Genomic DNA, 66,832 nt, shown 5'->3' on the forward strand with positions numbered 1-66,832 from the left:
CGGCTGTATCGATCAATTGATTATCCACAACTCAAAGGATTGTTTGAATAGACTCTGTTCAAAAATATCCATACGTGTATATATAGGGGATCCAGCTGAATAGTCTGGGTGGACTTTAAACTTTTGGCTTGCTGTTTACGCTGCGAAGCATGCACTGTACCCGGTTGTACTGCTGATTTTAATACAGCATCGTAATGGTTCTGACCCACCGGAGGCGTTTAGACTTCAGATACTGCGTACTATTCAGTGTACACTGACGCTACTTAAGTTGCATATTTTAGGCTCATTGTATTCAGACCTTACAGGCATCCCCGTGGATGAGTAATATCCACTGTATGCTAACCGCGCTACACTTGCATAACTATGCAGATGGTAAGCATCATATTGATTGAATGGGATTCATCAAAACTTGGTCAGTTTGAGGCGCCTTTTCTAAAAAAACTATAGTGGCACTTTGTTTCGGGTAATAATATGCACTCCAGTAAAGCTAAAAGGCAGGTATCGCCGATCAATAAAAAGACTCTCATACGTCTAGATCGAATACAAATGTATCCTTCAAATTTTCGTGGAGACGACAAGTGAGAAAAAAGCTCAGTTTGTTTTGCACAAATTCTAATAAGTTATTGCTAGAAATACACTCATTTGCAAATCAATTGATGAGCCCCAAGAAGGGCGAAACCGGTCGGGGGCTGTCGAAGAGTTTTCAGCAACCTTATGAGTAGTTTCCTTTATGAAAACTTGCTGCTAGTTTTGTTCTTGAATTATTTAGACTTTTTTCGGGACATTACCTGCCGGTCCTGCTAATCATATACTGACGTTCGTGGTGTATATTGTAGTCATCGAGTGCCAGAAGTTCATATCACTGCGCCATACATAGATTAACATATGCTAGCCAAGTTTCCGTATACACTTGCATCTCAGCTTACAGGGTATCCTAACATTGACCTTGTTCTTTAACAAGATGTGACCATCCGGATGGATACAAAAATCAACATCAGGTTGATCAAAATGAATAATTTTCTGTATTCATTGCGTTATTTCTTTGGATTAAGTAGCCGCTTAGTTACTCTGAACTAGTCCACAGGAGACAAGCTAACCAAGCTAACCAAGACAAGCACAACCACTAACCCACCGCTACGCACAACTACGCTCCCCAATAACACACTGACGATGTTACCTCGATTGTGAATGAAACGTTTGCAATCAAATTGCCCAGCTCAGCAAAGAGGCCAACGACCAGACAAGCCAATGTTGTGAGTGGGATGATCCGGCGCTCACAAACGGACTGATATGATTTGTAGTCTGCTTCACCAAACAGTTGATTGCAATACATTCTGTTGTTCGCAAACGCGACCAACGGTCGATGTGTTTCCCATGCTGATCCTGAAGAATCCATTCTCTGGGAAGGCTTTAGTTCATCCATTTATCGTTTGCTTTTTATCATTTACCATTGCGTACATCCTGCTCTTCTTGACTTTTAAAACCAGAAATCTATTTCTAGGATCATTTTGCCCAAATAATGGGATGAAATAGCAACCGGACCTGAGAGTATCATTATCCTTGGCAGGAATATCGCAAACGTTGTACTGGAGAGAAAGGAGGGGAACCTTCTACACGGTAAATAGAGGCAAAGCAGCTGGAAAGAAGAAACGATCAATTGTATCTTATTTTCATAGATGAATATCATAAAGGACACAAGTCAAATCTAATTGTAGCACACGGAAGTTCTCGAAGCGTAGTACGCACTAACGATCGGTCAACCAGCATATCAAAATGATCCTGTCAACGCACCGCTACGACTGAGGGATCATCAAGTCAACGGTAGTGATAGGTTAGCCTCATCCATCAAACCAACCGTCCAAGAAACGGAACCCACCTTGGAGACCAACGAGAGAAGGTTATTGCGGAGGGATCGGAGAGGTCAAGTCTCCGGGCCGTCTGGAACCAACTAATAAGACGATGGGTCAGTCAAAGATTGACCAATGTCGATCCGGGTGACCTAGTAGACCCTCTATCAATTCATTCACGCGCAACAACTACGCATCTTCATATTCAATGCACTCCCACTTACAACACACTGATGATGTTACCTCCATTGGTAAGGGAACGTTTGGAGCCAAATTACTCGGCTCAAGAACAAACCAACGGCCACTGACTGACATTTTTAAAAAGCCTCCACGCTGACTCTTGGATTTATCTACCAAACGGAACTAACCAGTAAAAGATTTTGGCGACCAAAGAATGCAGGAATGTGTACAAGGAGAGGAGATATTCGATCTTAAACAATCGGTGATTGTAACTTGCCAGGGTAGACGCGTTCTACTCCAATTACCTGTAAGCTGATGAAGCCAGTCTATCGAAATTTCGGCTGATGATTAAGGGTTTTTAAATGAAGTGCTCACTAAAAAAACAACTACGGGTTCTTAACTTTATCTTTTAGAACTAAAAGTGAGAGCATTTCGGGCTGCTTGGTTTCAGTTTAGGGCGAAAATTCTCAGTGCAAGAAATTGTAAAGCCTTGCTTTGATCAGTCCATTTTGCCTTTAGAGTATCAAGTGAAAAGCAGTGCCGCCTAAGGTTTCAAAATTTGGATGGGCCGAGAACGGGCCAACATGCAATCATCGGTGGTCCAACATGTAGACACAAACCACTTCAGAGTGCATGTAAAAACTGTTGTTAATACAGTGGTTGTTATTTTTAGAAGCCTTAAAAAGCTGCTTCCGTGAATTCCGCTCTTTGCCCTGATCATTTGGTTAACTTCTGTGTTTTTGGTGTCACTTATCACCATTCACTGGCTTGACTGTTTACATTCTGACACACTTTGGGGAAGCTTTTCAAAAAGCCCGCAATCTTCAAGCTTTTCACAGGCAGTCTTACTACTGTAACTTTGATGCCGCCTTTGGTAACTGACCTTGATTATGACAACTTCAGTTCTAAGGGTTTTTGAATGCCTCACAGGGCGCTTGTCGAATTCTGATACTCTTCAGTAGCGTCTCTGACTCTTACACACCGAAGGTTGGTAAACACATTTGTCAAGCTTATTACGGATGTGGCTTCCGTGAAATGTAAAGTTAAGAGCGACCTGATAGAGGACATAATGGGTTTGTTGACTGGGAGTGGAAACTGTGCTGACTTTACGAAACAAACATACCTCAAATGAATAGGTCTTGCCTACTCCAAAGAAACAACAGCTTCTCCAACAGGATTGTCTGTGATTAGAATAGACCATGGAGAAATGTATTTCAAGCTAGCATAAACGAGAAATTTTAAAAAGAACTATACACCTACCACTACACTATAACGCTCCATCCAGGTGATAAGAACAGCGCTCTATTGCCTTGCGCTGTACATAAATTTTTCAAGCATTTTCATTTTCGGATCAACGCCAATCTTCAATGGATATCGTACTTATGGTATATCGATAGTATTAGCTAGTAATGTGACAATCAAAGAGACTTGATCAAATTAATGTTGTTGTAGGGCTTTTGTATCTTAGAAAATAACATACAACTAAGTAGTCTGTCTCCTTCAACCTCAACTGCCAATCACAGTTGACTAACTTGAGTTTGACTGTTTGAGTGGAAATTGAGTGATTTCGATTAAGCTTGTTTAATGCCCATCGACCCTCAAAACTTGTGAAAATGATCTCAAATCAATGCTGATTCTGGTAGACTGGACAAACTAGATTAGTTGCCTTATTGCGCACAAAAGACGCTTATCCAGGTTTTCTTCTTCGTTTTCACTCTTACTGTACCTAACTTTTTGGTATCCTATGTAGCGAGCTTCCTTTGTGCTCGCTCAATTTTTAAGCACATTTCGACTAACCTCGCTTGTACATACCGTCTTTGGATTAAGCAAGACATCGCAAGAGGTTTCAAATTATTTTATTCCCTTTGGACAAAAAAAAGTCGCAAATAAGAGCCACGCCAGAAATGACAGCAGTTATCAAACATGAGCACGAGCTCCACACATGTGTGAGTTTGGCCTGAAACTAAACGTATGGCGACTTTTAAGGCTAGTTTATCATGATTCTTACGCTGGATTTCTAAAGCAATGTCCGTTATAAAAGGTTTTAAATTTTTGAGGCCTCTCGCAATGTTGAGACAGCTTTTCTTTTTTACTTTATGGCGGACGTGCAGCCTTTCAAGTTTCAATGTTTCTGCCCATCGTATTCTGTTAATCCATGGACTGCAAACGCATTGTAACTACGAAAATTCAGAGTCAGCAGCTCAAATTTGAAATCTGCTTTTGACACAAATGTATACCTCGCACAATGCGGTGGTTGCTCCGCTTTTATGATTTCGACTGGCTCAACGCCCATGTAAATTAACAACAATGTGAATAGCGAATTCTACACACAAGTAATCACCATCTGTTTGCTAATCACAGCTACTGGTGACATTCAGCACACGAATTCCTCGTATGTCTGAGGCTATTTCGCCTCCACTTACGGATAGTGTTTATATCTTGTAGGTGCACTCCGGCTGTTTTTTATTCTGCCGACCTTTGTTTTGTCGAAATTTCCCGATCTCCTGTTTTGGATTGTGCCTCAAACTTCTAGGTGCCGTTCTCCGTGGGTCACAAACTGGCTCAATCTTTAGATTCCTCCATCCTTTCGGTTCATCTTCCTTTGAAGTCTTCCATTTCTTGCCCTTGAGCCCGAAGGAACTTGATGGACCTTGAAGTTACTACGATTGTCTGGGCCTGGTCCACAAAGTTTGGACTGTGCTAACCCACGAAGCTAATTACATCACGACTGATGGATTTCCACCTGCTGCGGTTCGCATGACCATAAAAATCCTGGACTCACGGAATTCAAAGTATTGTGATGCAGAAAAACCGCTTGAAAAACTGAGTGAACACTGGCTTAATTCCTCCACATGGGTGGTCGAACCCCAGTCAGAACATTCCCTGTCTCCTTTTTATGATTCTGGTTGACGCCCCTTTGGACGGGAATCCTGTGACGCTAGAATCTGTCCTGTGGTTGACACAGCCCTCGATGATTTTATGCCGAGCAAAACTGTAGGAGGAGGCCTTTATTCTCATCTTTCAAACTGCAGATAACTTCCCTAAACATCTGGATGCATTTGACATTTCGATTCACTCGTTTATCATGTGGGTAGGAGCATATTAGATAAACTAAGGAAAACGACCCATCTAGATCAGATGGCCAATTCTGGTTCGCCTGCCCGTTTTTTGTTGCTTCGTGAGCGCATCGAGTTCTCAGTTTTTCCGGAAAACACCATCATACTGCACATGAACTCCAAACAGGATGGGCTGGAACCTAATTGCAGTCACTAAATTCTCAGGCCAGCGGCTCCATAAGAACGGCTCCATGAACAATGACGTTAAGCTGCATCATCCCACAGTTACCAATGAATGCTCAGACATTCTAATCGTATTGGTGAACCGTAAAGTGAAAACTAAAAGTCTGTTTACTCGATGCAGTACGCTAATAACAACTTCAAGGCCGCTTAGGTCTGGAACATTTTTAGAGGGGATTTTAATAGAGCAGAACAGGTGCTAGCAGTTTACTCTGGAAAGGAGAACGTCAATAGACGTAGATATTAGAGCGAAACATTTTTGTTCAACTCTAGAGCATATGCTTGTTTCCAGTGGGCTGAGCAGTCAACGTCGATACGCATAAATTAGTCAAAAATGCTGTTCGGACATTTTAAACGATCGTAAACCCGATGTTTCGCGGTACGATTGTAAAACGACAGCTTTTGCGGTTGTGCTTACCTGGTGAAACCGTGAAGTTTTTCCTCTTTCACTGAGAATTTGACCTTTATTGTTGCACTATTTCGTTCGGAACAAAGGTGGATGCGATAATCTTTTAGGTTTATCACAAAGTCGATCGATCCCTGATGGAAACAGCCTGAATGTATTGCAGAAATGTGGTGAACATTGACTCTATTCTATTCATTCTGTTTAGTGTATTTTTATATGCCTTTGTTTTACGATGCGATATATAGTACGCCCGCGATATACGAAAATATACGATATTCATTCGTCCATATTCGGACTTTTATACTTCGCGTACATTCGGTAGTTACAATACCTACCACTATTCCAATTATCACATTTGGCGTCGCGGTCCGGAATTTTTTTTCTCTGCATCACAATGTTATCTGAATTGGAATCGCTCAGTGTGAATTCAACTGCACGGGAGGTGGAGGATTATTTGGAACGCTTCAGCATTTGGTGTCTTACCAAATCGGATCTGGATGATGAAAAGAAGACAGCTTATTTCCTGCACTACATTGGGAAAGATGCTTATGCTCTTGTGAAGAATTTATCATTCCCTACGGCGCCGATCGATTGCACATTCGATGTTCTAAAGAAGTTAATTCTCAGTCATTTTAAGCCTATCAATTTTGTGGCCGCAGAACGAGCGAAATTCAATTCGCTTATTCGATCCGAATCTCAGAGTATTCGTGATTTTGTCCTCCAACTGCAAACACAGGCTGCAAAATGTGACTACGGCCAACAACTTGAAAGCCAACTGAGTGATCGCCTCATTGCCGGAATTAATCTTCCAGATCTACAACAAAAGCTCCTAGTACAGACTGATCAGCGCTTCATATCGATCAGAAAAATTTGCGAGCAATACCAGGATGTTAAAGAAGTAACCAAATGCAACAAGACCGTTTTATTTAATGCACTAAAGTCGAAAGGGCTGGAAGGTCGCCCACACGGTAAATTTGAAACCAATATGCGTTATCATAACAAAAACAACCAACTGAATTCGAACATTCAAAATCGTCAAATACGCCAACCAAAAAAAGTTCTTGGCAAATGTGCTTCGTGTGGACAGGACCACTCCAGATATACTTGCATACATCGCCAATCAAAATGTTTTTCATGTGGTAAGATTGGGCATATTCAGAATGTATGTAAGTCCAAAAGAGTTTGTAGACTGACTGTCGACTCAAATTCTGATATCAAGCCTTTGACTGATAACATCTCATCCATGTCTTTATCTGTTTTATCGAATTCTATGCATGTGTCGAAGACGCTCATATCAGGCTCTGGTAAAAAGCATAGTTTTATCATTGATACTGGCAGCGTCGAATCCATTATTCCTGAGTCAGATCTTATAGCATTTTATCCTACTGCTGTTTTAAAACCGACACAATTATCTGTTAGAGGTATCACTGGACATGCTTTACCGCTTCTTGGTTCATGTACTATACCAGTCAAAGTTTCCAGTGGTAACTTTGTTGATTGTAATTTTCTTGTATCGAATTCTGGTCCTTCAATAATTGGTCTCAAAGTTTTACGTGCGCTTAACGTTAACATTTCACTACTTACTTCAAATTTCAACGAAACCGAATTGAAACAACTGATCACGAGCTGCTCCAAAGTCACCGGAGGAATGCGCATACCAAAAGTGAAACTCGAGGTTTCTGGTGATCCGATTTTCCTCAAACGACGTATAGTACCTTTTGGTTTGCGTGAACCAGTGCGTCTAGCTCTAGATTCATTGTGCCAAAAAGGTATTCTGACACCTGTCGAGTCTTCCAAATGGGCTACGCCGATTGTTACGCCATTAAAGTCTGATGGTAAAACTGTTAGAATTTGTGGCGATTATCGATTGACACTCAACAAAAGCCTACTTCAACGCTCGTGTGCTACAGAAGAACCTGAAGATGTGTTGTATCGTCTAGCGGGATCAAAAATCTTTTCAAAAATAGACTTGAAGGATGCATACTTGCAGATACCACTTGATGATGCTACTAGTGAATGCACAGTCATCAATACACCATTTGGATTATATCGGTATAATTTCTTGCCATTCGGACTTAATGTCTCTCCTGCTGTATTTCAAGATGTGATTAATTCAATTACTGACGGTCTTGAAGGTGTTGTAACTTATCAAGATGACGTGATAGTTCATGCTGTCGATAAGGTTACGCACGATTCACGCTTGCTTGCATTATTCAAAAGATTTCATGACTTAAATGTTGCCGTTAATTCTTCGAAATGTGCATTTTCTGTTTACAAACTATCATGTTTAGGCTACACTGTTGATGGAAATGGTTTTTCTCCTGATAATGAACGTTTATCGCCTTTAGTCAATGCTCCATCCCCTTCTAATCTGTCCGAACTTCGTTCCATACTTGGTGCATTGCAATATTATTCCCGATTCATACCTAACTTTTCTCAGAAAGCTTATTGTCTATTTGAACTGTTATCTCTGAAAACATTTTCATGGATATCTGAGCATGAGAAAACTTTGCGTTCTTTACTCAATTATCTTAAATCTGACGCTATTTTGAAACCATTTTCTGCGAAAGATCATTCAACCGTTATAACTGATGCGTCTCCAACTGGATTAGGTGTTATTCTCGAACAAAATGGCCGTCCTGTCATTTGTGCATCCCGTCGACTAACACAAGCCGAACAGGGCTATTCTCAAACACAGCGTGAAGCTCTTGCTGTCTACTGGGGTGTAAGTAGACTACACAAGTATCTTTTTGGTAAACCATTCACGATTGTGACCGATCATGAAGCCTTGAAATTCATATACCATCCTATGAAATCATTGGCTAAGTCATCCGCAGCCATGGTTCAACGTTGGAGCATCGCTCTCAGTTCGTATACATATGACATTATTCATCGTGGTGCTAAATCCATTCAGCACGTCGATTATCTATCCAGAGTTCCAGAAAGTTTATCACAATCTAATGTTTCTGATTGTTTGTTAGTACAACCGCTTCCGATTAAACGAGACGAGCTTGTGCGTGATACCCGAAAATACTTTTCATCCGTTATCTCTGCATTAAGACGAGGATGGACGCACCAAGAACGTCGTCGATTTCCCGCATTTTATGCTCGTCGAGACAGTTTAGCATTGACACCTGATGGATTGTTGTGTTATAACGATCGTGTCGTGATTCCACCAACACACAGAAGTGCCATTTTATCCGATTTGCATTCCGGACATTTAGGCATCGACAAAATGAAGTCTCTTGCCAGACTTACTTGTTGGTGGCCAGAGTTGGATGCAGACATTGCGCGTACGGCTAAGGATTGTATGAACTGTACACACAAAATTCATTCCAAATCATCCAAATGGATTCCTTGGCCATTGTCCTGTGAAACATGGCAACGCATTCATGCAGATTATTGCGGTCCATTTTTGAACAAATATTATGCACTGGTGGTTGTAGATTCCTATTCACGCTGGACGGAAGTATTTCTCACGACATCCCCGAGTTCTGAGTTTACTCAGTATGCTTTGAGGAAACTATTTAGTCGTGAAGGTGTACCAATTGTTTTGGTCACTGATAACGGCTCACACTTCACAGCGAAATCTCTCGAATATTGGTTAAAAGGACTTGGTTGTCGTCATTTATTTACTGCTCCCCGTCATCCACAGTCTAATGGACTCGCTGAAAATTTTGTTCGAACTTTGAAATCTGCCATCAATTCTATTTCCCCTGTTACTTTTCATGATCTTGATCGAGGTATTGATAATTTCTTGATGCAGTACAGGAATGCTGCTCATTCAATTACTGGTAAGAGTCCAGCAGAGCTATTCAAGTCGAGATCCTTACGCACGAACCTGGAATGCATTGGGACTGCCGACGTAACATTTTTCAAGGGTAACGATCTACGTCCATCTACTGGTGTTGTTATTGGGAGGAACGGGAATCGTATGGTCACGGTTCTTGACCTCGAAGATCTCTCAAGTCACAGACGGCATGTTGATCAGGTCGAATTCAATGCTAGAGGTCAGTTTGGCGGCAATACGTCTGTTGCTTCAAACACTAATGACCTTTCTGATTCTCTTACAGATGGTTCTGATGAGCATGAAACAAACACTGAACCTGACAATCCGACATTGAGAAGATCTGAACGTTTAAGGTTCCAACCTATTAGAGACTATAAACACCCGCACGCTCATTCAACGTGTGGTGGATGTGGTGAACATTGACTCTATTCTATTCATTCTGTTTAGTGTATTTTTATATGCCTTTGTGATGCGATGCGATATATAGTACGCCCGCGATATACGAAAATATACGATATTCATTCGTCCATATTCGGACTTTTATACTTCGCGTACGTAGTTACAATCGGTAGTTACAATACCTACCACTATTCCAGTTATCACAAGAAAGTCGCTAGATGAGCAAGAATAAATGTAGCGTTGATCGATTCATGAATCAGGGATGTCTTGGAATACAAATTTTGTGCAAGTAGATAATATGGAATGAGGCAGCATAGGTGGATCCTTAGCTAGCGAGTATAGATAGTATAGAGTGATAGAGGTGTTCAGCAACGGCGGTAAAAGAGATTATTCGTGCTTTACGCTGAATGTCAGTTGAGCATCGAGCGTGAAGCCGAACCGAGAGAGTATCTGGGTGCTTCGAGAAACTTATAGGGTCGGCCGATACTACACCGGGCCACAAAATCTAGGATTAGGACTAGTCGATGGGGGAAATTATATTGTGGGTTGTTCAGGGAGTAGTGGTAGTCTATAGAATGTGCAACAGATAGACAACAGACGGTAAACATGAAACTTTCAAGATAATCAGTGAAGACCGTAGGATAGAAAGTTGCTGCGTGAACTCAACATCGTCACATTTTTTGGAGGAGGGGGGAAGATGAAGGTCCCTGTTGAGTCCCTTTTGTCGGTTGGAGCAAACGAGGGGTGCACAGCGAATAAATAGTGGGCGCTAGCCGCGGTTGCCCATACTGAACGAATATGGAGGCCTGTTTTATTTCATTTGTGTTATTTCCAGAAGAAAGGGCAATTTATGTGCGCTGTACTCGGCTGTCAAAGTTAACTCGGTCTACTGCAACCTCGGATAAGATGTAGGTGATCACATGTTCGCACATCAATGTGGGCAACGAGCGCTGTAATCACCAGGTTACCTCATACAGTTGTAGCAGACAAAAGGATGTTGGTTTTCGATCAGGTGGCTGTTGATCTGTTCGCCGAGCTTGTCAATCGGCACACAAACGTTTCGTAACCACACGAGGAGACATCAACAGTGCGCAGTTGGGTGGGTGACGAAACGTTTGCGAGCCAATTGCCAAGCTCGGCTAACATATCAACAGCCAATAAAATCAACCAAACTACCAATATTTCAGCACATTACCAGACAAAAGGATCATCATCATCATCAACTAACCGCGTACCGTACTCGTCGTACAGTGGTTGTAGCTGCCGTAGTTTCGTTCACCGATGATTTTTTTTTTGGGGGGGGGGAGGTAGCTGCGCATTGCACGTGCTAACTGGTAAATTGGTGCATAAATCCAGCACTGTCAGTGGGGGGGTTGGAAAAGGAGCTATGTATTGAAGGCAATAGCTTTGATGCACGAGCGCCATTGAGGGCGCGACTCGACCATGTCTGGAAAGGATAGTCTTACGAACTCTGTGTTACAGAGCACCACCGAATATATGACAACGTGGGACAAATGAAATCAGAAGCTGCACGCAGACAACAGTGATGCTCTTTTACAGAGTTCCAAAATAAAGGGCAACATTAGAACCACCGGTGACAAGCGATGCACCCATGCCACTGGGGAGGTTGCGAATGTACAAAGGCATTGTGCGGCAAAGCAACAGGGTGATCTTCGTTGCTGGGGCTACCCGAACTCCACTGAAGTTTTTCCTACCCAATGTTTGTTGCTAGGCGACAAGCAAACATCATATACTTTACCCGATCGAGGGAGGAAGAAAGGCCGATCAAACCAGCAAACAGCCACTAAAAGAGGAAAGTTGAGGAGACCGGAAATGAAATGGTAGTTTGTGATGAACATGACTGATACTCTATTCGTTGCTCTGTTCATTATTCTCTTGTTTTAATATTCCATATTCTGCACATATTCACCAGTTAGAGTACATACGTGCTGGATGTGTGTCTGGTTTCACCTATGCTGCGAAAACACGCCGTGTTTCCTCCGCAAAAAGGAATGAACCAAGCAGGTTTTGAAAGCTTAGGTGAGAGGAAGCAGTGAGTTGCACGCACGAAAAATCTGATCACTTGCTTAATTGTTTCTTACTCAAGGCTGACAACTGGCGGATTAGTTAGGATATTATTTCGGAACCTACCACTCACACCAACGTTATCGAGACCAGAAATCTGTCACACCGGAGTAAGTCCAAATGCCATCGCGTCTAGGTCGAGAACAGAGCAGGTACATGTGTTGGAGACATATGGTCATAGGAAATCTTCCTGGTCTATTAGTCAGCTAGTGTATGCGATTGGTTCTGCAGTCAAACATGTTACAACTTCATGGCGTTTGCTAGTCAAAAGTGGAAGACTATAGCGTACCACTGTATTGGCACCGGTGAATGAACCAATGAATAACTGCATTCAGCACACCGCCGGTAATGCTCAATGACCACTTTGGTGATGTCCCAAAGAATTCACCGGCAACAGTCGTTGGACCACTGGCAAGACAGCCAAACCTCGGTTTCCCAAAAGGCATGCGTTGATATCCATTTGGTGAAATAATAACGGAATGTGGAGCAAAAAAGCTATTTCCTTATTTTAGTGAGGATAAAAACAGGATTGCCAATAAATTTATCGTTCACTCTCTTGCTTATGAGGAAATTGGTCACATAGGAAAAAAACAGGCATGGGTCACCAGCGAAATGAGCATTTTCGGTATCACTTATACGAACGTGCTACTTTGAACGTTGTACAAGTTGGGGGGACGTGTGACACTGCGTATTGCCTGAGCATGTAATGGGTGAATCGACAAAATGAATAGGCAAAACCAGCTCACCGTTAAGAACTGATGCGGATCAAAACACTTTTGGATATGCGGCTTTGACCAAGAGACATCTCAAAATATTTCGTTGGCGGGATACAGCTAGTCTGGCTATCCCGTTGGGATAAGACCGGATCCTAATGATAACTCAAACCACGTCAATTTAACCATGGAAAGCAGCTATCGCCAGACAACTTTGGGATCTGAAATGTAGTAGAACGATCAGTTATTCAACACCATCGGTTCGTGGTTGCAATATATTTGTCGTAATGTTTTTTATGGAGTCACACGCAGACGTTAGGCCCGCGGAGAGTTTGGTGAGTGGACCTGTTCGCCGGCTCCAAAGGGCACGACAAGCCGAATGACTTGGTGAACATGCGCCATATGTATGTCATTAGGCTTTATTCTGCGTTTGCGTGTGCCCAAAATTAGACGTACTGCTGAGTACAAACGATGTACAGTGGATATCCCGTGACCGGATGAGTGATGTAGTCCAAACTACCAACAAGCCTTGGCGGGCGATATCTTTAAATGAGCACTGTCACGCTTCCTCCTGATCTTTCCAGGATATTCATTGACTAACAATGCCTCCATAATTTTCGGAGTTACCTTCATCCTGTATCGAATGCAGGGGCGGAGATTATACATCAGACCATAAAATGCTTGCGTGCTTCACCAGTAATATGCACCGTTACACACTCTGCCCCTCAAAAGATCGCATGCACGCTACTGATATTCATTCTCAGCAGCTGGATTACCTGACATCCCCTCGGTTGTATCATGCCGCTTGCTTGCTCCCTGTGGGGTACGACCTTGCCCTACTATCTAACGTTTTCCGCCTAATCCTTTCCTGGACAGCGGGCAAGTTTTCTCGAGCCCTCCTCCTTTCCTCCCATAGCTTTTCCGGAGACTTATATGTCGTTAGCCAAAACCCAGCCTCCTGAGTGATTGAAAAACGTACATTAATATGAATGAGGACTTGTCTTTGATCGGCCAGGTTTGCGCAAGTCGTGCTAACAACACACCAGCCAGACACCTCCTTTGGCTGCCAGACATCCTCAGTCGTTTGGTTATTATGTTTGGCTAGTCTGTTTGTTTGCGGGTAGTAGGATGCCGTCGAAAGCAGTCTGACGCCCAGCTTCTGCAAGCTGCTCCAAAACTCTTCACTGTCACAGAAAGCCCCCTGATCCATCAGGATCATTTTTAGTACCCCGTGGTTGGCTGCGATGTGGTGTATTACCACCTCATTGATCGTCGTGGCCCCTTGCTTTCGTACGGCTGCAGCCTCGACCTATCACGACAGGTCTTCTGTCATTATTACAACATTCATTTTCACTGGCTGTCGCCGAAATGAGGCTCACTATATCAACGGACCATAAATCGCCGGTTTCTGATACAGGGATTGGTTCCGTGCGGTGAGTTGTCCCTGTCGTATCCTCTTCCATCAGTTAGCGCCACTTAAGGGACACAAAATAGTCCATTGCCTAACATCTCATCCCTGCCCAGTAAGCAATCTGAATAAGTAAGTGGTATCCTCTGGTGCACCGTACGTGCACCATAACCGGCACCCAAAAGGCAATACGGGCGACATAACGTCAGAATCGGTGACGTTCTAGAATATTACACCAGCTTTAAACAGGTCTGGCCCATCAAAATGTTACTGGAACTTCTCCATTCCCCTGCCTTCCTCTCAGTTTTCAATACTTGTCCCGTTCAACAAAGGGGCTGAAACCTTTTGTAAAGCGTGCTCATGCCGCCGTAGTTGCACCAACCTTCCGGGATCCGGTTCGACGATAATGTTCCTGGAGCCGGCCGGGATTTTGGGGACTTAGCTTTAGCCTCTGGTTTTGACAGCCAACCAGACACGTGGTTATCATTCCTTGGCACTTCCTGGACCCCAAACTTATCGGAGCGCTCAGCGACAGAAGTTTCTGCGAGGATCTCCGGTGAACCTAATCCGATCGACGGTTTTGTGATTGATCTCAAAGTGAAATCTTTGGCCCAGCAAGCATAGCTATCATTTAACTAGAGCCCAGACGATCCATGAACATTCTCTCCTAATAGTTGAGTACTTCTATTCAGCAAAACCGGGGCACGACAGGCATCTTTGATAGTCTCATTCCTCTGCTTTGGGATTGCTCAACACTAGTCAGTAGCGTCCACTACAACGGTGAACATCTCCCCAGACCTATGCAGTCGGGGGGTCAGTTGCCGATCCAACACGTTCTGAGGTCTTATGTGCTTTCCTCTTCCATTCGAAATCATGATTTTGCTAAGGCAAGTCGCATAGTAAGGAGACGGTTGTGCGGATATCCTTGTCAAACCGTCTGTAGTACGCTGATCATCCGAGGAACTGACTTAAGGACCGTTTTGATTTAGGGGCTGCAGAGTTTTGTTTCTTCGCCAGTTTTCCGGAAGCAAGTGAATCTTCCCTTGACCCTCTTTATGCGCGAGCGATATCATCGACCTTTGAACGAGCTGTAGCTTAGATTCATTTATCGGCGATCCAGTCTTCCAGATAGGCTTCAATACATCCTCTAATTATTCTGTTTTCGAACATGCCAACTGAGGCGTTGTCGGGTCATTACAACCCGAACGCGGTAGACGTCAACACAACGGAAAGGAAGGTACAAGAAACGTGACACGCTTATTACGGGAAACTTCACCGCAGTTGTGGTAACCAAAAATCTTGGACATTGGGGCATGAGGAGCAACACGCTCAACAACCCGAAAAATCTTTGCTGGCTTCAGTGAATATGGGTCGTTGAGTAAATCACCAGGGTCGCAAATAACAAAAATGGAGATGAAGATGGAAGAATACGAAGTGAAGACATTTGATTCAAAAATATGGTTTACAATGGAACTATTTAAACTCACTGGTGTTGCTGTTTAGGAGAAGTCAGTTGCAATGGATATTTTCGATGGAAAGGTAGTGCTGATGATTGGAGCCGAAGGGACACCGCAAGTATTCCTTGTATTCTCGCCTCATCTATCTCTACGACAGCACGCATCGTAGACTGCACCGATCGCAACCCACAAAGAAAAGAGAATTATTCTAAAAAGCCATTATTTACTGGTGATCACGTACGGCGGCATCGATACTTCTAGTGGCCAGACATACCGCAGCATCATAACGGGTCGCTTCAGCATGCCTACACGATTCAGTCTTCACGGCCACAATCTGTGCGACTAGTTTGTCCGCTTTGGTCTGCAGGCCACTGGCGAATCCTCACCTTCTTTGATCCGGGGGGCTTCGGTCAAGTCTTGTGTCAGGTGCACCAAACATGCACCAGGTATCGGCCACACATTTGACGGAACGGTCAGGCAGACACCGCTGGTATGACACTCCGTCCAGTTCCGGCAAGGCACGATCCATCCGCTGCTATAGATTGGCAAAGAAAACCGGCGGGGCGCATTTCGGTCCAATTCTGACAGCACTGAAACGCCTTATAGCCTACTGGAGCTCCGTCTCCGTGTGTAACTTCACTGCAAACGCCCCCTTCGCTGCTGCCCCGACCATGGTTCTGTAGGGGTCACTCATCAGATCATGCGTAAGAAACCACATGACAATTGCTGTCCAACTTGCAACCTCAGTCAACAGCATGTACACTGCAACTTCCCATCCATTTTTTGTTTACGTGGCTACCATTGCGTGATACGCCAGGATTATAAACTCCATTCAACCACATCAGGTCAAATTGTAATCATGTTCGTGCAAGCATCAAACACGAAGAGACACCCTTCCCTCCACATTGCATACAATAAATAGGCATGCAACCCTGCGCAACACACTCGCGCGCGCGCAGACCGCAGGAAGTCAACCACTTTCTACAAGTCCAAGGACAACCATGGAATACGTGCAGCAGCGAAACTGCGGAGAAAACCCGTTCCCGCCGTCCGGACTTTCACCAAGGAACACTCACGGGCGATGAGTTCCTCCTTTGACTTGCCGCCGTTTTGCATTGCATTTGTTTTTATGTGTGTGGCATCTCACCGTTGTCAACTATACCAAAAACCTTTACTATTGAACATACCTCCTGATTTGTGTTATGGCCATCATCAACGGTTCACTAATAGTTTATTCTTTTCGCATGCACGGTCGCTTTCAGTCGGCCTCTGAGGAGGGTCTCCAGTGCCGATAAACTACTCAGATAGGACTCAGGTTCAGCCACATCCGCAACGTTCTCTATATCCTTCAGGTAGGTTCTCATATTCTCACTCTCAAGGATTTGCGGTCGCGGGATCCACATCCGCATACCGGTGACGGCATCAAGTGAAATGTGGAGAGCCCGCGACCGCAAAGTCATTTATTACAAAACACGGACTAAAATACGATTATAAGGTATAAAAGTAAGCATGGCATATGCATTTAGTCTTCAAAAACTTAACTTTCGCACGCCTCTTGTTGAAATTTCCCGAATATCCATTAGCTAATACACAATGATAACCAAGAATGTAAAGCGCTTCAACAATTTCCGCGGCGAACTTCACGATTTACCGGATGCAACCACATACTTCTCGAGTAGCTCATCAGAGGAACTCGATTCGTGCACAAGCCAAACTGAATCAAATGATTGGCTGGTCCGAGTCAAATGATCGATACCAAAAGATAGAGCCTCTAAATACGTGGCCCAGCTGCATAGAAAAGGTTTGCACCAATGGCCGGTCGTGCATCGGTGGCTGAGCGGGGTAAGCTTGGGAACGGATCCGGTCGTTCGCCGTTCAAGTTCGGGTGGCGTCATCCGACTTCTTTTCGACTCTCTCGGTTAACAAGTTACTTCATAGGATGCTACTGCCTTTGCTGAGTCATATGTAGCATAAAAATGATGAGTTAATATGAAAGCAACTTAATGTTCCGAGCGCGAAGTCATAAATATGTATATATATCCAAGAACATTGTTAAGTTTGAGTCGAGATTTCCGAAAACACAAATGTCGAGTTCTTTCCAAGCCTCAATTGAAAGAAGTGATGTTGGTAGCAGAAAAAAGTTGGGTGAAGAAAGGCAGGTCGATGGATACATTATGGTACGTTGATACGTTCTGTGACGTTAAGATTCCTCATTTAACGAACGTCTTATTGCACATATTTCACGCAGTGAAGCAGAGGTTTTACGGCTCTCTGCATTTTGAGCTTGAGTCGCGCGTGCCAATCCACAAAAACGACCAAGGAATCCGATTTTTGGAATCGCGGTACTATTGCAAAGATAAAAATATACACAATCAACAAACCTCAACGGATTCTCCTCTGCAGATGCCTTAGGGTTACAAAATAAGGCGGTACATTCACCAGCCTGAGGATAAAGTGCAGATCAATTCGCCTCAAAATCGATATCGTCACAACGAAACAGATATCGACGGCGGGCAACCGCAGCAATCACAATGTCCGGCCAAAGTCCGTAAGAGTTATAAAAAAGGTTCAGTAAAAGCGGGAGGTTCCAGTTCACCTGATCAAGGGGAATAAATATGGAGATTGGCTGCTACATGTGGTTGGGAGAGGGAGCACATTGTTGGTAAGCTGTTCTCTACAGAGGTCCCCTGCAATAAATTATTAAAATTGTTTCATGCTATTTTCTCGCTTGCATTGACAGTCCATCCCTCCTTGTTTTGTGCGCTCCAGCGGTTTAACTCGTTTTTTCTTGGTTTGTGCACAAATACAATTTGAACACGCGCGTTTCCTGGCTTGTGCACTTTTAACCAATCAGAACGCTGGCTTATGCATGAATCGCATGTCCTCATCAGTAGTACCCATCGGTGCACCATTCCGCGTATTTTGGGATTATATCGTCAAGGTCAATTCCATGTCCAAGCCCAGAAGAATATTTCGACCTAAAGCGATGAGGATTTAATCTCCCAGGTGGAAAAATTTTCGCATTAATAAGGTGAATCCTTCCATTAAAATCAGCATGGCACGTTCTGCCTGATATGTATGAAGAAAGATCGCACTGTATAATTTTAGTTTTCAGAAATTCGGGATGGGACCACTTACTCACTATCGACGACGCGTTACTGTGCTTACTGTGCTGCTACTCGATATCTTTCTATATGCCTCTGTGAACCGCCCTTCTGATCTCTCTCTCCTCATGAAGCATGAAAACAAAGATTTCCAGACGCCTTCCATGATCAATGGATTTGACGCTTGAAAACATATTTGTACTAACTGGTTGTACGCGCACAGTAATACTTATGATCCTCCTGTATTCCGGGAGGACAACTTGGCTACATTGACCAAGAGGTGGTCTGACATAGGCTACACAGAGTATTTGGAAGCCCATGCGGATAACACGGGTTGAACGTGAACCCAATCATACCAGGAACGCAAGTTCATTGCGATCTGATTTCCTGTGGTGGAGTAAAAAGTACGAGCCCGATGAGTGTATGATGCCCGACTCATAGCATCTAGCTTCGTACTACCTTCCGGGCCATTTCCGTCATGCGTGACACACGTGTCCGTCGGATTTCACTTGGAGGTCGTTGGTTTCATGACGGTCGAAAAATTGTTATATATTGTTCCTGATGAGTTTAGGGTGAGCTTTTTAGATGAGGCAAATAACATGTTTTCTGTCACAATCATAGTTCGGATCACGAATGGAGATATTCTATGTATATAGCGCAACAGATGGGAGTCTTATCTTATTGGCGAAAGTGCTTTGGGAAACACTGCTAAGCTAGATGTAAAGTAATCGAGAATATTTCGGATTCGGAAGTACTTACCACTTAAATGAGGTTTCAGCGTGGATAACGAAATGTTGTAGAAAATTGTGTAGACATAGCAACTGAGGTTTAATACAGAAACACACGTAAGGTGCGATCTCTTATGTTTGGCCATTAACTATCACTGCATTCACTGGCCATTCCTCTTGAATGTAGCGCCAAATCTTAGTGAAAGCGGAAGCCCTCTGAAATACTATTCTGATAAAAATTTACCATCATGTAACTGATGGCACGATAAAGTGGCACGTGCGACGAATTCACGCAAAATGCACTTGAGCCCAGTTGGAGCAGAAGACTAGTAGTGACGGCCGCGTCAGAAGCAATGCAGAGGTTAAGAAAATAGTGGCTGGGAGCACCGAGATGTTGTACTGGACAACATGCTTGAAGACTCTCCGAGAGCTCGGGTTATGTGCTCAAGTAGGTACCTGACTAGATTGTCAAAAGTTCGCGTAGTGGATAAGAATGTGCATGCGAAGCCGGATAAGTGGGGCCAGCAACTACGGGGTACGCAAATGCTCATTAGGGTTGGAAAACAGGAGACTAACGATAGGTAATTAGAACGGAGATATGATGAATAGGCATAAAGTGCTCAATTCAAATGAAACAATGATCATTGACTTTCTCTGATTTACAATAAGAATCTGCAGCGTTGTTCCTGATACCATTGATATGTTTCTTCATTTTCTTGAACAGCGACTTATGGCGTGTCGCATTTAGGGGTCAAGTGAAGGTTCTTTGGAACGCTGTTTACTTCATGTCGTTCTATAACAAACCACAGTACAACACCAAAAAGCCAGTGATTAGCTGGTTTGAGGAGTTAAATAAGGGACAAAAGTAGACATAACACACGTTTATTCTTGGCAAAAACAAAGGGCGGTGCGTACATCACACAATTGAAAATTATCCATCTACAGGCAAATGGAGAGAATATGCAGAAAAATGGAGTATTTCCCTAGACGCAGTGATCATATTACAAAACAGCATATTTCACTTCCTTCCGGCGGTAGCGCACTAACAACACTGAATTAGAAAATCGCGGAGGCTATGGCGTCATATTTCTCTTCTGGTGCACGGCGATGTATCCCTCAAGTTCCCCATCGCTTTGCAGCCCAGATAGATTTGCACGCCGCCTGACTTCCTAAAAAAACTTATGAAGTAAAACCAGATTTATCCGGGTCATAAAATCAGCGATATAGCGACCTTATAATAATCCGTGAAATCGTGTTATAGTCTGACATGCATTGAAGGCAGCAATGGGTTCTACACTTGATTGCTCAGTCAAGAGACGGTCTCACGACAGGACATGTGCTGAGCCGGCAGCGCCTCCGTGAATAGCGTATCCAGTCAGAGCGACCGGCTCTGTCAACTGCAGTGGTCTGGCTACGCAGTAAGTTAGTTTACCAGGAGTGTGTGGCAAAAAAAATAAAAATGATTACGCTAGGTTGAGTATACAAAAATAAAGAGACCAGACGGAACAGACTCACTAACAATTGTTCTCTTTAAAATAGTTCGTCGTTGGCCCAGGTCAGCGAATAAACAATAATCCAATTATGTTGGTCCAGAGGTCTTCTTCTGAACAGTTCCCGCATATAATAGATTCTGAAGATGTCTGAAATGTTTTGGTGCAAGAGTTAGTACATGAGACTCGCGAATGACCGCTGCAAGCGCGAGCGAAATCAGAAGAGAGGGTCGAAGCACGTGACCACGCTTGTATTCTGTGAAATTGTACAAGTGCGCGTTTTTGTAGTTTTTCGTATTCAAACAAAAAACGATTATGCAATTGATGAAATACGTAGTGTTATAATGGAAGTAAAATAAAGGTACAAAACGCCACACAACTAAGTACACCAGAACCAACCTCTCATATATTCGAGACTAGGAAAAAAGACTCCTAGCCGAGCAGAAATCGATACGACTGTGCAATAAAGTTCATCCTCACACCTACAGAATATCGGCTTTACTCTCTAAAGGTGTCACCAGATCTCTCTTGTGTTTCCTAGCACCCCTTGTATTCAGTGAGGCCTACTGATCTGTGGAGTTGTTTGAACGGTCAACTCTCTTGTCTGTACTCACGCCTTCATTAAGTCCCGGCAAACCAAAATCGCTTTGAGATGATGGGTTGTGTCCAATGCTTGCGGATTTTATTAGTTGTGTTCAACTTTCTCGTTGTGGTAAGTGTAGCTTTCACATGGCTACAGAAATTGTACTTCTAAAAAAGCAATTTTACGGTGTGTCTATCCGAATGTAAATGAATATACGATGCAATTTTGTCCAGCACCATATTGCAACTGTGTTCAGTACTGACCTTGTAACTGTCTACAAAGATGTGAACGTACCATACCGCTTACAAAACTATCTTTCACGCTCATATTCGATCGAGACTTCAGAAGTAGCTATTAGTGTTCTCTTTTGTTAGCAACGGAAACCACTTGGTAAATCAGAAGGCGAGAAAGAGACACTAATAAAACCGTTTTTTAGGGCGTGAGGTTACAACAACTAGGTGCACCGCAGTCAAATACAATACAATACCAAAAACAGAACGGTTCAAACGAAAGACTTATCGTTCTGAGTGTGAATTGCAGTAGTTCCACCGAGTTCGTTTGGGTGCAGGTAGTCGTGTTTCTTTTGGCAGATTCCTTGCTACACGATTCTGGTTGTCCGCAGTTTTTGGTGCGGTCCGACGCGCGAGTGATGCGTGTGTGAGTGTTTGATTGTGTTCTGTTCCTGTATATAGGTCGTTGCAATGAATGGGACATGAAAACAATGTGAAATCACCTGGTGTCGTTCGAAAGGTCATGGAACGGGATTTGACTTTTGGCGTATTCATGTCACGATTTTGACGCGTGATTGTGAGACAGACGAAATGGAATGGGGGTAGTAGGTGCCGGTGGGAAATTGATTAGAGGAGTAATTAAGCAGAAGGGTAAGCGTTACAAATACTCCCATTTTAGAGAGGCGCTGTCATCAATCCAGACAAGTCACGTCTTATCTGGTGATGCAAGTTGTGGTATGTGGAACAAAACAAAGCACGCGGGAGACAGTGGATGCGGATGCACTAATCAGATTGGGTAACCGCTACATAGCGCAATGAAGTAGTATTGTTGCCGTCGGGTAAATGGTCTCCACAGTTTATTAATCGCAAACGCTTTGGTAGGTCACATTAAAGAGACGGTTTGACATCTTTCGGTCGCTTGATTTAATATGTATCACGCAGCATCTGTGTGGCTGAACACCTGAAATGTTCTGCTTGTTTGCTTGGTGTATTTGGGAAGGCAACTGAGTTGGTCGTTTACAAATGGGTCTGAACTTACCAATTAGCAGCCATTATGGCTGAAAACCACTAATCAATCTCAAGTCCATTTTTGTGTCCCCCACATGATTGTACGTTGATCTTCGGTTCTACACAAACTACTATGCCATTATCTTTGAATATCTTCATTTTTTCTGGGATGTCTTTACAGATGGCTGTCATTTCTAGCCAGGAGCGCTAGTAGGGTGTGGGGTACTGTAAATGTTAGCCGCCAAATACGTGTTTCTTGGTATCCGGTGTTAGAAAACAGTCGTGAAACGATCCTTTTGGTAATCAGAAGTGTTCGACATGTTTGTTTTTGGATGGCTTTACAACAAGAAAGTTGGACTGTAGAGTGACTGCCACCAGGTCGTGCATCTATGTGAACCCGTGACACTGTGAAGTGCACGCGTGATACTCAGGGCCTTCCATACCAGATTGGGTGTACTCGATGAGTGGAGGTCTGACTAAAATTCTCCTGCCCCCAGGTTAAGGTTTGAAATATGTGTCTACTTGCTCCTTAAACTAAAGACTGCTATAAAGGTCTTATGCCAACCACTGCTGCTTTGCGGTTAGACTTTCGGGTTAAAGGTTTTGATTTACGACCGAAGTCGTCCTGTCCAGGTCTAGAGACATTATCAGACATGGCCCAATCGCGCCCTCAATTGCGCTCGTGCATCAAAGCTATTGCCTTCAATGCATAGCTCCTTTTCCAACCCATCCCACTTGACAGCCCACTGACAGTGCTGGATTTATGCACCAATTTACCAGCTCGCGCGTGCAATGCGCAGCTACCCCCCAACCAACTCATCGGCGAACGAAACTGCGGCAGCTACAACCACTGTACGACGAGTACGCGGTTCTTACAGCTGATGATGATGACGTCCTGTCCAGGCCGGGGCAATACCCAGGGCCGTGTACAACCGTGATATTCGCAGTTAACAATAATCTCGCCACAACCGTCGCGCGGTGCCACCAGCCGGGTCGCCTTACTTGCTGCTTACATCAGGGCGGGTAAGCAAAAGTAAGCTTCTGGTAGCGTCTTCCTTCTTTCTCTTTCACATGCTTTCTCTTCACCCATCCCAACCACAATAATGACCTTCCTTATAGGCACATCCGTTAGAAATGACAACCCTGTTAGTTTGTCCGGAATCTTTGCGCGCCAGTTAGCGCTGACTGCCTCGGACATCTCGAAGTCTCCTCGTTCAGCCCACCTGGCTGATTTTAATGTTCGCGCTCTGAAGGAGGCAGGACAACAAGTTGTTCTTGCTCTTAAACTAGACTCGCTTGATGCTGATGTGTGTGCGGCTATACTTGGCGTCAATATGGTGGGTCTTTGGTTGAATGGTTGTCTGTTAAGAGTTGCATCTGTGCGGTTAATTCGGCAACATCTGTGAGATTATCCAATAAAGATACTGATAGTCGCTGCCTGTTTGTTTGATCTACGTAGATCTACATGGCCACAGAAGATTGTACCTTCCATACACTTCAAAACAGTTCTTACGAAGCCCTAGACATCTTATTGTGGGGTCCAGATAGCTCAGTTGTTAAGGCCCGAACTTACTAACCGGCTGGTCTGTGGTTCTCACTCGACCTCTTCATCTCAACTGCTAAGCTTGGACAACCTGGCAGCACCTCAGCCGTTGTACCTCCTTCGGATAACATGCCAGTGATGCACCTAAAGAGGGCTTAGTTGAACGATTCATTATTTATTGTGGTGGACTAAGAGCTCATATAATATTGTGATTACCAGAGACATGAATGCGCAACTGGGCGCAATGAGGTTCAATTGGTTAGTCCTCTTGGACTGAAATCGAGACTGGCTATTGAGAAGCTTTCAGACCCTGGTGTCAAAATAACTACATGAGCCACCTACTGTAGTCCTTTTGGAAAAACTCGCTTTCTGATTTTGTCTTACTGGAAGTGTGGGCGAGATGGCTCAGTGGTTAGAACGTGAATTCACTGAACGGAAGGTCCGTGGTTCAAACCCGACTTCCGCGCCTCTCGACTTTGGTAACCTAGCAGTATCCCGTCTCTGGTGCTTCTTTTGGGTGGCGTGGCGGCTAGGCACCGAAGGGTGTTACAGCTAAACGACTAGTCGCACTGGAAGTTACTGTCCGTAAACTTACAAGATGCTACGCGTTCCGCTTGTCGAATGGTTCAACCAACTAGATCCAAGCGCTGGATCTTGAACAACATGCTTAGGTCACTGGAAGCTTGGACACGTATTTCTTCCAGTCGAGAGTACAAAACCGCTAGCGAACTGTTAGACTTTAGGTGAAAAGTAGTGCCTGCGCGGATCGAGGACCTTGGTTGATCCAGAAAGTCGAAGAGTTGGAGGAGGCGAAAAACTGGTAATGTGCGTAAACTGTCCCAGCTGACGCGCAATGGTGAACGGAACAGTCACTGGTAACACTACCTTGCTTATCTTAAAAAACAACAACTCATAAACACTTTCACAGCTGCATAAAGTTACTTAGCTGGATTCGCAACCATCAAAGGAGCCACCGACAATGAACTCGGAACACCCGATGGCTTCGGGAATAAGCGAATTCTCTTTATACTTCACGCATCATCCACCTGCTTGTCCTGACGAAATCCCACTCGCTCCGTTTAAAGGCGAAAATGAAATCTATAGTCGGTGCTTACCTTACTTATTCGCCTCTATTTAACGAAACAAGCCCTCCCAACCAACTTGGCTGAGTCATTAATTGTGCCTGTTTTCAAAACCGGTGCTCGATGTGAGCTTGGCCATCGCAGAGAAATTAGCTTGACTTGCTTTGTAACTAGATTCTTCACGTCGTTCGTTCTATATCGTCTTATGGAGGCGCGTAAAAACGTGACCCGAGAACAGCAAGCAGAATTCCGGTCGGGATGTGACTGTGTAGACCGCATCTTCACACTCCGTCATGCGGCATGCTTATCAGTGTCCTACAATCACTGTGGTCCTTGACGTCAACAGTGCTTTCAGTTCTGTCGATCGTTGGTTATCTTTAATACACTTGTGCAACAGGGTTTGTCCTAGAATTCCGAGAATATCATACACATAATTGTGGGTGCGTAAGAGTGTGTAGGAAGTTCTCCAACAGCTTTTCTACAAACAGTGATGCCCGGATGTTTACCATCTCTATTTTTGTTTAGTTTCGTTATTGTTGAGATGGTTGGGTGGAAATTAGAAATCCCCGCGTTTAGATCTCTCCGAGCAAGCAGTTTGTCAACCTAGAGTATGCAGACGTCATTGTTCTCGTTTCGGGAGAATAATAATGAGCACAAGCATTACTGGAGAAGTTGGCCAAGGTTATCCAGTCCTTTGACATATCCTTTGGGTCCACAAGGTGCAAAGTCAAGTTCCAGGACGTGTAGTCTTTGAACATGTTTATGAGAATTCAAGTAGTGATACTAAGAATTTTGGAGCACTGTACGTACCTCGGAAGTTGAATTTCCCCTACTGTATTGTGACTAGCGAATTGAACGCACGGGTCTCGAAGACCAGCTTTGCGTTTTCCAAATTGCGCCACTTGTGGCGCCAAAAAAGGATTTCACTGAGTCTCAAAGGACGCGTATATCAGACTACAAAGCAAGTCGTTTTGTTATTCCTTTGAGACCGGGTCATTACGGGTAAAGGATTTGAGACATCTTCCGGTTATTGACCACATATCACAGAACCAGTGAATTCGCGAAAGGGCAATTAGGAGACGGCTTCCCGTGATGCTTCCCGAAAAATGCATCAAGCGCTACAAGCCAAAGTAGCTGGACCATGTAATACCCATGCTGAATTTCTACTTGTCGATTAGGAGGGCTAAGTTGCGGGGTGGAAGTGGTTGAAATCTATCCAATGCATGATTATTGCAACAATCTAGGGTTGTGAATAATGTTTCACCTGTTGACTGAGCAGGTGATCTCGCTAAGTACTGACTTTGCTTGAATAGCAGCTAGCTCTCATTATGAATCAAGGAGTTTAGGGGAGCAGGAAGCAAAGTCGTTTGCTATGAGTGTAGCACGGTCAGTATCGGTAACGTGTTATTACACATTGCAGTTAATAATAGCCAATAGATTATCCCTTTCTTCGGTGTACGTACGTAGAAAATTTTAATAGAAGCATGGTTTCATTTGGCACGTTATATCCTCTTCGACACCCGTCGTGGCCTTGTTCCTGGAAGCCTAAATGCTGGCACAACTGTCATTCGAAGGCCTCGAATTCTTGCAACAGCCATTTATGTTTTTCAAGGACGTCGTTTAGGTGTTTATCACGGCTGTATTAGCCATTTTAGTCGACACGTACTTTTCATGTACTTATTTTAAGCTCGAGACCGCTCGGTGGTTTAGGTGCGAACGTACAGACCGGGAACTCCGTGGTTCGAACCCAACCTCTGCATCTAGACTGTTCGTGTCTAAGTCCGAGTAGCCTGGTAGTATCTCATGCTTCCTTCGGGTGGCATGGCAGCTGTGCACCTGAAGGGTGTTACAGCTGTACGTTTTTATTTTACTTATTTTGGGTTTCCACATACCGCATCAGTTCGGTCCTTGTTTGGTCAACCCTTCTGGCTCACATCCCTTCTCTGAGGCTTTGGGCTGTGGCTCCAGCCCGTGTCTTGGTTGGCAGATATGTAGGAGTGCCTTTACGATTACTGGTTCTAATGAACGGGCGCGTCCGAACACATTCCCAGAGTTTCTGGGGAACATCGGGTTTGAGCAGCTGCTTGTTATTTCTCCAGGTAGTCCACAGCACAGTATTGTGTGGAAAGAGACAGCTTCTTCTGGATCACATATATATTTTTTAAGTTACCCAATTGGAACTTGAAGTTACCATCAGAATATAGGTATGTCGGGAAGATAACATAATTACCTAAATTTGCATCCTTCTCAGATCCACTTGAAGGGATCCCACTTGTGGCTGGCGATTTTCACAACCTTGTGTGGGCGATTTTGCTGCCTAATGTGGATCCATTTTCTGTTGTTAACTTCAGCAGCATTTGTAGTAGATGAAATAACATTAATTAGTCAACTATCCGTTGTAGCGACGTTTTGGTTATTCCCAATAGATTTGGTTGGTATGCACGTAAATATTTTTGTTTTATCCAGTTTTTTGCAAAATGCCAGCATGCTGATGACGTCACCGCTTTTGGTAGTAATAATTTTACCCATAGATAGATCTGTTTTTCAGATTTTCCACACACTGCTGACAGCAGCTTGTATTTTGGTAAAAATCACTTCAACCTATCCGTAATTACTGGTGGGTTCTACGTATTCCCAGCGCCTGCTTGCTTTGGCAGGGAGATTTAGCACCCACCGAAAAGGTCATGGTCACTATTATCACCAGAGACAGAATAATCGGTGTTGACACTGATGCTCCTCTTTTTAGTTATATCTGCGGTCCTGAAACGAGGAAGAGAGAACGCAGGTCTTTATGCTACCCTATAGCACTCCGATGTGCCTACAACTCAGATTGTTCGGTCAGATAATCTGAAAAGAAAATGACAGCGCGAACAATGAAGTCGACTATTGGCCATTTCCCGCATTGTATCCAGTCAAGCGTAGAGAGATTACTGAACCTCCATCCCGGAAGGCGAACCGTACGAACAACAACTGAACTCTTCGCAGTCTGTCACACTCCAGACTCTTCTACCAAATCCCACGTTTTCCACTTAGCAGTTTGCGCTATTCTGGAGGAAGTACGAAAGGCAACACTCGTGTCGGTAGACGGGTGCGTCGTACATGGCTGAACAGCCGCAGTTGATGGTACTGGATGTTTTGCGCGAATAAAGTACCCGCTGCACAAGCAAACACTTTTTTCTTGTCACCTCATTACAGAGTCGTCGACCCACCTTACACCAGCCACACTTCTGAGACGTCGGTTTGCTTTTTTCAGGGATTTATGGATTGATGCACGAGATCGCGGCTTTCGCTCTAGCTTTATGGGTTGAGTTCATGTAGTTCATCGGCTTCTGTTCACCTCGAAGGCACAAGCGTGTAGCACCGCTTTTTAAGTCCTCAGTGTTGGGCGATAAGCTTGCTTTTGGGCGGAGTCACATAAAAAGGCACCTAAAAATAACTAAACTGGGTCCTTAATTCAGTGTGGACAACAGTAGGAAAAAGGTTATTTCAAACATCAAATATCCGGCATGAGTAAAATTGTCGCCCCATAGAAGTGCTTTCTGTATTGTTGAAAATCTTATTAAGAAGTTCCCACCAGTAAAAATCTACCGGCTTTACCTTGTTCAAACAAGTTGTATGCAAGTATCAGGCCCACTGGGAGGTAGCGGTAAAATAAGAGAAAGGGATCAAGGATTTCCAGACGCTTTCCATGACCAGCGGATTTGAGGCCGGTAACCATTGTTGTAGCATTTCGTTGGACACGGCCAATGAGAGGGAGGCCAACTTGACTGGAGTACTCAAGAAATGATCTGACATAGGCTCCATAGAATATTTGGAAGTCCGTGCGAACAATACGGAATAAAAGTTAACACAACCAACAACGACAAGTTCCTTTCGATCCGATTTTCCGTGATGGAGTAGAACGGACGTGCCTGAAGAGATTATAATACCCAACTCATAGTATCTAGCTTCGTATCACCTTCTGTATCATTTTCACCATGCACGACGAAGGCCGTCACGAAGAGACGACCTTACCATAATGTGACGGTGACCCAATGAGCCATACTGAGAATGCCCGTGCGATACTCCCAGTCAGCGAACCGTGCTCACTAACACGGTAGACAGATTTCGATTAAAAATCGATGGACTGTCGTTGCATACAGTACACATAGGCGACAGAACAGTGCAACACGACTTTATGACTAGCCCGGACGTAAAACAGACTACTTTGGAGGCACATTCCCTTTGAAACCCGGTACCGACTGCACGCCTGAAGTGAGACGAGCTGATAATGAAATAAGATCCGGTCAGACTCGAAGGTTACCTTCGCAAAGCAGTGAATGAAGTGCGTGTTCGAAAGCTTTCTTTCCTGATCAAGGGGCACACAGGACTGTTCACAGGCGTGGAATGCCATTTCGGTTTTTTGCTGTAACTCCGGCACGAAATCTTCCGTCTCTCGATTGTTTTCGACCGCGTAGCCCACACCGGATACCGATTGATCTGCGGGATGATATCCATATGCAGTTGCGAGAAATACTCGAAACAGGCACGGTCGAGGAGGCCAACAGCTCGTATAATTTTAGGGGCAGGCTAGAAGCGTGCAGTCACCCGAAGTCCGGTAGTTGTGGGGATATTTACTCCCCCCAGCGGCCCGGATATTTTAATGTGTTTAAAAGGTAAATTCATCAAGTCAGAGACCTGGGTGAAAACCATGTTTGTGGTTGGAAGCACCCGACTTTATTCCAGGAGAATTTCTGTCTTTGAATGTTGGGACCGTAGTTTGTGGTGATTCAGAACAAGAACATGCCACGAACCTAAAAGCTGTGTTGGAGTGTATCCATAAAGCTGGTCTGCGGATCCATGCAGCCGAAACACACCACACGTGAGATTGGGTTATGAAGTTGGTCGCAGGGGTGAAAAACATCAGGGTCTGCCCAATCTCAAAGCGCTTGTCGTGTCAGTTTTCTGGACACTATAGTGAGTTGATTATGAATTTCAACCCTATCGCTACTGTCCGACTACTTCCGTCAATCAGGAGGTTTTAATGGGCGAACGAATTCTTCCAAGGTACCGGAGTGCAGGTATTAGAACAGCAACCCATCTTAAAGCTGGCCATAGGTGAAGAGATGTTTACCATCACTTCGGTCGTCAGTGACCAGGGAATCGATGCAGTTCTAAGAAGAATGGGGTCACCGAGTGTGCCAGTCAGGTCCTGACTGGTGCCTAAAAAGGTATTATTCAGCTATCGAGAAAAGTGTTTAGCGATCGTGTGGACCAAAAATAAGTGGAGGTCGTATTTGCTGGAACAGAATTTTTGCAGTAAGGTTGCCCACAAACCCCTCCAGCGGACTAAGACCACCCGATTTTCCCAAGAATACTTCGCGTGCTGGGCACTCTAAATAAAGGAGCATAACTCCACGATCCGAGCGTACCGGTAAATGAGAACCATCTGGCCGAATGACCATAACAAGGAGTTGAAGATAAATCTGTCAGATTAAGCGCCAGTATCCTCCTGGTACAAAAGCTCTGTGCTGCGGAAGATTGCAGCCGCCTTGTTGGACGGGAGAGTCTGAGCTTGAATGAAGTTGACGCATTTATCCTGAAGGCCGATAATTTGGATGTAGTGTTACCTCTTGACTTGGAGAAGAGTTGATTGTCGAATGCCACAAGATGGTACGTACACAATGGTACGTACACAATGCTCTAAAACACAATACTTATTTTGACAGAGGGCCCGCTATCCAGGGTTTTGAAGTATCTTGGGACTTATACATACTGTCAGCTAATGAAGGGAATACAACAGGAGCAGCTCACCCATGGAACATATGGCTGTATCAGAAACCGAAAACTCATAGTCTGTTGACAGTGGCAATTGGTTGCACTACGTTTCGGTAGTGGGAGAACACTTCGTGGCAGGCGGCAGCCGTGCCGAATCAACGGGCGACTAAGACCAGTGGAGTAGTAATGCATCAGGTTTTGACGAACCGCAGGGTACCAGATGCGATCCTATCGGAGCAGAGGCCATGCCTTGAATGCGAAGAATTCAAGAATTGCTTGCAGCGGTCCGGTATCAAGCGACTAAACCAGCATCCTACTACCCGCAGCTAAATTGCCTAATAAAGCGCAACAGCTGAACGGCTGTCGGTAAAAGGAGCGTATTACGAAGTGAACCTGTTGAGTATGTTAGTACACCATGTGTCGATCCAGTCAACAACAAGCAAGTCCCCATTCATGTTGACGTGCGTTTGACATTCATATACCCTAGTCGATCAAATAACCGGATTGTGGCCGGTTACGCGCCTGTCTCCGGAAGAACTAAGGATGGAAAAAGTGTAAGAAAACGATAGCTTTTCAGAAATGGATCAAATGAAGGACGATAGGTAGAGAGGCTCAACTCCTAGGCGTGAATGTTAGATGGAAATCTCACCAGAATCCTGGAATGAGTGGACCAGGATCATGAAAGTTGGACAGCTGGTGGTAAGATCTATTGTCGATATTGGCCGTCGAAAGGATTTTCACACGAATCAAGACGGTCCATAATCAGGGTGAGTAAATAGGAGTTGGTTCTGTAACGACTCCCCAGGGAGAGTATCAAATGAACAGGCTGCTGCAGTCAACCTGGGTGAGGCGAGTTGGTCATCTAAGGAGCGAGGTTTGTAGTGGTGTACATTACTCATTAAATGAAAGTAATACCTTTCCGCCTCTCAAGGCCTTACTGTTGCCTCTAATTGGTGGTTAGATTTGGGATTATTGGGCTGTTCGAGTGTATTCATTCACTGAGGGGGCGAGATGGCTCAGTGGTTAGAGTGCGAATTCACTGACCGAAAGGTCCGTGGTTCGAACCCTACAGCTGAATCTCGACTTCCCCTGCCTTGGCTTGGACAACCTAGCAATATCTCAGTCCTCGTGCTTCCTTCGGATAGCATGGCAGTTAGGCACCGAAAAGGTGCTACAGCTGAGCGACTTTTCATTCACTCACTGACGTCAGCTGTTCAATCGAATCCCAGGAAATCTCGGGCATACGCCTGAGAACACAAATTCCTTTTTCGCTTCGGTTGGGGATTACTTGCAGCCGCTCTGTTCTTATTTCGAGCTAAATTATTCCGCATCCGAAGGCTTCTTGTCCATTAACGGTAGCTTTAAGCTTCTTTAAGCTCCCCTTTATCATCAAGCCAAGCCAGCTCACGACCACATACAACTGGTCATGAATTGTGTTCGCTTTTGTCTTTTTTGTATACTGCCAAGGGTTTGCTCTGTTCAGCCTTTGACATTGGTAATTCATTTACACTGGACTTTGTATTCCTTTATTAAGTACGGCCTTATGACTGGAAGTGGTACTCCGGACCATTGGGTTAATCCGTTATTATTTCTTCTGGGTTATGTGATTCGGTTGGATCTACTCCAAATTAGTTACTTCATTGAACTCTGCAAAGAACCATATCTAAAGCTGATGATGGGTCAGATAATCCTTCATACAACCATCTGTCAGAGAAATCATATTCCATTATAAGCTTAGGCGATCATTATTTTTAATGTTCACATCACTTCTACGTTCCTTCTGAACACGGTCGACAATCATAGGAACCGTGGATAACCATGTTTAAAATCAGTTGTTTGACCTATAGGGAGTACCGCGCTGATTATCCAATCCAGAGTTGTGAACACTGTCCAAATGATGTGTTCAAAACGTGAGGAAACCCAAATGCCCATTAGTGTTGTGCTTAGTTTCGAAGGGTTCAGATCGTGGTTGGTGTCCGCATTGTGGTCAAATGCACCCATTGGTCTAGTTTGAACAGGCCGAACATGAGGGTGCTTATGTATACTTCATTTTTCTCTTTCAATACCAAAAATGACGCTAATGAAATAGCGTGCCAATCGCTCAATCCAAATTCAAAAATTAAGGTGGATAATCTATGGGTGCTTGGGTCTAGCCTAGCAGAACAGTGCATCACGGAATAGCTGTTTTGAAAAAGCAATGCGGCTAATCGATCCAACAGTCACTTGAATTGATCGGTAACATTTAATGGAACACTTTTTTGAATGCACTCTAAACTCGTACATTTTAGTGTAAAACGTATGCTGTAAAACGTATGTACTGCTTGGCGTATGGTGGCAAGTTTTGTTCATATTTTACCGACATCATGTGTCGTTATCATGATTGCACTTTTTTGATTCTGTTGAGTGCCCGCTTGCTGCTCTCCATGGTTGTTGTCTAACATGTGAACTGTTGGTCATGCTGCTTTTTAGCCCCCTTTTTGTTAGGTAGGCTTCAATCAACCCATAACGAACAAAACTAGCGTTCGGTTTTGCGCAGTGAACAATAAACTTTCACGATTCGTGTTTGAGAATTCGGAACGTCTTAACCAAACGGTGTTTGGAAGAAGAGTAAAAAGAACGTTCGTCGGAGTCTAATGTCTTATTTCCTTTGGTGGTAGATTAGTTCTTAGCACCGTCCTCTGTTATCAAGTCGCTCCAAACCTATCAGTTCCACAGGCTTCAGCGCGATTATAAATGATATTTCGGCTTTTCTGTTTGCTATGAATGTTCGTTTCAAATTGACCCCTTGTCATTCTCTCTTTCTTTGAGGACCAACGTGAGATGACATCAATGTTAGGACACTGAAACTTCCTTCTGGTGCTTCAGTCTAGACTTTTTTCGTCCCAATCCGACTCCTGCCTCCGATTGACCCCTTGCTTGGTTGATTCATTCCTGTCTACTGCTTGTAACGAATATCTCTTTATCAGAATAGCGAACTTCATTTCAGCCGATTTCAGGGCGTAATCCGTTGGATATCCCTTGGTTGTTTACCGACGAAATCTTTGCGTCCTTCGTGCGTGACTCAACCATTCGAGTGTTATACAGTGAACTGAAGATAGACTTGACCGGAAAACAAGACACGGTTTCCAAACTATTGTGAGTCAGCTGGCTTTTTTACCGTTACACGTCTGGCTTGACGGAGTTGAGTGAGCAGGAGTTTACAACTCGACGTTTGTTTGTAGGTCGGTTGTGTACCAAAGTTCACTCACGAAGACAAACGAAACATGTTAATCTGTGCTTAGAGAACGCTTTGTCCGTCAACTACAACTCAAATGTTTATGTGAAGTACAAAACCGACCGGACAAATGTTTTTGTTGAACCTATTCGACACTTCATTTTCCTCATCAGCCTGGCGCTTGAAAGTGTGATTGGACTCAAGTATGATTGGTCCTACAGGCCATGTAATGTAAGAGATGCACCGTACCAACCAGCCAAAACAAAAGAACACACCTTCGTAAGAAAATTGGAGTTGAAGCCCCCTAACCTCCCACTTCGCCTTCGGATTATTTGAAGATAAAAGATAATCGTTCAGCTGTGACGTCCTTTCAGTGCCTAGCTGCTGTGCCACCCGATGGGAGGGGGGGTACTGCCAGGTTGCCCATGCCTAGACGAAAGAAGTCGGAATGCAGAGCCTGGGTTCTAACCACTGAGCCATCTCGTTACACAAAGGAATTATTTGTTGGTGAGCTGGTGGTTTGGTAGATGACCCTTCGATGTTTTGTGCTATTATGCTTGGAGGCCAGCCTAAGTTCGGAAAATTTGTAGTTCCTCAAAACGTAGCAGAATACGGGTAAGGCTTTGAAACGCCTGTACTACTAACGGTGTGATTCGCCTGACATGATATACTTGTATTCACCTGGTATTTCACCTAATTGTAAAAACTTTTGAAAACTATTGCCCACAGTGATCAGTGCGTTAAGATTATAACATCCTGCATCACTGTTTTTATCTATTAATTTTCTGTTTAAGTCCCACATTGCACCCAAACTTCTCTTTCCTATGCAAAGTTATCGCAGATCACTTGGAATTAATGTCCATTGTTCAGGCAGTGTAGCATCGGTGTTGGACACCGATGTCATGCTGTCGATGATGATGACGACGAGGTCCATTGTGGACATCATTCTCGTTTAAACTGTTACTTGTCATCCGACTACGTAACTGGTTTGCGGGAATCTCTTTGATAAGCCAAAACAGACAGGACGGGTGCCGACTGGTATTTTGGGTATCAGTTTGCTTGGTTTGCTTGTCTAATACCTGGATAGTATCCAAGGCTAATGGCTTCGTCACCAATAGGGGTTACCTAACTTTTCACGATGAGCGCCTTGATTTTTTTTCACGATTATTTGAGTATTCACGGTAGGTCACCAAGAGCGTAGCACCATCGATGCTAATTGTGGTAGCGGTTTTGTCACGTAAGGTGCCTGTTGTAAAAAAAATACAATTTTTGTTCTTTTTAAGGTAGAACGGCGAGTGGTCGTAGCTTCGAATCTCCTTCAAGGGTATTTATCTCGTCTAGTTTATCCTGTGTACTTGGATCCCTGTTTTCTCGCTTGTATACCAGATCAGTATTTTGGCATTCCGTGCTACAGTGTGCAATCAGTGGATAAGTACTCACTTCTGAAAACCAAACATTTGTTTTTAACCACCTGAACTGAGTTGGTGGATAGAAACAACTGACCCTCATTAAACACTCGTATAGATTAAAAAACTTACACCATCTTAATTTTTCTTCCGTCTCCCACTTCAGCTGGTCGGTTTGGTGGTTCTAGGGTTTTCCGTATACGTCTCTCAAGAACCTGAGGCACAAGATATCATACGGGCGTCCGGACACTATGTGGCTGTTCAGATCGCTCTCTACGCTCTCATGGGAGTCGGCGGTATCACTCTAATCACTGCCCTTTTCGGATGCTGTGGAGCCTATCACGAATCACAGTGCCTGCTCGGTGCATACTTCATAATACTGTTGGTAATATTCACCTCTCAAGTTACCGGAGCTACTCTTGGCTATGTGTTCCGGGAGGAGGTGAGTCGGTCTCCATCAGAATACGTTTCTTACCTGTCTCTCCTCGTATGCAGTACAACTGCGCGCCAGTCAGACAGTGATTTTCCCTACTTGATTATTACGGAAGACTCATTTGAATCTCAGCCTAATCTCTCGTTGTGGTATTCTTCAACTACAACCCTATAAAGGAAGTGTTCTGAACATACAATGTACTGCGATATCTCAAGTGTCGTCTCAACCTGAACATGAGGTGGTCTTTGTGGAGCACATTCAGTTGAAGAATATCCTAAGAGATTCAGCTAGAATTCAGTCGAGTCGAGTCGGTTAAAACGAAATTGGCGTGCAAATGGGTGTATTTCGCGAAGTTTGTACGATTTCGGTTCAAGTAGAGCCTGAGGTTGATGAAAACTCCGCCTGCCTGTTGATGGGTGAGACCGGCGATGAACCGTCAAAGAGCTTTCAGCAGCCTCATGAGAGTGTGTTCAATCCGGAAAAGAACACTGCCTGCACACCAGATGCGCGTTTGTTGTCGAACCTCGTTTTGTTGAACATTCTCCTCAAATGTTTTGAAAGATCTCCATTTCTGGTTTATAGCATCACTTTGTATGCTTAGCACCCTTGTTCGTTCCGCGCGCGACTCTATCCAGTTCAATCCACTTTCTCATCAGCTACCATGGATCAATAATCCACCTGTTTTCTACCTGCTGGTTTATCCGGTAATTTCTCAAAATGGTAACGATGTAGATTGATATGCTCTCAGCAGAGAGATTCAGCCAGAGATTCTTTCATTGTTCAGAGTTGTGAACCTTTCCACCAGTGGGTAATTTGTCCATGCTCTTTTAAGACTGAATGAAGACTGATCTGGTCTGACCAGTCCATTTTGCCTAGATTGTTCAGACTTGTATGCATAAACTTCATGGTTCAGCAGATTCCCTTTTGGTTGGTCAACTGTTTACGCGGCCGTCACTTCCACGCACATACGCGTGTGTATGATCGATCGACCATTTGGCTACACCTGGTTACTGACTTGATCGTTCTCGTATTGTTGCGTTGGTTCTGCACCCAATAAGACTTTCTGTCTATAGGGTTGGTTTGTCTGTTTGTGTGACGGAGTCCTGTCGAAGTTATCCCTCAGCAGGGTTAACCAGCTGCGGGTAATTAAGTTGGGCATAAACTTTCGGAGCGATGCTTTGGCTGCACGTCAAGTGGCCACATGCAGTGCACAAATGCCCGGAATAAGTAACGTCCAAAGCGTTGCTGCCAGGTGGCCATCTTTCGGTACTTTTTATTCTGTGTTACACAACGTTGCTTGATGTGTTATCCTGTGTTATCCTAGTTCACATTTCGTGCCAAATAGAAACAGACTACTGCGTTTCAGTAGTTTTCATCTCAGCATGTGTAAATGAATGTCTAACTTCAAAGTTCCTTTCGGAAACTCTTCACCAGTTTGAAGTTCTGTCATCGCCTGATTGGTTTAGCATATATTTACCTTCATTTACTTCTATGCGGTTTCAATACTTCTCAATTTTCTCTTGTGATTATTTCATATCATGAACACAGTATCGATCCGTCTGGTCTTGACGTTTCCTCCGGTATTACCGTACTTCGGTCATGACACATCAACCTAACGGTGTCCTAGTTTTACCAGAGTGCAAGCGTAACGAGTAGTTGGCTTTCCAATACGGTTGTGCAGCGGGACCTGACATCCAGATAAAGCCAAATTACTCATGTCTGCACCTGCATATTTTCAGTGTCATTTGACAATGTATCCGTAAGACTTGGCCATCGGTAATGCTATTTCTAAGGTATAGTGAACCCGGATGGTTTCCTCTATGCTAAAGGACGATTCCTGTTGTGAGATTTCGGCACCACAAAATGGAAACCTAGCAGAACATGACCTCGGACTTGACGCTGCAGATTTCCGCCAACGAAGAACATATTCTTGCGGAGCTTAGATATTTCAGCTTTCTTATATTAGTGGGAGAAATGATGCACACCATTCATATGGAACTGTTAATAAATCTTGGTAGTTCCTGAGAAATTGATGTAACTGCAGTCTCATCTGTTGATAACTCAATTCGTTCAAACAAACAACCCCTCCACTTCCCCTGTCTAGACTTGGGCAACCTGGCAGTATCCCAACCCTCGTGCTCCCTTTGGATGGCACGGCAGCTAGGCACCGAAAGAGCGCTACAGCTGAACGATTTTTCCACTTTGAATCAAGATCAGATAACACACGTCACCCGGTCTACAATAAATCTGGACAGAACTTACGTGTAAGAGAGTTCGGGTTGAAAGTATTCATGAGACAGTAAAATATTTTTGGAACACTCTGCTTAACACGGAGCTGTTACATGGATCAATCCCGGGGTGGGAATGGGTACTCGACGAGCAGTAAAACCTGCTTAGTTCGGTGCTTTACCTTGCAGGCAATTTTAAAGTTTTTTTTTCGAGCGATGCAGTTTCCGACTTACTCTGTTCAGCGGCTAAGAATGTGGATGTTACCGTCAGTCAGGTACATTAACTGCAAGTTTCTGGTACAAAAATTGTTCAAGCCCATGATTGTCCTCAAGTATGTAGATAACGTACTGCATCTCACCCATGACCACCAGATGATAGTCGTGTTTTTGTCGTCCTACAGGAGAAACGAAACACGCCAATACCCATCTAAAAAAGCGATCGCTTCGTCGACTTTGCTATAGCAGCCTCCGCTTGATCACGATCAACAGCTCAGCTTAGAATAGTACCTTGAAACCATGTCTAAATGGTGTCCTTCATGTTAGTGATAACTTGACCTGTATCTAGTCTGACAGTCGCCTTTTCAACTCCATGGTTGAGATTGGCCATCTGATTAACCGCACAGTCTCGGCGGGGTCGTTTGTGAGTGTGCTTATTAACGGTGATGAAATAGGATTGGTGGAGGTAGATGAATGTAGGGGATCGGTCTGCGGCTTGTGTCCCCAGCTGTTTTCAGGATCCCCGAAATTTTGCTGTGCTGTGGTCACTTTACTGGTCTTAACGGTGGTAGCGTAGTGCCGTTCATTTGTAGCTCACCGAATGGGCACGCAGATTAACGCATTCTTTTGGAGTACGAACTTCCAAGTGATGTGTATATGCACGGATAATGCTTACTCTCTCTCGATCTACGAAACTGTTCGTTTTGTCGATTTGCTATTGCGTTCGACATGTTCCGAAACGTGTTCTACCCGCCTGGTGCTAGTCATATGTTGGTCAATATGTAAAAAAGTAATTAGCACGGGATTTTCATCTGATTAACACCTCTCACCCGTATTTCCACAGCTTTACCAAAATTAGTGACAAATGCGCTTCTGTCTAATCGAATGGCATACTGTCTCCTTTTACTGTCATTCTTAAATAAGTACAACAAAGCTTCCTGTGGAGAATCGTCGTTTGGTTTGGTTGCCACATTTTCTCAGTTCAATAGAACTAAAAACACTTCATTCCTAGTGTACGGTGTCGTAGACTCTGCACGAGGTATGTACAGTCGAAAAAAAGGTTTTGGTTTCGGCCAGTAGAGCGCATGGTGATCGTAAGTGTCTACCGATCTCATACGATTGTGCGTATTCGTGGGCGCACTTTGTTGAATTGCTAATGAGGTTTTGTTGCTGATTTCCGATGGGTTGACTGCTACCAGGAGATATATTACACACTTGTTGTTGTTGTAATTATAGGATAATCCCTTTCTAGCCATGGTTTCTCTACGCAGCCGGCGTATATATTCACCTGCTTTTTATAATTGGTGAAGAAAAGCCCAAACTGTATAGGTAGATTGGTACCACGCGAGTGTATCAGAGTGCATTTGAGTAAACTTATCTGCCTTGTCGCGCGGTGAGATAAAATCTTTGGTGTCCTTCGGGTAACAATAACTCGGTTTATTAACCGCAAGATTTCCATTCATCACTTTGTCACAGCCGAGAATGGGCCACTGTTTTCATCATGATGGGGCAGATGCCCTTACAGCGTCCGGTTTTTTTCAATAACAAGCTTTCGATTTCTTCTTTCTGGGCCCAAGGAACCGGCCAGTGTCCCGAATTCCCAGTTTTTTCCAGACAGCAGCGTACTGACAAGATGCCATAGTTGAAGTACTTGTCCTTCTTGAATGTTTGGACTATTTGAAGGTCACCAAGGATGACCTCGAACACGAACCCTCATGTGGTATGAATCTATTCCTGTCAGTTCATATTTTCCTTTCTGGGTTTCTGTTATCCAGGAGTAGCTCCGATCTCACGCATCCTGGTGGCTACGTCTCTTCCATACACACAGAATAAGTTCTATCCGAAATGTCCGATTCTCTTCCTTCAAAGCATCACACGCAGATTGATCAGTTTTAGGTTGTGCAAGGGAATATTTAGCCGTCCGAGTGACCTTGTTCGCCATATGATCCAGGTTGGGATTCAAATTCACTCAATGTATCTCACATTGTGACCATTTCTACGGTTCCTTTTTATCGTGGCTTGTTCCGGTACCTGCCATTTTGCGATTCAGGTCATATTAACTCCAGATATTTCGTTTTAAGTGTAGCTGGTACAATTGCCTCTAGAACGTAAACCGATCACGGAAAACAGTCCAATAGTCGTGAGTGATGGGTCGACGTTCCTTCTTTCAGTGCGCCACTATGGCCAACCGTACACCGTGCTTGGTAGAAGTATCCAGACGATGGCATCACTGTGTTATAATATGCGGAAACTTTCTATGAGGCCTTCCATACAAGGATTGACCTCTTATAAGACACTTCCATCATTCAGAAATGTACTACCATTGTAAGGGTTGAGATTATTCCATTGTAAGTTAATATGTTTGGTAGACTATATTTCCACATATATCGCCCGAATTAGTATCACGCAATTCAGCAGCTTTTATAATTTGATCTTCATCTGGGACTGGAGTCTCCACAGTTTTCCAGTGTCGATGAACGACTGGATCTCCCGCTCAGCATTGTGCTGAGTGTCATTTTAAAGTTGTGAAGCAAAGGAAGCCCGCTCATTTGTAACCGTCGGCATCTCCAACTCCTTGCATGTGGACTGAATAATACTAAATTAGCATATGAATTTCGTCACCATATTGTCAGCTTTCCCACTTGGTGACCTTATTCAATCCCGCCACCTGCGCCGGTTTGATGATTGGTTGGCATGCTCAAACTCACTTCGTTCTGTTTGACTTAGCGCGAAAACTCATTAACGGGCCCGAGCCCCACCGTTGCGTTTTTGTTCGAAGTTGGGGTAGTTGACATCCAGTTCATCAGGGGTTAGAGCACTCACTGACATGTCGATTCCAGTTGAACATGCACCCTCATGCATCCTCCTGTCTTTCCATCAGTATGTTTTTTCTATTCGGCAGATTATTTGTCCCCGCACTTTCACTACCTGGTGGTAGTTGATGAGTCACGACACGTAATTATGAGCCGGTTCACAGTCGCTGAACCCAGAAGAGCCACGTTAAATAACACACTTCAGCTGAAACGCGCATACCTGTGTACATGAATGGACTTACATCACTTAGCCCCATGACTTGACCATATATTAGTGCTTGAGACATCCCAAACCTTGGTGAAGATCAGCCCATTCAGTCACTTTATTCCTCAACAGAAATTTCATCTTGTTAGCGAACCCAATTTGTGCTAAAAAGCTGAAAAGCACTGTACAACTGTTTTATCTTTATGAAGATTCATTAGCAATCCGCCTCTCATGACACTGCAGAGTTTCGGACCCGCAACTTTCCAAATTCGTTCACGAGCCGCTGATCAGCAGTGTAATTGAATCACGGAATCTGCATCATGTTGTCCGTGTTGACTGTCTCCTCGTGTGCTGGCTTCCTACTTGGAAGTTCCGCTCACGCAGATTTTCTTCCATCTGAGCTACTTACAGTTCTTCGCTAGTGGGGTGATTCGGCTGGCTTGTTTTCTAGCATAGCAGCGCGTCGCGTATCAAGGCTTGTCATACCTGCTTGGATCTCCGTTCTTCATCTCCTGTCGTTTGCCAGATCCTCCCATAATCTACACTGGAATCTGTAGTTTTTAAGCTTGTCTGAAGGCTGTCCCAATGACAGAATTTCGGATATCCCCGATTTCGAACCCTTTCTCACCTGGTCCTAGACGAGTTGTTTGGCCTCCTTTCGTTTTAGGTGGTCTAAATCAGGGAAGCTGATTTCGTAACAGACAGCATTCAACTTCAGCAGCATTCTCCCTCCGGAGGACGTATTTCGTACAACCAAGTGACGGATAGAAACCAGCTTGGAGAAGTCAAGTAGTGACTTGGCAGTGAATTATGAAAGTCATTACCAGCAAACACAGCTGCACTGTTTATTAACGTCCCCTTAGATGGGAATCTCGAGGCGAAACATATGAATTTTAGAGACTAACAAAAATGGCCCCGTCGTGCACTCGGCTGTGCGCATGCATCCAAGTGGTTGTATTCAATGTATATTTTTCTCCCGATCTCATCGGTGAAAAGCCTACTGAAAAGTCCTGCATTCAAGCACCGGTTATATCGGCTGCAACTTCCAATCCATAGCTATCTACACCTACCTCCCCGCATCATCGGCGAACAAAACCGTGTTAGTTACAACCACTGTGCGTCGTGTGCGTCGTTTTTTCCAGCTGAAGATGGTTCTGATGATGACTTCAAAGTAATTCGGGTTTGGGGGCTCTGTCAATGAATTTAATCCGAAAAATTTTGCCCAGACAATGTAAGCGAAAACGGTTAAGAAGCCGAACATACCGTCCATATAGCATTTAGGTATATTTGCCTTATAGCAGTGATGACAGCAACAGTAGCCAGTTACATTGCAGTTTTGATGTCAGTGAGCAAGTGGTTGTCGCTCCAGATGCGTTTATCAAGGCGACAAAATGTGGTACGGCTATTCCTCTGTCAACTGTCGAGTCTATGGATAGCAGAATATGTGGCGTTTTGCGTTGAATCCACGGTACGGGCTGGTAAAAGACATACGTTTTTAGAGATATTCATGTTTATGCCAAAGGAGACGCCACTGGACCGAATGCCGTATGTAGCCAACGTCTGTTTCAAAATGCGAAATTAAGGCAGTCACACAGATACCGGACTCGCTTAGCGGTGTTTTGGTTAGGAGACGCTTCGAATCCAACAGATAAAGATCCAATCAGTATTGGATTGCTATACTAACTTTGCAATGGAAAAACACCTCTGTGGGAATGGTAGCTGCATGGTGGCTGAAAAAGATCAGGGCACGAATGCAGCCTTGCTTAACTCTGGTATCGACTAAGCAATCGTTATAGGTAGTTGTGCAAGTCGTCTTTTATGCCAGTGTGGAAGGCTTTGATGTATTCAACAAACTTGTCTCGATATCCGAGCTTGTGTAAAGTGATGCAACTGAGTGATGACTGAGTCCATAGGGGGACTGGTTCCATTCGCAATATATTTTGTATTTGTATGACTGTAAAATAGGGTCAGTCGTACCTCGATCGCTTCAACTCCGTACAGCTCTTCAGGAACATTTCCCTCCAGAATTCTAGCCACTATCCAAAGCCGTTATCTCACTCCCTGCGGATAAGGGGCTGCTTTCGGGGTGACTGTTCTTTGTATATGGAATTCCTTTCTTTTTCTACGGAAGATTTATTGTTGCTCCTCGAAATCTTGGAAGCCTTTCAGTCCCACTGCTCCACCTTTTTGCAGTTGCTCCATGGCTCTCGGCAGTTCTAGGCTGTAGCAAGTCAACCAAGTTGGCCCCCAGCGTATATTGTGGTTGGTCGGCTGTACAGTTCGAAGCAACGCGTCATGGCCAGATGAGTAGTCCCGGGATTTGATCGGCCTTATCAAGTTTTTTCACTAGTTTGTTTGTCTTCTGCCGCTGAAAATAATGGACTTTCGGTCCGTAGATTTCCATTCCAGCAGTGAATTCTTCGTGATAACGGCGGTCCACGTACGACCAGAACTCTTCATTCAGCTGACCATTCATTTTTTTAGTCTTTGAAGGGGTTTTTTTAGGATATTGCTCTTAGTGCTTTTGAGTTGTCTTTGGAATGTTATCACGAACACCAAATTCCTCCCTTGAAACAGGAAGTCATACTCATCAAACCATTCTCGTACTGTAGTTTCGCATATTCGTGTCGCATAGAACAGTACAATTTCGCATCGCAGCATGGTCTCTCGCAGCACGATGATTCGCTGCTCTCCGTCGGACTGCTCCTCATTGCCCTTTCTAGCGTGCTTAAGTCTTAAGGGACCTGAGCTCAGGCCGCTCTTGCCCGCGAGATCTTTACAGTACTGTAGCCTAGACANATATATATATATATAGCGATTGCTGCTAGTCTATGGACCCAGAAATCACCACCGCGTGCGTTATGATTTGCATGGTCTGGCCGTTGGCTACCTGAATCGTTTTCAGGTTCTTGCCAGATGCCACAGTCTGATCTATGCTTTTCTTGCGTGTTCGCTGTGTTGAGTTTCACGATCGATCGATTTCTCCTCATCCAAAGAAATCACTAAAAGATTATCATCATCACATCGCGTTTTAAATTTACCAACGACTCTAATGCCTGATTATCAGATTCTTTTCACATATTGAAATGGGAATGTACGGAACTGGATTGAAAATTTTTAGGAGCGTTGTGGCAATGCCAATTATCTCATTTTAACGGCATCTTCATATGAATGATTGCTTCCCACAACGGTCACAGCGAGTCTCGATTGGTTACCCCAAACATCATGGACTGGGAACAAGGTAGTTCGAAGAGCGCTCGAATCGCCATTCCTGTATTTTGTCTAATACGTTGTGCGATTAGTCACCGTAGCAGATGAATACAAAGTAGTGAGCTTCTGCAAGTTGGAGCAATAATACATTCTGGACAGTGGTGTTGACAAAGCAACGATGTTTATCTCTGACAACACTGGCGGCCTCAGATATTTCCTGTCGACAGCAAACGCCACCGAGGTTTACCTCGTTCACTAATCACTTGTGAAACAATAAGAAGTACCCTGAACAGGTATGATGGGCGCTTACGTTCTGATGGAACGCCGACCAATTAGACTGTCAATGTTTTGTCAAATTGCCTTTGAACCGTATCAGCACAACTACGGTTTATCAGCAATACCATTGTGTAACTGATCTTCTAGTTGAATGAAACCGAATGTTTTGCAGCTCCAGCATCCCACTGGGAACAATACCCTGGTGACAGCAGCCCCATTTTATCGTTCTCCTGTCATGCTGGTGCTTTATTGCACTTTTGAGCTATTATCTGAGGTACGTTATTTTGAAACAAACCGATAGTGTTAATTTTGTTTATGTACACAAACACCCTTTGTATTTCGAGGAAAAGACACTAGGTACTTGTTTGTTCCAGCAGAAAGTGAAGATTTTGTTTTCTGAACGGAATACCTTCTTGCATAACCCATTGGTCAAACCACGCGTACCTAAAATTGTTGCAAACCCGGAAAGCGGTAAAATCCATTCGGTTTCGTAACCGGTCCATTGGAATCTGTTCTTTGTTGTAGCTATTAGTGGGGTTTACTTCAAATTCCTACTTAAACGCATTGTCTCTAACCTGTATGTAAGCCTACAATTCTTACGCTTGGTTATATTTACTCTTAACTAAGAATGCGGACAACGTAGTCGAGGTTCGTTCGATTTAGCTTTTCGAAAACACTTTATGTAACTTAACAGGTCCGTGACTGGTCTGTATCGCCCCACATATTTGTTATCAGGATACTGAAGTTATTTGTGAATGAACTAATGTTCACTGTCCTTGTTCCACCTTACTGCGCTTTAGCGTCACTTCGATTTACGGTTGCTTATGATAATCTGTATTGCTATCTCTTGCCTTGACTCGTTTCCTGACCAGATAATGCAACATGTTGAGCAACAGATGTTTGAGGGAGTGGAGGAATACTCAATGCTTCGCGATCAACGTGAGAATCCGTCGCCCTTCATGGACAACATACATCGAGTGGTAAGGTTTGCATTGGTGTTTTTCAACTTGATTGATTATCGTTTTGCCCTGTCTGATATCGTGTACACTTCCTTCAGTCACCAAGTTTTTCATTGATTGATTAATATATTTCGCCCAGCTGCTGCTCACAACAACACGGCTGACAGTTCTTTCACACACTATTGCTGTGGGACTGGGGTGGAAAGTTATATTAACGGTGGAGATCCACCTGAGACTGACAGCTCAACTGGCGTCCCAGCTGTTGTCTTTATTAAAAGTTTGCATTTTGCTTACCCCGGAATACACAGTGTGTTGGCTAGTTTTAGTGAAAAAAGGTATGTTCTACTATGCTGCTTTCAGAAACGGTTGTTGGGTCTCGGTTAAGGCTATCTATGTCTATCAAGTTCAGCTAGATGGGCTTCCGGAACAGTTAGACCGTTGACCGTCCAACTTGATTTGATATAGAGCACTGGTTTGCACTGTACCGGCTGGCTAATTGGGCTGTTCCTAATGATGATCACTTCCGGACAAGTGGATCCGTCTTCCATTGCTGGCGACGGATCGTGCTCCATTCATACCGAGGCGGACGACGAGTGCACGTCCAACTAACCTATTGCTGTTGCACCTATTGTCATGCGACCCAAGCACGTAAATAATTCACTGGTTAAGTGAACCCCTGGCTGAAATGTCTACAGTTTCATTTCAGTTCTTGCCGTCTGAGTTGCTCTGGATCAAACATCTTGATGATAGCACAGGCCTCCTACTTACGTGTTGTATGTCGGCTGTAAGTCGGCTAGACAGCTTGGTTGCATGAAAAGTGCAACAAGCGTATACTTTGCTAAAAAATTCCACATGGAACTGATGGGAACGATCATACAATGTATCTCCAATGCTAGGAATAGAAAGTTTCCTTCCGACTGCATATACGAGCCCGGCTCGGAATGTGTTCGTTTAGAAGAAGAGATCAACATGTCTAACCTGAGCACAAACAAGTGTTATATGTGGTCTTCACTAGGTCATTGATCAGCCTTCTTAATCCCGCCTGATGGGCTACGTGAAATGCAACGCTTCCCAACAAAAACCCAAAACACGCCATTCCTAAAACCGAATAAGGTGTAATTAATGTGTTCCGTCTTCATCTGGTTCCTGATGCTCAATTTGGTATTGTCCTTATCTCCATCTCTCGCTTCACTTCTGGTTTCCAGCTCCAGTGTTGCGGAGTTAACGGTTACACCGATTATCGCGACAGAATCCCGGTCACTTGCTGTGACCGCCGTAAGAGTAATTGCAATGAGCTTCAGCTCACTCCTGATGAAGTCTATACAGAAGTAAGTTTTATCTGTTCTTTTTGTCCTTGATGCTGATGGATAGTCGAAAAAGAATCTTGGTACGTAATGTGAAACACTTTCATTTATTCGTGCTTGAGGATCACTATTGTTTTTTTCCGAATCATAACGCCGGTTTTATTTCTTCGCCTGAACTAAAGCATGGCGGTTTTTATCTTTCCTGGGAAAACTAGTCAGTTCAACTTCAACTACGTTTTATCTGCCTTTTACCATTCAGCTATCTCTGGTGTTCCCAGATTTATCGAGCAATGCAATGCAGTCACCCGTGGGGAAGTTAGACGTTTTTAATATGAAACGTCGTGCCGATCCATGAAATCGAATATAAATTTTGATGGTGTGCTGTACAGTAGAGTGATAAAATGGCCTTGCAGCGGAAGCGATGACTTCATTTGGGGGCTCTGGAGAGATTCACTTTGGTTAATTTAGAGCTTTGAAATTCAGTGTTTTGTTGGGAGTGTGGTGAGATTTGGGAATTTTTCCATTGAACCTTCGTCCTGTAAGTGAAACCAAACTGCTCTGAGAATCACCGTACATCCTCATCCTTATTGGAGATCATCAGCACTGCAGCTAAAAAACTCGGGCTTTCGAACTTGCTGCTTGAGTCTCTTATTATGATGTATTACGCAAGCATGTTGACGTAATTTGCAGCCTAATACCTATCCAAGACCCTTTTTTCTTTCTGAGCTGTTTTGCTTGTTATGTTCGAGTTCACACAGTAGACTGTCGTGTAGGTTATTTTACAGCACAACCCCCAGTACTCTGTCGTCAATCTCACACCCGGTTGATGATGTACAAGTGTACAGGTTGTTCGCTTTTTGCAAAGGCTTTTGCCACTCAGTGTTCGCCAGAACACGAGATTTTTCAGGTTTTAAATTCCGCTACTTTTTGTGGTTTGCTTTTGTTAGTTATCCAATTCATATTGATAATTGATCCCCATATAGCCCATATGGCCCAAGTGGTTAGATCGCGAATTTACTGACCGTAAGGTCCGTGGTTCGAATCCGACCTCCGCCTCTCGACTTCCCCTGTCTATGCTTGGGCAACCTGGCAGTATCCCAGCCCTCGTGCTTCCTTCGGGTGGCATGGCAGCTAAGCACCGGAAGGGTGCTACCGCTGAACGCCTTCTTTCTTTTTTCCCATATAGCAACATGCTGTTGTGTGATCTGCTGCACAACTTTTTGTCAATGATTTGCACAGCGTCCTGAAGTCGTATCTGCCACCCAGTTACGGGTTTCCATTGATTTGATTATTCATACTCCTGGTTCCTTTTTTCCAAGTTATGGCTATATAGCTCTTTTCTGTTTTCTCCCGTCCCCTTCCTTCAGGGCTGTAAGGAAAAGTACAAGCGATTCTTCAAGGACAAGTTGATAGTTTTTTTCCTCATAGCGGTGTCAATTGCCGCCTTCGAGGTACGTTTTTCCGTCGATAGATAATGCCGCTACCGGGGGGCCTTTCGATTGATTTTCATCCACTGCTTCACTTTCTCGTAGGCTGTTTGACTGTTCGTTTTCAGCTTTGTCCAGTGATGAAAATTATTAATAAGCGAGCAATAAACTTGAATCCCTTGAGAAACCAATGTTCACCTAGCGGTCAGCTGTCGCGCTCATTTATTCGGTACAGTCCAACACCCGGTTGCTCATAAAATGCACAGTCTGTGTTCGAAATTGGATGAAACTAGCCCAACTTGTAGACGTCCTGGTGTTTTTTTGTCAGAATGGTCAGTTTGAACCTACCTTGCAGACAGTCTCCGTACTAACCGGTGTGAAGGCGAACCTATTGTTTTAGGTCAGAGCATTAGTAGGCGCGTTTTATCTGGCATAAACGCTTATAGAGGCGTGAAGGGGCGTTCGGGACAGAACCGGCCATTCTTGACTACTAAGCAGTATAAAAATCCCTAAGTGCCATATGAAGCCGCCAACTGATCGCCATGTTTCAAGCCCAACGATGTACAGCTGGCAACACGAGGTTCACGTTAACCATACCGTAACACTTGGCTCGCCACATCAAAAATCGAAAAGCCCCCTTTGACTGAACTCCCCGAGAAGTAGCCACTTTCCGAATTAGCATGCTACTGACGTTATTGTGAATGTTCCCTGGGATTGGCTTTACCGTCATTCCACAGGAGTATGATTAGACACCAGCATACCAGTACAAAAGGCCACTTCACCAGTCATCGAGCTTGTAAAGCAAGCGGGACAAGGTTGGAAGAGAACGCGATTTGACTAGTTAAGGTGCAATCCGCTCTATTTTGAGAGTTGATCCCTTTCCGTTCTTTGTGTCCCGAAATTGTCGGATCACGTGGGATGTTTGTCAGATAACGACTGTTGGACAGGTGACGAGATTCTATGTTGGAGCGTGCCCTTCATTGAAAATGGGTTGCCTGAGCTTCTCGTTTTGTGTGACCTTCGAGTCATCACCGCGGCAACGCCAAGGAAGTGAGTATAGTCTTTATACCACAGACTACTTAGACACCAGATAGGGGCCATTTTGAGTTGATTAAAACTCTTACGTCCTCGGAATAGAAAATATGAAACACGATTCACCAAGACACACAAAAGCGCTATCTTTACTAGCTCATTTGGACGTCTTTCTAAGTGGGCAGGGGCCCCACTTGTACCCAGTTTGCGTGCCGGCTAAGCCTTCGGTCCCATACCATACGGGTGTATTTCCAGACAAATTATGTCAACAAACTAATAACCACAATTATGCTGCCCTAACTTTACTAGAATTCCCATGTATCGTCATCTTACACATGGACCATAGAGCCAAACATGGCTAATGATCAACAGAATAACGACACCATGTTTCACTATTGAGGGGAATGTTGGCAACGTAGATCGTTGACTGGCTTGCTGAGATAAACAATTAAATCACTTATCTCAGCCGACGAACCAGCTAGTATCACCTATCCCTCACATGCTTCCTCTTTGAAAACCGCACAAAGTTACTTAAACGGTAGCTAAACTGTGCGTAGTATCAAGCTCCTGGTTTGTATCGTTGCCCTCCTGTTTAAAAACGGGCTGGTCAGTTGTGCTCAAAGTTTGTTTAAGGAATATCAGATGTCAACACCGTGGTATTTCATCGTTGCACTGTGTCCCTCTTGTACTGAAGACTCTGACAAACGCATACGTATTTGCTGTTGGTAATATGTTCTGTTCCTTCTGGTTCATTACACTGGTATTTTTCAACCTTTTCACTCGTCACTCCAAGCTTTAATTAGATGGAACTCCGCCACCTAAGGAGAATTTCTGAACGATCGAATGACAAACAGTAAGCACCACTGACGGATGAAAGTGAAGATGATAAATGTCCGTAATAATGATCTGTAGCCTATCACTGAGTCAATTGAAGCGATGATTCCGTTGTCATCCAGTTGTGACTCCTTCCTTGCGACATGCATAAAAACTGAGATAACAAGACCAAAGGCCTTGTAGTGAACGCTTACTATATGATTTATTTGATCTGACAAAATGGGATTCTGGTACATCTCGAGGTTCAACATTTACACGGGTAGTGCTGGTCACCTACGGGTGACAACCCCATCAGGTTTGCTGAAGACTTTGGTCCGCTTCTCTGACACAAGCAGTTTACAAAACGGCATTTTATTTGCTGCTGTTGTGGACAACCTTTGATTAATAGCACACTGAATGGCCGTATGCCACCTCACGGTTGCAATGTTGTTTGTCAAGAACGGTTAGCAGCAATTTAAGCAACCCATTTCGACATACTCTGCGCCTCAGTCAAATGAACACACAACGGCAGTAAGCAACGGCATCAAATGTACCACACTTAAATGCCGTCGAACCTAAAATAACCTCACCGGGATACTGCGCACATCCAAATTCAGTATTTATACGAGGAAACTAGGTGTTTTGTGTACCGGTTCCGAAGGGCATAAGAAGTCATCGCCTCATCACTGTTTGTCGACACGTATTTGACCTGGTACAACCGGTATGCTTTGAACCAGCCGTTGTCATCCTTCCTAACACTTTGCGGTTGGTGTACGTTTTCTGCTCGAACTGTAGGAGTTTGCTATTTTACATGAGCGGTGGATGGAAAATGCATAGTTTTACTCCCGATACTTGAATTTTAGCGCGCAGAAAACGGTCACTGTTCTGATTAACACAGCGCTCGTACCGTTGAGCTTTTACCACTGAGCACAGCCATACTGTACAGATGCTGTGCGGTCTAAAGGAACGTATCGTTCTTTCGAAATGAGCTTGTTGAAAATTCGTAAACTGGATCATCATCATCATCAAAGACAGCAACATCAGTGTTGGCACTGATGCTTGACTGCCGTGGTGACATCTGTGAAGGTTGAAACCGGCAATGAACCGTTCAGAATTTTCACTGACTTTACGAGTAGTATTGAAAAGACACACTGCATGTGTTTTTGGTGAACGCCAAATAACAATGGACTATTTTATCCGCAACTGCGCAGTGGATACCGTCGCCAGCTTGGCGAATTCCGACTCCGAGATCACTTGGACAGTGAAACTAGATAGACACCACACTGGGATAGGGCAAATATTAGTCCGAAATCCAGCGGCGAAATCGCACTTCACTTTGTAACACACCCCAATCCTTGTGTGATTGAATCATATCAATTCAATTATGTAACTTTAGGAAGCACTTGGGATAACGGAGGTGATATTTTGATTTCGGTGGTTGCACCGGGTGAACGGTATCTTCGAGTGACGCGCAATACCAGGACCTCAGGGGAGGCAAAACAAAGTCGGAGCTGGGTTTCTGTACGGTACTATTAATGTAAGACAAATTTGATATTATACAAACCTCGACAGTAGGTACTCGTCCAAAGCGAATGGTCCACTTGGACTACAAAAGTACAAACCAAAGGAGCAAACAGGCTCCCACGTGAGACAGTCACAAGTGTACAAATTCGCCCACAAATGGCCGGATGACCTCAAGGCCAAATGAGTGAAGTGGTAAGGACAAACAAACGCCAGTTCACATACACGCACTAAACACAAAAGTGGGGCGGGGGTTACAAATGGGGACAGAATAAACGTGGAGAATTTCAATGTCAACGTAATGAACGATACAGTGGTCGTGGCGCTGCTGGGCTGACTGCCTGTCGTCAGGCTGCATCATATTACCGGTTTATCTATATACTTGAGTTCATTTATGAATATTGGTTGTGAGTTCTACTTTTACCTCAACAACACTAAAAGCCGACGGTGTTTGTTCTTCTGATGACATGACAATCTTTTTTTCAGATCTTCTGTCTGCTCTTTTCTATGGTATTGTGCTGTGCCATACGACAATACCATTCGGACTATTACGGCGTGGACTATGCCATAGCAACTTAAGTGACCCGTAGTTGCCTGCACACCAACTACTGCTTCGTTTTGATTCAACCCGCGTTGGAGATCCCCTGTTCCGACGACAAATCTGGACATTTTTCACAAGTTTTGATTTCCCCCATTTGCCCAACCGTACCGGTTGATTTCTTTCTTACCACTACTACAACTGTTTCTGCCACCGCACAACTAACCATGTTGCCGCGCTCGTACTGGACACGAACTCGGTGGTTACTTGTGTTTTAGGTCTCCCCACCCATGTGCAATCGTAAATGTCTACGCAATCATTAACGCCAACGACGCTGCCAGGCGTCCATAAACTGATCATGTCGGTTTAATTCATCCGCGCTTTTCTAGTCCAACAGTTTTATCATCTTTTTATTCTCTGTAATCTATTTGGCCATTTCGTCCACTGCATTTCCCCCGTCTAACGCACAATGTTTTGCCTTTTTTTGTTGATTTGCGTTTCTGATCGTCCTTTACTTCTAACCAAAATTAACTGACCGCTTTAGACACCTGCAGTCTTCCACAACAACAGCTAAGATGAATTAGTTATTAGGGAACAAACTGTACAGCCCAATCTCCAATCGATCGGCAGAAACGTCTGTTTTTTTCTAGGTAGTTTCGTTTTAGCTTGAATTCCCAAAAGGCGGATCGAACCCAATTCCCTACGCCAGTAGCTTTCATTGTGATCAGTCGCTGTAATTATTCACCCGCTTTCTAACATCTCGTCTCTGTGAACTTATTTAGGACTTGCTTATTCCTACGTCCTACTGTTTTTCTTCAGTTCTCCTGGTGCACTTTATATTGTCTTTTATGTTCCATACCATTGGTAGCGGTCAGCCTTCCAGTGTTCGCATTGCTTTTGCTTTCAAGCATAATCTTTTCATTGATAATAATTCCATAAATCCTATAATATTTCCGTCTAAGGTTGTTTGTTTTTACAGTTCGGGCAACCAAAATCACTTTTTTACTTCATAATCCAGTCTTGCCTCTCCGGAAGAAATTTCCTTGATGAAGTGAAACGTCTTCAAGGAGTTTCACCCTGGATTATTTTCCGTACGCATCGTTACCCCAGCTATCTGAGATAGCCACAGAATAGCAAGCATCTTTGTTTAGCGTGCTTGTTGCATGACGAACAGCCCATCCACCATTGGCTCACCTGTTTTTGTCCGAGACCTCTAGGAAGCAGGCTATAAGTTTCGAATTCCCATCTGATATAGACTTGCTGCATCGTGGCAGGCGGGTGACAGTATCATGAGGCATCAGGATAGACGAACTTGATGGTCTGACCACTAGAATCGTTATGAACGGAGACTTGAGTATAAGAGGAAAATCTAGTGGTACCTCGATAAACTGCTCAATAAACGTTTGCTTTGCTACCGGATGAATTTTAGGGTTAAGAGGGTGCCCTTTGACTTCCCCTATTTCTACGTGATAAATTCAATCGGAACTAAATTTGCATTGGTTTGTTTTTTTTTTAGAACGACTAACTGTATGTGCAATATGGACCTGTCAATCTGAGAAATATACTTTCAGATAAGCTTTCGACTGCAGGCAGCCGGAAGGCCCTTTTACTTCTGTGCGATCTTAATGACAAGCCACGAAAACGGCATTTTCTTCGATCTCACTCATTAGGTTTTCATACGAAAAGCCTGTCTTTTTGATACTGTAACCTGGTGCTAGGTAATAGGCGTTTATGGCGTCACAGCTTCGTTTTCGTGATATTTTGCAAGCGTTTTCCACCAAAGTCATGAAGAAATTTTACTCGATGGGCCAGTGCGTTACCGGCTCGTTTACACTAATGTGAACGGCCTTTGATGTCTGATTAATCCTGTCAATCAACTGGCTTATCAGTTCCCTGCCATGGATAGCTTGCCTGATGTCAGTGAGCGCTTGACCCTTGCTAGCTTTCTTTGGCGTCGATAAGCCAATTCTTATTGTTGCTTTATTCTTCGGACAATTTGTAGTTTCCTGAACAACCCCAATGGGCAAATAAGCTCCAGTCAATAGCGTATGTTAGGTTATTTTGGCTACTTACGTGTGGTTGTTTACGATTTTCTAGTGTGATTGTTCTTGCCTCCCCCCACTTGTTAACTTTGAAAGCTAGAATAAGAGCATATTTGGTAGCCGATTTTTCCCACGAAAGCCCGTCGATAACCAACTTTCAACACGGAAATGTTTTAACGTCATATTATCCTCGCTGATTTAAATACAGGACTATGTAAGCCATAATCTGCCGCGTTCCCTCCTGGTTGGTATAGATGAGGGCGCGTTTAAAATTACTGCTCTATAAATGCGGATTTTGTTGCAACCTACTGTTGGGTGCTTCTGCACTCTTAATTTCTGTTGAAAACAGTGCTAGTATGGAATAATGGCATGAATACGCCAATTTATTCAAACAAATCACGACTTCAGAGGGGAAGATTAAGAATCGGTTCCATTTTACATATTAACCTTGTACGACTTCAGTCGGTCAGCATCGAATGGACTGGTTGTCAGCAAATGGGTTCAGGCCGTGCATTTGTGTGGTTTTCAGATTGCGGTCGACCAGTTGTTTATCCAAACCGGCCAGATATCGACCGATAACAGTGGATATAAATTATCCGCACCATTGATGAGTGCATGGTTAATCGTGTGGCTAACTTTCGGCCATAGGAAAGATGTCCATACATGTTATGGACGGTCATGTGCCACACAGAACGATGCAACGGAAAATAAGACAGTTGAGTACAATCCACCTTTTTCGCTCATAGGGTTTCTTTACTTTGTATATTTTTCAAAGTAATAAGTTAGAAGCTTTTTCTATTCGCTGCTAATCATAGAGCGACTTCCGGGCGAAAACGTTTTTTCCTAAACAGCCGTTTAGAGCTTGAGTAGCAAGGCGTATGTTTGGAATATGACACAGTGATGTAGTTAGCCATGAGTGTGTGTGTGACCAACTCTATTTCACGGCGTCGTTCGAAATCAAACTGTCTAAGCCACAGCATATTTTTCCAAGGGTCTGGTTAGTCACCTCTGCAGATGCTGTACACTGTTACCTTAGCTAAATGGCAGTGGAAATTCGATTCCGATTTGTGCAGAAGTCCACCGAGTTACATTGATGGTAACAGGCAATAGGCTTACGTGGAACAAAACTTCGCCCCACTGTTATGGACTGATTAGTGCTGTTGCCGTGAAGGAGAGTGGTAAAGTTTATTTGGGTACCGCAATCGAAGGGTTGAGGTGAGGATCGGTGGTTATCTTAGAATATTTCACCCAGTGCCGCCGTCACTCATTACTGGGCTTCAATGAGAGCACTGCGTTTGTTCATAGTTACTTGCGACACAAACGAATTACGGCACACTGGTGGATAAATGTTCTTTCGAAAATTGACTTTTTGTTTCAGGAGTCATTCTAGAATGTGTATCTGATTTACGCAACCTAATTTACTACGGCTACCGATAGCTTTCACGTCGTCTTGTCACCTACTTTGGGGATGTCATCAAAGAGACTTAATCACAGCAATCAAGATGGAATACATAATCGTATTCAAACTTCTCAGGTTTCTAAATAAAACTAACATTTCGGGGACTTGTCGATCTACTCCTGGCTAACTTATATTCAGATTTTTCTGGTAGGCCTCACTGCGAATTTGAAATCCTCTATTTGTTTCCGATCTGCTTTGTGGAAAGTGTCCGTTGATGTGCCTAGAGTTACGGAACAAGGAATAAAGATTAAACATCAAGAGGGGTCGTTGCTGCCATCGTCGACCGACGAATTGCGTTATTACTATATCACCAACTACCCAAACAAGAGAGTGCATGATAACTAACTATACGGAAGTTGTTTGTGTCCATAAGGGTTGAAATTGAGTTCCTAAACGATAGCTGGACTGAAAGCGACTTCTTTAATTTGTAATTTTGCTTCGAAATTTATACAGCGAAAAATCATGGTGCACCAGTCCAGGGATGTCAATCTAGTTGACGACAATATCCCGATGCCTAGCTGGCGCAAATGAAAGAAACTGGAAGCTGTCAAGTGGGCACTGACAACTGCAACGACAAGAGCCTGACTTTCATCACACGGGCTGAACCCTAGGCTTTCTGAGCCAAGCGATATTACTCGAAGTTTTCGTTCGACACTTCTGGCTGTGTGAAACTTATTGTGGCTGTTTGCTTGTCAGATTATCGTCTCGGACTTAAGCTGAGTCTAAACCGGGTATTTCAATGAAGTTCGGCAAATAGGGATTGTTTTTTAACCTAATCATTGAGCAACGATAACCACTAACTAGAAACTAACGGAATAAATGCCAGCGAGAAGCGAAAAGTTACATGTTGGTTTACAAAGAAGCCCTAGTGTCAGTGGTTACATAGTCGAATACATCCTTTACGGTTTGAGTTGGTTGTTACCCTCCCCAAAAAATTCATTCACATATGCATGTCCGAATTTCGCGGCCAGGTTGAGGTCAAATCAGCAAATTCAAACAGGTTGGTTTGTATCAAATTCGAGCAATAAGCTGGTTTACAATTCAAGACACTGAAAACACCTTGTAGACTTCTCATATTCATTCCAGTCCAAGATCACGTCCAAAATATTTACGTAGCTTTAATCTCGAGTATTCCGAACTTGAGGCGCGATTATCAATATTTTTCGGCACATTTATATTTATCTAGGACATAGACGCACTTTGTACAGGCTAGTTTAACTAAAATGAACAAAACTGTCCTAATCCGTAGTGTATTTCAAAATCCAGTTAGTTACCGTCGTTAAACATCATGTCTTAACCTAACATCATGTCGTTAATCATGTCTTTTACCATTTCAAACCCCAATCGAAATATTGGAGCTGTAAAAACTGTCGTCGAAAATGTTCTGCAAGCAAACAAAACTCGACTGGTCCCACTATCAACTGATACTCATTTCAATTCGTTTTCTCAGATTATAAAACGTGGACGGAGCTGCTACATTTTCGCTCACTAAGGATAACGAGAATATGGATATGAGAGTCACGTTTTGGAGGCGTTGGTGTTAATCAGTTCATTGATGTTGAATAATTTATTTTGTCCGTTATGGCACGGGGTGAGGGATACGCAATGAGAACGATAGCTTTGATGCAAGGACGTGATACGACCATAACCACCAGAGTCAATAATCATTAGTTTCTTCAACCCGCAATTCCCATTCGATCGGACGCCAGTTACGAATACAACTGGATTGATTAATAGGAGCCTGCGTGCTTCGTTGCTAAGTCGGCCCGGATCGTCTCCATCCGATGCAAGACTAGGTGGGGAGAAATCTATAGGGCAAACTCTCCTATGGCATCAGCTAACCAGCGTTTTACATAGGGTGTGATGAGTTGTTCTATAGAGGGAGAGTAGACGTTCCCCGGTGTTCAAAGACATTCCGCGAGCAGCGAACAGTTTGGTCCGCGGTATTGTACTATCTATCCTTGATAGTCAAGCCGATTTTGCTATTGGCGCCACAACTCTCGGTGATTGGCGTACAATGTCATGGCCTCTCCTCGTTGCGAAGTGATTCATTCAGTTCGCTTGGTCTTATGCGCTTCCCGAACTGCAAGAACTTGACTGTCGCAGTGTTTTTTCGCCTTCAAGCATGAGGTTTGGGTTTGATGTCGCCTAATCATTTGCTTATCACTCACCAATGCCGCATTCCTGACACCATTTTCTGTTACTTTTTGTTTCCTGTGTGCAACGCCATCGGTTTCCCTATTTTGGCGGTTCCTGAGCAGAATTGTCGCAAGTTTATAGATACGATGCAACGTGCTTTAGTGAGAACTGGAATGACGCTTAACTAAAAATGAAGATTCGATATCTGAATTTAGCGAGACGAAACTCAATAAAATATCCACTGCATATCTTCTTTAGTATGGTCACGTGACCGTGCATATAAGGTCTATTTATATTTAAGATGAGTCCCCTCTCACAAATAACGTAAGTTTCAATAGGGTATTTATCACCACACTTGTGCAATCTGGTGTCCGAATAAAACAACCTAACACACACTGTTTAATAGTATAGTAGTATCCGGAGACTTGATGGTCCACAACAGGAATGTAAACGGTAGTGGACCGTCCAGAGTTTTCACCGGCCTGTCTGAAGGAAAACCCCCTGATAGCTTGACTGTGGTTCCAAGTGAAATTTTGAGCAGCGAATTCACTTTAAGGAAGAGGGTTCTGGCAAGATTGGTTTTAGTAACCCAAAACAGTAACTAAAATTTTTGGTGCGCATTTGTGGTAAGCTATTACGTGTGCAGTGACGTTCTGTCTGAATGGTGAAGGAATTTCCATGAATTCAACTCAAAGTCTTCATCGTGAATTCGGCCTAGCTACTCGAGCAGCGTAAAAATAGGAGATTATTGGGTATAATCTGATATTTCCTAATCTAACGAAAGTTGGTGAAAACCTGGTACTAGTATCACATCCAAGTGAAATTTTTAGCAGCGAATTCACTTTAAGGAAGAGGGTTCTGGCAAGATTGGTTTTAGTAACCCAAAACAGTAACTAAAATTTTTGGTGCGCATTTGTGGTAAGCTATTACGTGTGCAGTGACGTTCTGTCTGAATGGTGAAGGAATTTCCATGAATTCAACTCAAAGTCTTCATCGTGAATTCGGCCTAGCTACTCGAGCAGCGTAAAAATAGGAGATTATTGGGTATAATCTGATATTTCCTAATCTAACGAAAGTTGGTGAAAACCTGGTACTAGTATCACAGCATGGGCGGAGTATCCGATATTCAGTTCTACTGTTCCGTATCAGTTGAGCGTATCATCATGAGGAGTTCCCAAAATGAGATTTCAACTAAGTGTGTAGTGTGGAGTCAGCCTCAGAATTTTTTTAAAGTCATTTTGCCAAATTTCCCATCCAGTTGCACGAATGTCCGAATAGTTCATTCCTCCAACCCGACTGTCAGCTTCCTATTTCACCCAATGGCATCATCCGGCAGATTGATGTTGGCTATTGATCTGCCAGTATGATTGATGACCATTCACTGGTGAGTCATTTGCCTCCAGTTTACCAACGAGGTAGCATACAAGCAAATGTTGAATGAATTACCAGTTTCTTCTTGCATATACTGTAAAAGCGAAGTTTTTATCACCTTTAACCTTAGTGATTCTTGCTCCCGTAAAAACAACCGCTCGGTCTATATGAAATAACTCTAAAACTCGATTGATGAAAAGGGTCTTTTCTTGTAACTGCAATCCGAAATAGAACTCTCGGTGCTGTTCTGATCGAAAAGAATAGAATCCAAGAATGGAGATTTCGTAAGGATTAATAATTCGTTCATCTTATGAAATCTGCCGCTTAGGGAAGTGCTTACGGTGCATAGAATCCTCCTTCATTGAAATGTCCCTGAGGAAACAAAGTAAAGTTCGGTGCGGTAGCTTATCAGTTTGTATCTCTACTTGTTAGATGATAGCTTGTGAAAACATTAGCAGAATGAGGACAAGCAACTGATTCGAACGCAGGTCAAAACCATATTGCTGAAACGGTAGTCAAGGTCTTATCTTTTTAGCTTCCGGGTCAAAAAGATACCACAGAAACCTCAGGGAGGCATTTTTTTGGTTTGCGACGTTGGGACATCACATCAAAGATGCTCCAACTTACTAACTTCAACTTTCTGTTTTGGAGGTTGGTATTTTGGACACCTGTTGCTTAACTTGCTCCGGAACATTGCCCTGTTCAAATTTCAGTACTAGTCCATTCTTTTCCTTTTAGAGCTTCATAATTCACCACTGTTCAAGTAAACCGCCGAAACAGTAGGGTGGTGGAATTTCTCGAAATTCACCCCACTCATATGAAACAGTATGGAAATCTTAAATGAAGTGGATGTGGTGTGAAAACATTTGTTTGAAAGGGAAACTTCAGGCCAAACGCAAGTGGGTTGAAGTGATCAATTCAAAGTAATGGAAGGGACGAAAAAAGATGCCAAAACACGGCAGAAGGCTTGCCATTATTTTGATATGGCTGCTGTTTAATGTTATGGTTTGTTCACTGTGGCGTGTTAACAATACCCATATCCCCTGACAGTTCGATTCACTTTACATATCGATCCAAACGGAATGCAATGGCATTGTGGCATTTGTTCGCGCTCATTCAATGATTTTGCTCACCCACAACATTGACTTCTTTAACGATGTGTATCTTCAATCTTAACTTGGGTTCAGCAAAAAATCGGTCCTGTCATTTAGTTGGGTGGACTCTTGTTCACAATCAGAAAGAGTTTCGCAAAAACGTAATAGGGAATCCTGCAACATCCACAGGAAACGTCGGAAGCCAAAAAGTAAAAAGCAGGGAGCCAATCAAATCAGGCGTAACAGTGGAGTAAAGGTCAACAACAAATCATCATAAGTGCAATAGCTTAGCTTTCAAGAAAACCACCGACAACAAGTCTGTCATTAATGCGGACATAATGGATGATCTACATGGATTTTGTTGTTTACTCGTCGCTTACTCGGTGCAACTTTTTGTAACTTTCAATCCGTATTTCAGATGGGTTAATTTCTGATTCTAAGGGATCTCCACCTAACGAATGAGGTTTCGTGAACTCTGATAGTTTGGCATGAATTATTGATATAGCTGATTTGTCCGCGGCATTACTGACGCATTTGTTTTGGTAAAAGCCGGTTGCAAATCAGCTCGTCTCTTCAACTTCAGAATCATCTGTCTCATACCCGTTTTAGGTGCCTTCATTCTGATAAGCGGTGAATAGCGAGGTAGTTATTGACAGTGCACCGCTGCTGACTGTTGTGAAACAGTTGCTTTCACTCACTGAATATACTGGATTAGCATCTAGGTAGTCTACCGTAAACTTTCGCATACCTTTCCATTCTACTAGCATGCAGTCATTCACATGTTTCGGCAAACCAAATTTGAGACGAAAGTGTCGGAATTTAGTGACGTTGTTGTCATTTTCGATAGTACCAATTTGATTCATTGTCTGTGGTTCGGAGACAAATGTGACGCTCGAATATTGTTTGCCCGAGGATTACAGTCCGGACGGTTCTTCTCTGAACATATTGCCCATTGGTAACTCCGCAGAATAATTCACTAACAAACCGTGAATAATGAGTAGATGAGATTACACAAATACACTGAATTTTGTAGCTCATAATAGACAGTTTTCGGACCTGCATTCAGTGGTTAGGAGACGGTCTTAATAAGTAAACATAATCCACAGTACGTGTTAACGGATTAGTCTGTCTGGTTAATTGTTGCCTCAGTTAATAATAATGAAGTAATAAAGCAATGCAACAACGCTAACAGAACAATATACTTTGTAGAGATTTTCCGTAGGGGAGACTTTTCAAGCCCAGCCTAGCATTCCAGATAAACAGCCGAAGGTAGAACAGGAATCTAAGCTCTCTCACTTACAATAGCGGTGTTTTACCTACTGAGATACTGAGTGACATCAAAAAAATGCAAGTGGAATCCTTATTTTTTTGCTTGGCTGCAGCCTTGTGGAATCATAGTGTGCCTCCCCCTATCAAAGTAATGTGCCACCCAGAAAGCTTTGTTTCGAAGTAAGGAGACAGGTATCCGTACCCACCTGGGTAGGACTCAAAGTACTCGCAGAGAAAATTCGAGACAAATTTTGCCTGTTACTTGGCCCAATTTAGATGCCATTCCAGAAGTCGAGTCTCACTTTTTTTGTAATTTTTACCTGCCGAATTAAGTAGTGATAAGTTCAGTTTCCAAGCAATCAACATGTATAATGGCGTTCTACTTGGTCCATGAACAGTAAGTGTGCTAACGGCGGATGCCCAATTGTTACACACGAAGCCCATCTCACGTTTTACTTCTCATGAGAATTTTAACTCATGCTTCCAATAGAGTAATCCGCTTGCACGCTGCTTCACGACTGAATGGAACTTCGCTGATTAGTTTAAACAACTGTTTCATAGTGGATACCACGTATTTCACCAATGGTTAATGACATTGGCAGAAATGGCCCAATCGCGCAGTCAATGGCGCTCGTGCATCAAAGCTATCGCTCTCAATACGTAGCTACCCAGTTTCCGAACTAACCAGATGTGTCATCGCCTCCAAGGCTTGGCTGTATATCCCACACTCTCCCGTTTTCCGATAATCGAATTTGTAGCAGCTGAAACCAGCGTGGCTATTGTACCAGGTTTATAGCGGATAAGTTGAAGTGAAGTTGGATTAAATGTCGAATTTATCAATTACGAATTCCTAACGCTTAAATAAGAGTTTCAAATACTTGAACTGATTCTGCAACACACCAAGTTTTTTGTGTTGAACTATTATATCATACGAAACAAAGAGACGTGGTGGTAACTAACGAATTGAAAGCGTATACAATCATCATGGTTGTGCATCAGTGACCACCAGTCTGAATTGCACAATCGGGCAGGGCAAATTCCACACGAAGTTGTCCCTAGTTTTCAAAATTTGCATCGCAGACTGATACACAGTAAGACACTCTTGGATTTTTCAGTAAGGTTTCAAACTTACTTTCTAGTTTCTATTAGGATCCTTGGGAGCCGTGTTGAGTAAATTCAGTTATAATGAGTATTCAAATCACCAATTAAGTAATCTGTTTCTCTTCATCGTGAGAGATTGTCTGGTAACGAAATGTATCTTGTATTCATTCCCGATAAGTTAACGTTAAACTAAAAGTTTTTAAATGGGATTTTCAGAATTGGTCGATGTTCCTCGATACCTACAAACGGCCTCGAAAAATCTCTGTTACTGCTGTGTCCACAGAGCTGATTTTTGTTTCGGCCCACTACAATTCAGTTTTCCGTTGTCCCATAGTTAATGGTTTCTTCTTTCAGAAGAGGAACCCGAAAAAAATGGCTGACAGTAAGAATGCGACAAACGATAGGTTCACAGATATCGTTCAACACGGCATGACCGAAACTATTTATTCCACCTGGACCTAATACGCTACTCCTAAGGTCGCTGAAAACTCTTCAACGGCTTGGGATCAGTTTAGTCCCTCTTTTAGATCATCAAGTGGTGCTGTCCCCGAGTTTTCGTCAACCTTATATTCTACTGAATCCAAATCAAGTGGTGCTGTCCCCGAGTTTTCGTCAACCTTATATTCTACCTGAACCCAAATTGCATGAAATTAGCGAAACACACTCATTTGTGTACCGATCTGGTTTTCGCGGGAGACCTAATTGATTCCCAGCTACATCTTTTTTCTACATTATCCTTCTTCAACTGCACGTGCTGCGCCAAGCCACCTTACGTTTCATTTCATACAACACCATCTCAATACACTGTATAAACGTAACACTCTACTCATAAAACGGCTAAAAACTCACAAGTTGAGTCTCCGGTGAAAACCACATTTGAAGGGAAATGAATGCATTTCGTTTGTTGTGAATAGATATACTACGAGAGCAATATTAAAAGAATGAAAACTATTCGCGGTAAGCTTGTGATGTGATTCCTCAGATACTAAGACGTTTTGCCAGGGAATCAGAGGCGGGAATGTAGTAAGACTCAGATTGAACAAACATGATCAAGCGGACCATGAAAACGATGAACCCTCAGTAGCACTACTATTCCACGCTAGAGGCTTGGCCGGTACTGCAGTTTACGCGCCATCCTACCGATTGTTTCAAACGTATGATATTTCACGAAATGTTGGCTTTGGCGTATTGCTATTGCAACAGGTTACTCACCTGACAATTACCGCACATAAGAATTTGGAAAACTTCGTGTACAGATGGATTTTTTCGGGTTAGCTATAAGATGGCTTGCTGCGAGCTCTGCGAATTAGTTTCCGGTGAACTGAAGAAGCATGGTTTTCGATGGTAACCATCTCTCAATGAACAATCAAATCTGATCCCTCAGCACCTTCAGTAGGCGCAATAGATATTGTATTCAGGCATTTCGTTCAGTATACGTGCGGAGACATGTAGGTGAAACCCGAAGGCATCCTTCAGCATGCATTGGTCAAGTCTTCATACTAGGTGGTTGAAACCTCATCGTGAAACATTTTGATGCGCCCAGCTGTAATGGAACACAAAACGCACAGTTAACTATTTAACTAAATGGACAAATTGCGCTTAAAGGAGGCTGTGGATATCCGAGGCCTCGGGCCAAACAATCCTGTCCAGAAATACATGGCTTTGAGCTCGAATGAATATGAGTCTGTCCTATCTCACATTCTATAGATGTTTTTCCTCTTGTCTTTTTCGTGTCCAGTGTAATTCTTCACCCTCTCGTCACCTAGTCCATGTTCGTAACTCCAACGTGATTTTTTGTCCCGAACTTTTAGTTTTTTGCACGCTATGCACGTCTTGTTCCGAGCCACCTGGCTGCCTTGTTTCTGTTTCCAACGTCAGTAAATTGTCTAGTTCGATGACAGTAGGCAGTCAAAGAAGCTGACCGACGTTGCGCATTTTTCTTCTTGGCACCTGTATCAAAATCGATGGTGTAGACTGTTTGATTTGCGAGTAATCCTCTATTCATCTGACAATCAGTAGAAGCGCTTTGGCCTTCAAGCACACCTGTACCATTGTTTGAATAAGGAAGCTACTCACAAGGTTGCTGAAAACTCCGACAGCCCAAGACCGGTTTCGGACTTTTTGGGGCTCATCAGGTAAGCGCAGTCCCCGAGTTTCCGTCAACCTTGTTTTACTTGAACCCAAATTGCACTGTTTTCGAGAAGTACACTCATTTGCAGATCAATTTGGTTTTCACGAGAGACTCCACTGAATGTCTCGTTTATGATATTCAACAACCTTGTGAGTAGTTTCCTTTATGAAAATATACTGAGATATCTCGAATATCGGACCAACTGAATCATGAGGCGGCCTGTGTGCAGCACATTCAGTTGTAGAATGTCATGAACGAGAGATTCAGTTGAGTCCCTCGGAAAAACCAAAGTGATTTGCAAATGAGTGTATTCTCGAAGTCAACATGCTGTCTGACCAAGAGTCACATCAATCAGAATTTACTACGTATTGGCACCGCTTTGTTTATGACTGGTTCATCTACAGTCAACGATTGAACAACTCCATATTCACGGACACAGATACCACCCCTCAACAAAATGCAGCGTTTTGTTACTTGAAGCTGTTGCGTTTCAAACGATGCGTTAGATGTTTATCCTTGGGTGTTCGTTTAACCAAACAGTGAATCTAAGTTTAATAGGTAAGTTAGAACATTGGATATGCACCCATAACTTTGGGTCCAGTCAAAGCCGGTCATAAAATTATAAGACGAGTTTACCAAACTTATTCTGATGAAGAAGTCTGAAGGGAAAGGCACAGTTAACTCCACAAAGGGAGCTTCCGAAACGAGCTGTGGTGAATTTCATCAAGTTGAACAGTTTCTATTTGGGCACAGTCTAAAATCTCCACATCATATTTTTGATTTGTCAACTTACCGTTGAGATGCCTACTGCCAAGACAGACAGCGTGATTCAGAGCGGACAGTCAATCAATGGGAAATAAATGGACAATGGTGCTTGTAATAAACACAGACCAACCACTCCGCTGCTCTTAAAAGGAAACATAGTGACTGGCTCAGATTTCGGAGTATCCGCCAATCATGTAGTTCAAGGAGGGCCTGACTGAACTTTTGAAAGTTTGTACAGAAATATTCTTCAATTCTGGACAATAATCTGAGTTTTTTAAAAGAAAACCTGGTCGTGCAAATTGAATGGAAACAGCTGTTGTGATGGCTACTGTACAAACGATCAACTTCTCCACACTGATCACTCATCGCTAAATAGACAAGTTTTAATAAATCCATGCAGTACAAATTACTCTTGAGGTGTGCTTCCGACTGAATTTTGCAATAAAACGTTTCTATCAATGAATTTATTCTACCAGACCATGTATTGCCATTAGCCGTATTCCAATTTGTTCAGACAGTATCTTCACAAATGTCAGTTAGTTTGCAACTTCTTTGTAGTTTTTCCTGTGATTGCAATTAGTCTACTGATGAACAAGCTACGTAGGACGATTGGTCGGCAAACAACTCATTGTTTGTCCGATATGTTCGCACTGTAGATAGGACCTGACTTTCACCCTCTATTAGGGTACAGAGGCTCACAGATGGTGAAGGCTTTGTGCGTCAGATTTGGTTCCCAGAACTCTCCATATTAAAAACTTAC

The 66,832-nt window shown here is 43.5% G+C and overlaps 2 protein-coding genes across 2 annotated transcripts; one reads left to right on the forward strand and one right to left on the reverse strand.

The window, feature by feature from the left end:
- Positions 1-18,196: 18,196 nt before the first annotated feature.
- T265_10641 (hypothetical protein) lies at positions 18,197-53,685 on the forward strand (the record flags this gene model as incomplete). Its single annotated transcript, XM_009177080.1, has 7 exons — positions 18,197-18,243; positions 23,857-24,061; positions 35,893-36,168; positions 45,908-46,087; positions 47,272-47,394; positions 48,738-48,821; positions 52,650-53,685. 6 exons carry the CDS (start codon positions 24,059-24,061, stop codon positions 52,740-52,742), a joined length of 759 nt encoding a protein of 252 aa, XP_009175344.1.
- T265_10640 (hypothetical protein) lies at positions 46,453-46,638 on the reverse strand (the record flags this gene model as incomplete). Its single annotated transcript, XM_009177081.1, has 1 exon — positions 46,453-46,638. The coding sequence occupies one exon, from the start codon at positions 46,636-46,638 to the stop codon at positions 46,453-46,455; it is 186 nt and encodes a 61-aa protein (XP_009175345.1).
- Positions 53,686-66,832: the final 13,147 nt, after the last annotated feature.

This window comes from Opisthorchis viverrini (assembly GCF_000715545.1).
Source record: "Opisthorchis viverrini unplaced genomic scaffold opera_v5_394, whole genome shotgun sequence".
Classification (NCBI taxonomy): Eukaryota; Metazoa; Platyhelminthes; class Trematoda; order Opisthorchiida; family Opisthorchiidae; genus Opisthorchis; species Opisthorchis viverrini.